Below are 70,657 nucleotides of genomic sequence, written 5' to 3'. Positions count from 1 at the left end.
TCTCTCATATATTTTCTCTGCTTTTTAAATCATTTTAGGTGGGAGGGTAAATCCAGTCCCTGTGGCTCCATCATCCTAAAGGCAGAAGTTTATTCCTACATCGTGCAATGAAGAGTGTTTGTTCTGGGGCACCTGAGTGGCTCAGTGGGCTGAACATCTGACTTCTGCTTTTGGCTCAGGTCAAGATCTCACAGTCCTGAGATCAGCATAGAGTCTGCTTCAGAGTCTCTCTCCCTCCCTCTCTGCTTCTCTCCCTGCTGGAGCTCTCTCTCTCTCTCTCTCTCTCAAATAAATAAATAAAACCCTGAGGGGCAGGGGGGAAGAGTGCTTTGTTCATCTAGGCTCGTGTTCATAGAATAGCACTTTTAGTTTTAAAAGTTATTTGTTTGGGTACCTGGGTAGTCAGTTGGTTAAGCCTCTGCCTTCAGCTCTGGTCATGATCTCAAGGTCCTGGGATCGAGCCCCGCACCAGGCTATCTGCTCAGCAGGGAGCCTGGCCTCTTTCTGTCCCGCTCCTGCTCTGTTCTCTCCTGCTCTCTCTCTCTCTCTCTCTCTCAAATAAAGAAAAAAAATCTTAAAAAAAAAAAAGAGCCAGTCTGTTGGCAAAACTCCCTCTTCCTCTGTCTCACCACCTTGTATGCGCTCTCTCTCCTTAAAAAAAAAAAAAAAATTAATCTGTTTATCATAGAAAACATTTTAAGTACAGAAAAGCACAAAAGAAAAAATAATCTACACATAACTTCCCACCTTTGGTTGCATAATCTTCCACTCTTTATGAATATATTATTCTCTTCATGAATACATTTATAACTTTTATTACTATAGGGATTATTATTATCTCAATAAACACTTTTGGATGAGTGTGTGTGAACTGATGTTAAGATAGTCAGAGGTCACACAGGCACAAGTTCTGAGAGAACCCCCTTCCTCCCAAGTGGAAAGCCAATCCCTGCTAAGCAGGTAGATGAACCTGCTTGACAAGGAAGCGCCTTCTGTGGGAGGTTACTTAAAGAGTTTGGACAACCAGCTTCAGAACAGAGATCCCAGACCCGAACAGCTTCTGAGGTGTGAGTTGCTCTCAGTTGGCAAGCCCCAAAACCTTTCTTTCCAGAACAGAAACTGCTCCCCATCCAGAAAAGGAAAACAGGGCATCTCGCTGCGGGCTATGGGAGTCTAGCCTGATGTAGCTCCTTGGAAGGAGGGGAGAGTAGATCTGAGAGGTCAGTGGTGCTCAGTCCTGCCGATTCAATGCTCCACCACACACCAGGGAGAAAGGGACATCCCGAGTTTCCTGACTTCGTGGGTATGATGCCCTTCACTCACTCCTGTTTTTGTTTTGCTCATCGAAGGCCAGCCACGATTATTGGTTAGAGTAGCGAACAGAATATATAAATAAAGTAACAGGATGTCTCTGAGAAGCCAGATCTTTTTCTGGAAAGCTTTGTCCCTCCCTGATGGTTTCACCTTAGCAAAGCGGTTCGGTAGCTCTGCCAACACAGATCTAAGCTATCTTATACTCACGGCACAGGGACAGTGTCCTATAATTAATAGGTTCACAGAGGCCCAAGTTTTTGTTTTTGTTTTGTTTTTTAATTTCTTTGTCAGAGAGAGAGCGAGCGAGAGCGAGCACAGGCAGACAGAGTGGAAGGCAGAGTCAGAGGGAGAAGCAGGCTCCCCACAGAGCAAGGAGCCTGATGTGGGACTCGATCCCAGGACGCTGGGATCATGACCTGAGCCGAAGGCAGCTGCTTAACCAACTGAGCCACCCAGGAGGCCCAAGTTTTTATAACACTTTCAGTTTTCAATTGTCTGACCCTCAGCCATTGTTTAGGGGACCAGCCCAGCATCCTTTGACTCCTGCCATTGACCTATGACCTCTCAGTTGCTTTTGGCAACTCTGGCAGTAGCAGGGAAAGGTAAGGGGTGGAAGTTAGTTCAAGTGTCTACCAAGCATAGATGAAATTCTCCTTTGATAAGAATCCAATAAAAAGCCTTAAAATATATAGCAGGAGAATACAGTTGGGGGTGAAAAAGAGAGAGAGAAAGAAAGAGAGAGAACAAACCAGACCTTTCTTTCTGCCTTGAACACCGATGACCCTGAGGCTGGAGAGAGCCAAGCAGCCTCAGATCAAAGCAGCTCAACGGGACAGGGGAGAACACAGTATGACCTTTCACGGTAATAATAGCTCAGTTCTCAGGGCGTCTGGACGGCTCAGTTGGTTAAGCGTCTGCCTTTGGCTCAGGACATGATATCAGGGTTCTGGGATTGAGCTCTGCATCAGGCCCCCTGCTTGGCGGGGAGCCTGGCTTTTCCCTCTCTCTCTGCCTCCCACCCCTGCTTGTGCATGCGCACGCTCTCTTTCTCTCTCTCAAATAAATAAACAAAATCTTAAAAAATAAATTCAGTTCTCATTGACAGGGCTTGAGAAAGAGTCCCAATTTTCCCTCTTTCTCATCTCAGTCACAGAAGGTAGGCAGGATATCAGGGTAGCAGAGGGCACAGGCTCATAACGTTACATTAAAGAGTTTGCAGGCTGAGCCCCCCACATAATGCCATTGTGACCTTGGGTAAGACCCTCATGAGCAAGGGGGAGCTGAATTTAGTAGCACCTACCTTAAGAGGTTGCCATGAATCCAGTGGGGTAAGGCGTTTACAATGGCCCTGCCACTCGATAAAGCTCATGAAATCCAAGCTGCTATTCTTTCCTTTTCCAGATCTTTCTCCTTATATGTTCCTTTAATTACCTGGTTTCATTTAAAGAAATTATGAGGGCAGCGTTGTAGATTGTTACAAAAGATTGAAGATGGTGGTGACACAAACATTTCTGGGGGTGGGGGAGGGAAGAGGGAAACTGGGGGGAGGGGTAGAGAAATAAACATGAAATGGGAAAGATACAAAAATGACCTTTAAAAAATTAAAATCACTTTGATGTTTGGGAAAGAAAACATGTCCTACTCATAGCTTGCTCTTAGAATGCTTTCTATAACAACTGTAAAAGGATAGTTTAGCTCAGCAATAACTATAAATCTATCGGTTGACTTAATTATTATATGTCTTGAATTCTTGTTGTGAATGGGGCTACAAGACGTAGAAGGAATCTGAGTTGTCAGTTTGTGCCTTTTTGTTGAGAATCAGACAGAACCTAAGAACTGGGGGAGAAAGTCAGCCTTACAGTAAAACAAAGAAAACCATTATGTTCTCTGCACTCAGTGTCCTCCACGGTTTCAAAAAAGATACAGAAAGCCCTGGTTTCCAGAAAAGGAGCTGAGAATAAAATGAACCCAGATTCACAGAGAACATCCTTTTTTTTCCCCCACAGCTCTAATTAGTCTTGTTTTGTGCGCTGTCACCAACATAAATGTCTGCCTTTCCGTTTCTTTTTTATCACCTTCAAGGATTTGGGAAGAAAGAAGTTTTGTCCCAACTAAAATTAATTGTCCAATCTTTCTCATGATTTCTAGAACTCTTTATCTAGAATTATTTCTAAGACAAATATATGTAATTTGTTCATTTGTTCAAAAAATATTGAGTCCCTCGGGCATAGCAGGTGGGACGGGGTGGGGGTAGAGGGTTCACACACAAGAACACACATAGCCCCTGCCCGTGAGTTGCTCATAGGCTGTGGAGAAGTCACTGTACTGGAGAGTTATGGGAGCAGTGCCTGGTGCTTCAAGAGGGGGACACTCGGAGACAGTGTCCACCCAGCAGGACAAGAGGCTAAATCTGCCCATCAGTGTGAGGGTAAGGAACATTCCCAGGGGATACATTTGAGGACACCTTTTCAGATATGCTTTCCAAATGGACCTCCTTCTTTCCTATTCTGTAGGACTTGGGGGAACTCTGAAGTCATCAGGGACCACAACTTTGCAATGGCTTCATAGAAATATGGGGATATTGGGTGCCTGCGTCAGTCACTTTGGCATCTGTCTTTGTCTCAGGTCATGATCTTGGGGTCCCAGGACTGAGTCCCACATAGGGCTCCTGGCTCAGCAGGGAGTCTGCTTCTCCCTATACTCCTCCCCCCTGCTCATGATCTCTCTCTCCCTTTCACTGAAATAAATAAAATTCTTTTTTTTAAATGTAGGAATATTTTTACAGTCTCAAAATTAGCTGAGACCATCAGCGCTACTGTTTAAGAAATGGCGGACAGAGACGCTCAGCCCAGGCCCTCCTTCCTCACCCAGTCAGTATCTGATTCCCTGCTGAGCACCCCTCCTACTAGTTACCCTCATTTCCTCCAGGCAGCTCCCCAGGGTGAGCCCAGAAGTCACTCTTCTCAAGGACAATGATCTTCCTTATATCTAGAAGTCCTTTGGGTACCTCACACTTAACGTTAAAGCACACCTTGCTTTTCACAAACACACGCAGCACCTTACAGGGGACCCTGACAGAGATTCCCCACAGAGTTCCAGTGTTGGGTTTTCTCACAGACATTGTTTTCTTCGTATTTCTTCTTGAAGATGGCGGCCACCTGAATGGCTTTTATGGGGATGACCAAAGGTCATGGCTGAGGAAGGGGGTGAAGAGAACAGGAGTCCAGGCGGAACGGGGTGAGAAGACAGGCGAGGTTAAAGTCCTGGAGAGAGCAAGCTGTGGCCCCTCCACGGCCTCCAAGCTTCCAGAAGCGAGGAGCCAGCACAGAGTGGGTGGGGAAAGGCAGTCACACTCAGGCACAGCTGTCTACTTCCTCCTCCAGGGGCTGAGCACAGTGCCCTCCTCTAACTTCTAGAAGCATTTACCACGTGTACTAGCTCCCTGGAATTAGGGACAAAAGGATTAGGAACCAGGTTCCCAGGCAAGCACACTTGGAGATGGACAGGAAGGTGACTGGGAACGCCCTCAGGTTCCATCACTGAAGGGGAGTGAGGGAAACAGGACCAGGCTAGGGAGGCGTTGAGCTGTGATATGGTCACAACAAAGGCCTCTGCTCTCCCATGGGGAGCTCTGGAGCTGGGACGGCCCCGAGTGTCCAGAACTGGGGCAAGGGAGCCATACCCTAGCACTGACCAGTCTGCGGATGTTGGGCTGTCCAGGGAGAGGGAGGTGACCTTGAGCAAGGGCGGCAATTTCTGGACGGGGACTCAACTCAGAGCCACCAGCCAACCACGCCCAGCTGCGGGGAGAATGAGCCCACCAGACCCTGCTGTGGAGGCGGATGATTGCACAATAAACAATCCATCGTTACCTGAATTTCTCATTTCATTCCAATGTTGGAGGATGAACATGTTGCTCTGAGTGTCCCCCACAATGCCCTGCCTCTCGAAGTCTCGCTGGACAGAATTACCAACTGGGCCTACGAACATCAAAGTCCCTTATGTTCCTGGGATGCCAGCCACCATAATCGGGCGTGTGGAGAACTGTCCTCCTGGCTCGTCATGCCTCTTCTTCCTAGAGTCCAGAAAATCTGAACCTCAAACCCTGTGGATCTAGAAAGTCCTATGGCAGGTCTCAGGATGAGCTAGGGGTCTGGCGACCTCCACATCACCTATAAATGCAAATTCTCGGGCCTGCCCGGCCCATCTGCATCAGAAGCTCCCGGGGTGGGGTCCAGCACCTGTGTTCTAACAAGCCCTCCCGGTGACTCAGGCTCACTAGTCGGAGAAGTGTGGCCGGCGTGGGAGGCAGGAGATCCTGTGAATCAAGGGGGCCTGTGAATCACGTCTCTGCAAGGGCTCACACCTGGCTGGGGAAGGAGAGAGAGACAGGAGTGGGAATGGCAGAAGAGTGTCAAGGCTCACCATGTCCATCCAAGGACACAGCGTGTCTTCTTGGGCCCAAGGGAAGGGGAAGGAGCCAGGCAGGCCCCCGCCACGCAGCCCACACCTGATGCCCCCCAAGCCGAGGCGTGACAAGGGTGGAGGGGTGTCCTTGTGGGCATCCCGACTCCTGCTGCATTCTAGGGGTCTCAGGGCTGGTTGTGGTTTCCTTACTGTAGTTGAAGGGAGGTGCACTGGGTGTTACCTCCTTGGCAGAGAAAAAACAACCTTCAGCCCAAGCCTCTCCCCTCTGTGGGAAGGAGAAGTGAAAAGGGCTGCGGGCTGGGGAGGGAGGGGGGCTGACTGGGGTTTCTGGAGACGCTGAGACTTTCTGGTTTAATCTGACAGCGCCACCTCAGCCATGCTAGGAAATCAGAAGTGGTTCCTTCCATCATCCGTTCAGTTTCTGCAACTGCTCACGTCGCTGGGATTCTCGGAAACCTGCACAGGCTCGGGTCACGGAAGACAGAGCCCTCCGGATGGGTGCGTGGAGCTGCGCGAGAGACCGCGGGGCCCCTCACCTGCGAGAGGGACCCAGGGACCCAGCCTGCATAACTCGGAGCTAACGGATGCGAGGGGGATCTAAGCGGGACCTGTTGGGAAGGAAAACCTCCAAGGAGGAAGCCTGAAGGAAGGACAGGCCCAGGAGGCCAGGAGAAGAGGAGAGGAGAAGGCACAGGGCCCCCACCCCCGTGAGTGCAGGAGCAGAAGCAGAGAGGCAGGGAAGCCAGTGGGGAAGCAAGTCCCCCTGGACCAGAGGGGGACTGGGCCAGACAAGCCAGCTGATGGGTCAAGGCCCGCCTTAGGGGATGTCCTCAGCAGAGTTGCCAGATAAAACACAGGACACCTTGTTCAACTTGGACTTCAGAGAAATAAAGAGTCATTTTTAATATAAGTACATCCCCAGTATTGCAAGACTTTCTGTTCTAAAATATCATCCGCTGTTTATCCGAAATGCAAACTGAATTGAGCAGCCTGTATTTTCCTGTGCTGCCTTGGGTGGCCCGACTCTTGGAGTACTCAGATTTGACAGTCCCTCCTCTACAGTAGTGCCTTATCAGGCAGTTCTGTTGTCGCGGTCATCCTGCTCCTACAGATGCGACAACGAAGTTGCTCCTGTCCATTTCCCCAGCTTGTGCTCCTAACCTCTAGGCGACCACATAGAGTCTCGAATCCATCAGACCTTGATTCAAAATCCAGCTCTGCCCCTCACTCCTCACGACCCGGGGTCAGTGACCTCTGGCAAGTCATTTAGCCTCTTCGAGCCACCGTTTCCTGATGAACAGTTGGTGCCCCACAGAGTTTCGTGAGAAGCAAGCACTCTTTAAACCCGTACCTGGATACCGATGATCACAGCGGTGGCGACGGTGGTCCTTGTCACACACATGGTGCTGGGGAGCCTGGAAACCTATCAGAGAAGTCACTGATGATGCTAAGAAAATAAGGAGCCACGGGCAGGCTCTAGGATGGTAGCAGAAGGGGACGTGTCTTCTCCCTCCTCATGCTGGCCTCCTCCTCAGTACCCGGTCTGCTAGCTTCTCTAACTTGTCTCCCCGCCCCCCACCCTTAAGCCCCGAACCAGCCCCTCCCATGTATGTCAGAGGCATCCTGCCCCCAAGCTCTCCTTCAAGGCCCGAGTCCCTTGCTGCTGGTGGTAGGGGTTCACAGCCTATACTTCCGGCCCACGTTCCTGACTGTGAGCAATCCAGGCCTTTCCAGGCCTGTCAGCTCTGCAGATCACTGCCCAGATGTGCCTACATCCCAGATCTTGCTGCCATCAGGGGAAAAAAATCCAACAGATGGAGCACTTTGCACCCGTCTCCAACCACATATAACAAATGGGTTCTCCTCCCCCTTACAGAGCTCAGCCCAGTTCAGACCACCAGCATGCGTGCTCTAATGTCTGTAATTGACACATCTACTGAGTAAAATCAAGACAGAAAATTTCTGGTGATTAGGTTCAGTGTTAGTCATTTCCTGCCTTCTCGGGTCAAGTCAGGTAGAAGTTCGTTCCTGGCCCCTCAGCTCCCCAATGAAGCCCCTCGCTGCTCTGGTTCTGTTTACCGTGGGCCATCCTAGACAAGTTACCTCCCCTTCTCCACTTGGGTCAGGGGTCCGAGGTGCTGGGAAGCCAGCTCGCAGCAAAGATGCCTAGTACTATCACTATTTACCTGTTCATTCCTTATGATTTTTTACCACTAGTACTCCATGGAGGCATTAATCCTAGTAAGTAAACTAAAAAAACGTATGGCCAGTTCTCTCCTTAGAATTTTTCTCCTCCAGGGCTGAAAGAATTGCCGTCACCTTGACCTTCAAGTTGCCCTCCCGATGCTGGCTCTCAGTCTGACCTGTGTGACTCTCCTGTTCCAGGTCGTAACCAGATTCCTGCTCTTATGAGCAAATAATATTTTTCAAGACTTTTTATTTTTATTTATCTGACAGGGAGAGAGCATAAGCAGGAGGGGTGGCAGGTAGAGGGCGAGGGAGAAGCAGGCACCCCAATGAGCAGTGACCCCGATGTGGGGCTCCATCCCAGGACACCTGAGCTGAAGGCAGTTGCCCAACCAACTGAGCCACCCAGGCGCCATGAGGCAAATAACATTTTTTACTCCAATTCTAATCATGTGGTCTGTGGTCACTCCTGGTTTCTATCTAGCTCCCTCTCTTGACTTTTAGAACCAAGGGCCACTGGCTCCAAATTTCTCGCAGGGCTTTGGGTCCATGCTTTCTTTTTTCTTTTTTTTTTAAAATTTTTATTTATTTATTTGATAGACAGAGATCACAAGTAGGCAGAGAGGCAGGCAGAGAGAGAGGGGGAAGCAGGCTCCCCGCTGAGCAGAGAGCCCGATGTGGGGCTCGATCCCAGGACCCTGAGATCATGACCTGAGCTGAAGGCAGAGGCTTAAACCGCTGAGCCACCCAGGCGCCCCGGGTTTATGCTTTCTTAACTGCCAACGCAACATACATCTCTGGCCTCATCGGCTCCCCTACCCCCTCACCCATGTACCTGATGTGAGTTTCCAGCCTTCTTCAGACTCTCCTAGCCCTCGTGCCAAGCCCTACGCCCAGGACCCTCAGCCACCCACCCCGCAACACTGAGGATGCCCGGAGTCCAGCCATCTGTCCCTCATTGAATGTCCCTGGCTCCATGCCGAGCGGCACCTAAGATTGGCCCTTGGTTCCCTAGGAAACTGCAGGCTAAACTGGCTGCCAAGTCAATGGCGGGTTTCAGCCACGTGGCTGGCCACCTGGGCAGAACCCTCGCTGATTGCTTTCTCACCTACCACTTCCCCTTTGTGAGCTCTGAAGCCCAACCCTATGAGTCACCCAGGGCTCAGAAACCTGTTCCTCTAGAGTCATTTGCGACTTGGAAACCCAGTCTGTCTGGGTCATGGGCACCTTGGACATCTGATGAATGTCCTGCATTAATTAAGTCTTTTTGTACTCTGAAATATTTCATCTTGTTCCTGGTGTTCCTTGGAGACGTCCTCGGCCCGTGAGAGCTGGACTCCAAGAACTGGCCACCCCGTCCCTAGAACCCAATTCTCTGAGTCACCAGAATCTTGGTGACTTTCCCTAGATCAACAAAAACCCTGCAGCTGTGTCAGAGTCCTACCTTCCCTCACCCTGCCCACCCCCTCCACCGGCCCATTAACCTGCTTATCCACTCACAAGTGTTTATAAGTTTATAAAGCATGTGTTTGGAGCCAGATAATGTGTTAGTTCAGGTTCCCAATAAGGAACGGGCAAGACATGGTTTCTGGACATAATTCTCCTTTACCCCTAGATACTTCTATTGGTTTTTCTTTAAAAGGGCATTTTCTTACAACATAACAATGGTCAAACTCAGAAATACACGGATATACTGCTATTGTCTAATCTATACACTTTATTTTATATGATTTCTGGGGCTCATAGCACAGCTGGAAGCATCAAAGTGGATCTAATTCATTTCAACCATGTAAACAATGTCACAGTAGGGTTGAGGCAAGTTCAAGGGTGACAGGGAGCACCTGGGAAGGGCATAACTCCTGCCCCAGGTACAGGGAATGTCTCCCACAGTGAGTCTAAGCTGAATCCTGAATGGCAGTGAGAGGTGGAGAATGAGTCCAAGTGGGAGGTGGCACTCCAGATCTCATGTGTGAAAACTCAAGGAGAGAGAGCAACTCAAAATGGGAAATGAAAATCGTCAACATGACTGGGGCAGTTGGAGACGTAGGCAGGGCCTGACCATCCAAAAGGAGTTGGCTGGTACCCTGAGGGTGATGAGAAAGCTCTGAGGGATTCTGAGTAGCACCTACCTCACCCACTCTATTCCTCATGCTCAAATCCACACTTTAGGAAGCTCACTCTGCCGTCATGACGGAGAATAAATTAGAGGGAAGGCAAGGTTCTGGGCAGGAAGAGGTGACTGTGGCTGAATTCCAAGCCTGTGATGGTAACAGTCTGAACCAAGGAAGTGGGAAAATGTACTAGAAGCCTGAGATCAACGGGACTTATGACTGTGTACAAAGTGTGATGGAAAGAGAGGAGGCTAGAATGATGTCCACGAGTCCAGAATGAGAGCAGGGACTGTCATCAGGGGACAGAGGAAGAAGGGATCAGGGGAATGGGAAGCAGGAAGAGTAGCACCAAGGGACATCCTGTGAGCCGTCTTGGCCAGAGACAGACATCTGAGATGCAGCGCCAAGAGAGTAGGAACGGAAGCCATGAACACAGTTGAATGGGAAGAGGGAGGCTGATGATGGAGGGGAGGAAAGATCAGCCTTTAGAAACAGACAGAAATTGACATAGTCTGAAGTATCCCCCATGATGATACCTAGTAACCGTGATGGGAAAAAAGTAACTTTACAGTGAAGAAACCAGCAGACACCTCTTTAACCAAATGATCAACGTTACCATTGCCAATAATGGGACCAGTAGCCATTACATGCCTCCAAACAGTGAGAAGGACACAACTTCACCTCTGTAATACTCATGCCCAAATGCAGAACCTGAGTCTAGTCACCTGGGAACATCAGACAAACCCTTACTGAAGGACAGTCTACAGAATAACCGCCCCGTGCTCCTCAAAGATGCCAAGATTATGAAAGACAAAGAGGGGCACCTGGAAGATTGTGTGACTCTTGATCTTGGGGTTGTGAGTTCAAGCCCCATGTTGGGTGTAGAAATTACTTAAAGATTTTTTTTTTTTTAAAGAAAAGAAAGACTGAGAAACTGTCTGGGTTAAAGGATACTAAAGAGCAAACAAAAACTAAAGAATTCATTGTATAGGGGCACCTGGGTAGCTCAGTGGGTTAAAGCCTCTGCCTTCAGCTCAGGTCATGATCCCAGAGTCCTGGGATCAAGCCCCACATTGGGCTCTTTGCTCAGCAGGGAGCCCGCTTCCCTCTCTCTCTCTCTCTCTCTGCCTACCTCTCTGCCTACTTGCAATCTCTCTCACTGTGTCAAATAAATAAACAAAATCTTAAAATAAAAAAAAAAAGAATTCATTGTATAATCCTGGATTAAATCCCAGACCAGAAGAAAAAAGTCTTTTAAAAAGTTTACTACTGGGGCTCCTGGGTGGCTCGGTGGATTGAGCCTCTGCCTTCGGCTTGGGTCATGATCTCAGGGTCCTGGGATGGAGCCCTGAGTTGGGCTCTCTGCTCAGCGGGGAACCAGCTTCCCCTTCCCTCTCTGTCTACTTATGATCTCTCTCTCTCTCTGTGTCAAATAAATAAATAAAATCTTTAAAAAAAAGTTTACTACTAATGTTACTTTGTGATAATTAGCAAAACTGGAAATAAAGTTTATAGATTAGACAATAGTAGTATATCAGAGATTTTCTGAATTTGACCATCATTATGGTGTAAGAAAATACCCTTTTAAAGAAAAACCAATTGAAGTATCTAGGGGTTAAGGAGAATTATGTCTCCAATTCACTCTCTATGGTTCAGGAAAAAAGGTAATATAGATGGACAGATGAATAATGATAAAGCAAATGTGATAAAATGTTAAAATTTGGGGAAGCCAGGTATTAACGGGCTGGAATTTGTTGTGGCATTCTTTTCAACTTTTCTGTAAATCTGAAACTATTTTGAGGTTGTTTTAAGTGCTAAATATTTTTTAAACAGATTCGAAAACTGACTTGTTTCTCTAAGAACTTCAACTTCTAACTCTATCCCTGTTTACCCTTTGCAATATAATTATCCCTTCAAATAGCATTCTTTCTTAACATTGTGATTATATATATATAGATAGATAGATAGATAGATATAACATTAAACTTGCCATCTTAACCATTTTTAAGGGTACAGTTCAGTAGTGTTAATTGTATTTACACTGTTGTGCAACAGATCTCTGTAAATCTGAAATTATATTTTTTTGAGATTTTATTTGTAAGTAATCTCTATACCCAATGTGGGGGCTCGAACTCACAACCTTGAGATCAAGAATCACGTGCTCTACCAACTTGAGCCAGTCAGGCACCCCAGTCTGAAATTATTTTAAAAGAAAAGTTAAGAAAAGAAAAAGGCAGAAAAGATGCCCAAAGAGGAGACAGAAAGAACAGGCAGGAATGGAGACAAAAGAGAAACAGCAAAGCGTGAGGTGGTAACAGCCCAGGGAGGAGAGCGTCAAGGGGTCATTGCGATCCGAGGGGTCAACGCTGCAGAAAGGCCACATAAATATAAGGGGGAGACAAACCTCAACCCCACAACTCTTGCTCTAGAAAAGCTCTCCATTCTCCATCCACAGGTGCTATTGGTAGGGAGGAAAGCCTAGAATATTCTTTGAAACCACTGACTCCATGAAAGAAAAGATGGCTTCAGAGTTTCTGCCTTTCTTCCGTGCAGCTAAAGGTGGAGACCAAGCCATAGCCTGCATTTTGGTCTGGAAGGTGTCTCAGGGACCCACGGCTCACCTCCCAGTAGCCCCCGCTCACCAGCCTCTCCTGAGAAGGAGAGCTGAATCCAAAGGGAACTGAAGTTACCCTGTGTAGAGCTGGGTAGGGGTTATTTCAGGGGCCCCTGGTGCCCTGGTGACCCCAGAGATGTGATGTTGGGATGGACCTCAGCACTATGGGAACTGAATGCATATGGAAAGAAATTCTATGTAGGAAGCAAGAAAGCTCCAGCAACACAGCAGGAGACTGGCCAAGATGAGAGGCTGCGGGGAAAAAAGTTCCAGTGAGGCTTGAGACAGCCACAGGAATAGGATGGAAATACTTCAGAGAGAAAACCATTAGAGTTTAACAATATACGTAAACCATATCCCCTCAGAAATATTGGGGATCACACCCCAATTACACAGGTTACTTACACCCCCATGCTGAACCTTCCTTTGTTGGAGCAAAGAGTGACCTCTGGAAGGAACTAGGGACATTTGGGCCACAGAGCTGAAACCGGTTTTGGGGCTTGTCTGTGACCTTGGCAAGAGCAGATTCAGCATAGAGCTCTGGCACAAACCCACTCACAGAGAGCCGGCAGAGCACAGGGGCGGGAAGGAGAGGCAGCCCTCGGACAACTCACTCCAGGTTAGACAGCTGCGAAAAGGAGGAAGGACATGGGTAGCGAGAGTCATCTGCCTAGAAACGGAATTTTGTTTCAAGATGAGAAAGACTTCAAGCGAGGATGAAAGCCAGTAAGGAGGCAAAGACTGAAGATTTAGGGGAGAAAGTAAACAGCAACGGGATTTGGTTCATTCAAAGGCATTGCTCAGCGGAAAAGAACGCCAGTTCCCTACGGGAGAGGGGCTCAGTCCAGAAACCGTCAGGAGGATGCTCCGGGGGCCTCCGTCATCATCTTTATCCTGAGCCTTGGGAACGGACTGGCAGAATCACTAAGACCAGGCCGTTCTGCTCTGTCTTTTCCTTTCCGTGCTGTGCAACCCTCTGCTCAGCAGGTGACAGACACTAAAGTAGACGAACGCTTTCTCAAGGTCGAGCTTCACAGACCTGATTGCATTTAATTCTCACAGAAGCCCCCAAGTAGGCATTATTGCCCCCATTTTATAGATGAGCATGTTGAGGTTCAGAGAGACTGAAGAACAGGCAGCAAATAGCAGAGGAGGAAGATGAGCTTGGCCCTTACCCCAGCGTTCATTGTTTCGTCACTCCAGCCCTTAGGAAATACATTCTAATACCCCGGAGTTAAGACATTCATCTCCGATTACCTACAAAATCAATAGTATTACCAAGCTTCTTAGCTGACAGCCTCCAGGGGTTTTCCGAATTACCAAAAAGGGTGCTTCTCTCTCTAGAACCACAGAAACCTGAGCCCACACAATCTGTTCAATTTGCTTCTTTAGAAACCCAGAAACTTTTCACCATTGCTCCTGAAGTTTCAGCCCCAGGCTATGGAGCTTCAGAATGTTGAGTGAGGGGATGAAAGGAGCAGGTCCTGGCGAGGGCCTCCGGGGGCTCTGGCAACAGAGCAGGAGCCTAGCGGAGAAGTCATAGCTCTACGTGCTCCTGTTGGTCTCCGAGGCACCACCCACAAGGGACACAGCTTAAAAACCACGGCTCCTGGCCAGGAAGTCTAGCTTTTTTTCCTTTTTTAGTGAAGATACTAAGGCTCAAAGAATTAAAGTGATCTGCGTAGGGCTGGTCACCAGAGAGTTAAGTGAATTACAAATCCTAATAACCTGTTTATTTCACAGTTACGAAATCCAGCTTTCTCTGATAGAGTCTGCTAGATGCCTGCCCAACCCCACAGCAATGTTGTTATTCCCCCTTGGTCACAGAACCCCAAGTTTATTCAGAGTTGCATTACGCCCTGCTAATGGACTAATTTTTCCCACCTCCCTTCAGCTGGGCCTGGCCATTAAGTTCTAGCCAACGAGTTATAAGCAAAAAGGATAGTATGGTTCCTCCAGGAAAGTCTCTTTAAAAATGGTATAGGCCCTTCTCCCTTTCCTTTCTCCTGCTGCTTAGGAGTCAGGTGTGATGGCCGGAGCCCCAGCAATTGTTTTGGAGGATGAGGCAGACAGTCTAGGGAGGGCCGACAGAGTGCTGCAAAGAACCTGGGTCCCTGATGATGGTGAGGCTGACATAATACAGCTGGACTGTGTACATGAGAAGCGATTTAACATATCTGGTTTCAGCTGCTATAGTGGCAGCTGAATCCAAAGTAACTGATATCAATCAGGAACAGGTTCCACTGTTTTCTCTAAGTCATGAGGACAATTCCCAGTGGTATGGCCTGGAATGGAAATCTGGGGCCTGCGAAGTATGACCAGCAGCCTTCCATTCACTCTTGAAGCCTCTGCGTGCTGTGTTTCCAGAGGCACGAGGCCCGCCCAGCAACATTACACAGTCCTAGGAGGATCAGATCGTCCCAGCTGCCAGTTCAGGTTCATCGAGGACTTAGAAATCTATGTCTGGGCTCTATCTCCAGAACTTCCAAAGTCTGAGCTCTTCCTGAGCCTCCAAGCTGCTGTTTTCTCTTAACCCCAGAAACCCCCTGAGGTGGTATGATCGTGAACTCTACACAGGGGTCCCTGAAAAGCACAAGAAGTCCAGCGGGGGGCAAGGGGGGACTACTTAACCTTGTTCACAGAAACTGAGTAAAAACACACTTAGTAGTATGAATGAGGAGAAATAAATCTGTAAATATGAAGCGGTTCGAATCCAATAGTGACAGGAAAAGCTAGAATGGGATCCTCAAGACTTCACCAAAGAGTTTCCCATTAAAGCAACAAACTCAGTCTTGCCTGAAAAGACTAGAATGTAGGACACTTCCATCCACTCCCACCGGGGAGGAGCTCCTGAGGACGCACAGGCCCTGTCCGAGGTCAGCAGCCCCTCGGTGGTCAATCCAGTCACCTCATTCCTGGTCTAGTCCCCATGCTGGGGGTGAAGGTGTTGGCAGGGGGATTATACCTGTCACCAAGAAGACATTCAGCAGCCTCTGATCCTAGCTGCCAGGGAGACAGATAGGTTGGAGGGAGAACTGTTCTGGTCCCCAAATTTATGCACCTAAACCAAAAGGAAGTCTACTTCTGGTGCACACGGCGATCCTCATGTGGGAAATCTCAAGAGAAGTCTGCTCCCTGATACTGTCCGTCCCACTCTCCCATCCCAGGACGCTGAGATCATGACCTGAGCCAAAGCAGACTTTGGCTTAACTGACCTGAGCCAAAGCAGACTGGCTTAACTGACCGAGCCAACCAAGCTACCCTAGAGACATTCTTAATGTCTTCACTCCTCTCCCCACAGACTGGCCCTGGGCTCTGACACTTTCCCCACCCTGCAATTCCTGACACAGCAGGCCCCGCCACTTAGGCCACTTCCAGCACCTTCCTCCGTGAACCCACCCCACGCCCCGGGTGGGACAACACCTACCCCGTGTTCAGTGCTCATGGGCTCATGGGGCTCTGAGACCCTCTGATCCTCCTGGGGGCAGACAGAAGGGCCCACAAAGACCACAGCAGCCTGGTGTCACAGGAGCCATTGGGGACACAGCCCTTGGGACTCGCCAACACCAGTTGGGGGCACCGCTCTCCCCACAGACTCTGTGGCAGGTGGCCAAGCAAAGTCCTCCTTCCCAAAGCAAAGCCTTGGCCTTCACAAAGCGCCCATACTGAGGGCCGATCCTAATGTTCCATTTTCATGTTTGACAGTTTTAATGCTGCAAAGTTTTTGGTTATTTTGAGCCAACATGGGGTTCACTCTAACTTCTGCCCTCTGGTTCTTGTGCTCCCCTGTGGGCGGTCTCCGCTTTGCTCGGAACTTATAGAAATCAAACTCGAAGATTTTTTGGTGCTTTCCTCCTACCTGAATGCTTTCAGCTCCTCCTCTACCTCCTAGATGACTCGGTTTCTAGCTCTTCCGTCATCCTCAGGATTCACTCGTTTATCTGATAAATAATGACCGCACACCCACTCTGCGAGACCTTGTTGGGCAACAGGATGTAACACTGAAAAGGACAGGCTCGGTCTGTGTTTGTGAAGCTTATTTAAGGTAAGGGAGTTCTCGAGTTTACTCTTGCTCCTTTTAAAATGTGATCCCCATCCTGAATGTAATAAATCCTTCATACCGAGGACCAGTAAACTGTAGAATGAGGCTGTTATGCCTCCTGGGACCCTTCTGCAAGTTGAATTTTGTGTTCAGTGGAAATAGAAAAACAAAACATTGGACCTGGGGTCTAATTCTGTCTCTGTTGCTTAAAGACGTGTGCTTCTTTGAGATTTTGGTTCCCCATCCATAAAATAGGGGCAAAAATACCCTGCCCATCTCCCCGACTCCCTCTGAAGAAACCATGTGTGTGTACTCAGTTTGGAGCAGCCTGGGGGACATCAGATCCCTTTTAGAGCGCTACTCCCAATCACAGGGGTTCTGACGTCCCTGCATGAATACACTGACCATTTCATCAAATGTTGGAGTAGAGGGACAGGGTAGCAAGCTCTCCCCTTGGCTACAGCACTCGGAAGTCAGCCTGTCATGTCCAAAACTGAAGAATCAAGAAATAGGCATCTCAACATATTATTTAGGAAAATAGAGGTAAAGTCCAGGAAAAGGCTATCCAGTGGAGAGTCATTTCCTCTGGGGCAAAAGATAAAAGCGGGGGTTCCTTCTCATTACAATAAATATGTATTTATTCCATTTCACTTTTAAACTATGTGTATATATCATTCTGTTAGAGAGAGAGGAGATACTTTTATACAAAACAGGTCTTCTCGGCTTCTAGAAAGCAAGGTGTCCAAAATCGAAGGACTCTGTGGCCCCCAGGGCAGCTGACTGAAGTGCGGCCGTGGGCATTACTTTGCGAGCGCCCGGCCCTTGAGCCCCGCGCACAGAGCCGCTCAGCCAGCAGAAACGTCCGGTGCCATGGCAGCCACTGCGTCGCTTTTTCTGAGGGTGACAATGACGGAGGATCTCTTCTCGCTTCCGCAGGCCTGTCAGCCACCTCTAGCCTTCCCGGGGTGGTAGACACACCACCTGCTCTGTGTCCACATGGTGTTGTGTGTGTGTGCGTGCGTGTGTGTGTGTGTCCAAACCTCCGCTTTTGAGAAGGACACCAGTCATAGGGGATTAGGGACCCACCCAACGCTGGCAGGACCTCATTCTAACTCAGCTAACTACACCTGCCAGGAACTTATTTCCAAATGAGGTCACAGTCTTAGGGGTTAAGACCTCAACCCTTGAACTGGGTAGGTGTTTACAATTCAACCCAGAACGCTGTGATCCGCTGAAACAAACTGGCCGGGCTGCAGGTTCCACCATCGCTCCCTGTGGACACCTTCCTATGACACCCCCACTCCCCCATGCTTACCTTCCTCTGGTCCCGTCCGACTCAGCAAGGGCCCATCTCCCTTTGTCCTTCCCCAAACACACAGCACTAAGAGGCACTCTTGCACCCCCAGCAGCGATCCAGCCCCGGCGCTGTCCCACCACGTCATGTCCTGATTCCTCTCACTGATCACTATTTGGCCCGCGGACCCTGAGCCATTCTTTCCTTCTCTCTGATTCAGCCAACTCCTTTCAAAAGTTTCTCCTCAGGTGGATTCAGACCAGGAAGTCCTGAACATCCCCCAGGACAAGAACTTATAAACTAAATCTCAGCAAAAGAGAGCAGAACACTTCCATCTCCATGAGTCTAAGTGACACCACCATGAGCACCAACCCTGCCTGTTTGGGCCAGTTACCAACTGGGTGATGCTGGCCACTTACCTGCCCTTGGATGCTTCCTTAGCTGGAAACTGGTAATAATAACACTAACCTACCTCATAGGGCGAAATGATAAGGAGCAGGTGAAGCCCCTAGTACAGCGCCTCCTGCACGATAGGTACCCAAGAAGTACCATTTGTTACTATTTTGCTTACTATCATGTGTTCCTCTTTTATGCCTTCCTCCATCTTTTCATGTTAGGAACAAAAGCCTGGTTGGGCTCCCCCTCCCACCGGCCTCTGATTAAAGGCATCCGGGCTTCACAGTGCCTCAGTTATCGGTGTTTCTGTGGCTCCTGCCTCCTCCCTGTCCTGTCCTGTCCTGTCCCAAGTGACGGGGCAGCTAGCCTGTCCTCCTGGGTCTCCCAGGACACATCCATCCCCAGGTCAGACTCCATCGCACTGCCTCACTCAGACCATTCCTAGTCGTTCTCTCAACTTAGGCCTTCAGGAGGACCTCTCCACTCCCAAAACAGCACTTTTAGAACATTTTTTTTTTGTAAAAAAAAAAACAAAAAAAACCCAAACAGACGACAACAACAACAAAAACAAAAACAAAAACAAAAAAAACCTACTATTTAAAAAGTTAACAATTTGGTGAATAATGTTGATTTGCTTTGTGAAAGTTTAGGACAAATCCAAATTACCTTATCCACGTCATTGAAACATACACACACACACACACACACACACACACACACTCCATCCCATTCTAAATTCACAGGCATCAAAGCACCCAGCTGAGGTCTGAAGAGATGCTTGTGCTAACGGTCTCCAACCAGGAAGGAAGGACAGATCAGGTCTGGGAGCAAATCTCGGTGGGAAAACTACAAGTTGTCTTGGAGCAACTTGTTCTGGAGTCCAACTCCCAGTACCATGTAGAGCAAGGAAAAACAAAACCCTGAACATTTCTGAAAGAATGCATCAAGGTCTACTGCTGAACTTTCTATAGTGATAGACTGAGCTTTTATGCTTATTATTTGTCATGATGACAGCGATCCAAAAAAAAAAAAAAAATCAGTTACTTTTCACTGTGTGGTTATGGTGCAGCAGGCAACTATTGTGCTTTGTGGGATCTGATTCATTTGATCCAGGCAATTAACTTTTAGTGGAACTGGTGCTCAAGAATAAAGGCTCTCCAGTCACCTGGGTGGCTCAGTGGGTTGAGCGTCTGAATCCTGGTTTTGGCTCAGGTCCTGATCTGGTGGGTCAGGGGCTCAAGCCCCATGTCGGTCTCCATGCTCAGTGGAGAGTCTGCTTGTCCCTCTCCCTCTGCTCCTTCCTGGGCTCACGCTTCTCTCCATCTCTCAGATAAAGCTATCAATCAATCAATCAATCAATTAAATCTTAAAAAAAAAAATAGAAGAAAGGAAGGCTCTCAGTGGGATAGCTGTGGGACTCTAGGCCTTCAATTCCTCATCTATAGAGTTGGGGGATAATACCAGCCACGGGCAGTGGTTGTGAGGATTAGATGAAATCATGTGGATAGAGCAGGTGAGTCCAAGGTTTTCCACTGTCATTTCAGAGGCAGCGAGAATTGAATGACACATTTGAAAAACAGGTACTCTATTACTTTTTTTTTGTTTAACACAGCAGGAAATGGAAAAATTTAAGATTCTAGAGCATTTCAGTCTGCCCTTCAATATGTCCGCCCTGCTGGAGGTGAACTTGGGAGTGGTGTTTGATCTCTTGGTCCGGGGGGGGGGGGGGGGGGGGGCAGTCTCTGCTACGCCTGGCGTCATTCCACATCAAAGGAGACAAGGAGTAGTCAGAGGAACCGAAATGCTGCCCACACTTCAAAGGGAGTTCCTCTTCCGGAAGTTGTTAGGGCCTCGCAAGGAGGGTAAACAAGAGTACAGCTCCGGGGACGCGCAGCGAGGTACAGCGACATCCGACCGGCTTCCATGCTGGGACCTGGAACTTTCCGGGGTCCAAACAGCACAGCAGAGAACGAAGAGGCCGTTCTGCACAGAGAACGCTGGCTCGGATGCCTTCCTTCTAAGGCAGGACATTAACGCAAGCTCCATCTCAGAGTGGTCCGTCCGTGACGCCTCGTCCCCTGCAGGCGGCGGCCCCTCTCTTGCTTCCTGCGCACCGGCGGGCCCACTGGGACAGCTCTGATGCCTGGGCTTCCGCCGGGTGGCTGACACATGGGATGGCTGGGTTTCAAAATCACAGCCAGAAATAAAACACTCCCTGTTTTTGAGCGGAGAGGGCCGGGATGGGGGAAGTGTGGGGGGAGGAGAGGAGAGGTGAAGAGGTGCCTAAAATGATCAGCTTCCTCCAGCACAGGTGAGCCCAGCCTGTGAAGTCCCCCTCCCGGGCTTCCCGGGCCCCCGTCCTCCTGCCGTGGGCCCTCGGCTAAGAGGGATGTGGACGACAGACCCGTCCCCACCCGTGTGTGGCCCACTTTTTAGTGACAGAGAGGGTCGGAAATAGGCTGGGAAGTCGTGGGGAATTTCCCGGCGCTCCCCTAATTGGTTAGGGAGGAGGCCAAGCGTCGCTGACCCTCTCACCCGCCCGGGAGTACTCCCTCCGCGCGCTCTGACTCACCCGCCCCACTGCGCGCCCGCGCCCCCCGCCCATCCAGCCAAGACCCTTAAGCATCCCCCTTGCCCCCACCCACCCCCACGCGCTCACAGCCTCTCAACACCCTACTGACACCCCGCCCCGGCCCCTCGCACCTCCCAGACCCCTGAGCGCATTCCCGAACCCCGCACTGTCCCACCTCTAACCTCCCCGCCGACGCTCCCCCAGTTGTCCCCGACCCACCCCCCCCCGCACCCCCCCGCGGAGCCGGATCCGGGCGGGGGCCGGATGCGGAGACGTGCCGCACGTGCGCCGCGCGGGGATTGGCAGCGCCAGCCCCGCCCGCGCCCCCGCGCCCCCGCGCGCGCGTCGAGCTCCCGCGCCCGGCTAGCCCGGGGAGGTCCCGAGCTGCGGCTGCTGCGGCTGGTCAGGAGGGCGGGGGCTGCGGGGGCTGCGGGGGCGCGCCGGCCGGGCTGCGGGGTTCGCCTCCCGGAGCGGCGGGGGAACAATGACAGCCGGATGGGAAGTGGGAGGGGGGCTGGAGCAGCCTCCGGAAAGCGCCCCTACCCGCACCGGGGTTCTCGTGCTCGGCGGTGCTAAAACAAGCTTGCTCGGAAGAGCTGTAGATGCTGTTTCTGCCGAGTGAAAATACTTTCTGTAAGTGATGGAAAAATTTACCACTTTATTCTGCTGTTTGGCTGGGGCCCAGCGCATTTAAGTCCCAGCGTTCTTCGGGAAGGAGCCGGGAGGTTTACTGCATCTCCGACCTGTTTGTCGCGGGGAGAAGAGTTCAGAAGGAGCCTGAGCATTTTGCCGCAGCTGGCGGGGCTTGGGAAAGTCACAAAGGCACAGCCCGTGTGCGTGGCTCGGGGACTGATTCCCCCCTCCCTGTGCAGGGAACCAGAAATGTGCCCATGAAGGGAGTGGTGGTGGCTGGGCTTAGCCCGGGAAGATTCCCCCAAGGAGGCGATTTGAGCGGAGGTTGTGGGTTCCCGGCGCAGGACTGGGCAGGACTGGAAGAGCAGCCTGGAATGGACTCGTGGAGGGGAGGGAGGGGGAGGGGGAGGAGGAAGCTTCCACGGGCTACTTGGGGACAAGAAGCAGCAAAGGTGCAAGCAGCGCTCAGCGATTCTAGGCTGTGAACCGCACAGGGCCTGACGCTCCTGGTCCCAGCTGCAGCCAGCCAATCAAAGATAGACGCAGGGGACCCCCCTCCCCCCGCCCCCCCCAAAAGCCGAAGGAAACCTACCGGCCTGCGGAGGAATTGCCGCTGGCAACATTTATGGACGCCTGGCCAAGAGCTTTCTCTTGGGGTTTGCCTTTCCAGAAGCCCAGGACAGGTGTGTATCAAAGGCCAAAATAACCAGGAGCCTGTTACTCATTTTTTAGGATAAGAGCCCCTGCTGCTTGTAAAGACATACAAAAGCCATTATGAAGGGAGAGGGGGCAGAAAAGAAAGGGAGGAGGGCAGAGAGGAAGAAACGTGCTCGCTGACCTGACCATCTTAGAAGCCGGTGAAGGGTCCCCACTGTCCTATACCGTACCTCATTTCCGCTGCTATAAAGGTTAGCGTCTTGCATTGTGTAATGCTTTACATTTTCCAAACTGCTTTCACCTGTGAGATTTATCTGGCAATCACGAACCTATAAGGCAGGTACTCCTACTCATAGGTAACCAGGGGAAGAAGTGACACTCAGATTTGTTCAACCATATCCCCAAAGAGATGCAGCTCTTTGTGATAACGGTGAGTCCAGAGCTCGGGTGACCTGACTGCAAACCCAGGACTCTTTAAATACATCCAAGGAAGGAAACCAGACCTGCTTTATGATTTCTGGTGCCCAGGGCACACCCAGCGATTAAAATGAAATCCAGAAGCATGAGTCTAATTTTTTTTTCTTAGCATTGCTCTTTCAAATTTTCCCCTTGAAACACAGGTTGGCTCTGCTGTTACACACCTGTGTGTGAAGAAGGGATTTGATGGACTGACTCGCTGCCCAGAAAGCAAGTGCTGGAGGTAAGAACAGAATGCCAGGGCCAGAGGGTGAAGATGGGTCACCAACTGTGGCTTTCTTCCTAGCCATACTTAACTGTTAGGCCAACTCGGGGTCTGGGGCCCTCTGTCTTCTCCCATATTGGTTGCCCACTGGAGAGGTTTTTTTTCCTGTCCTGGGCTCTGCCTGCACACAATGGTCTACAACCAAGGGGACCTCTGAAGCCTCCAGTTGGCCACTGGCAGCGGTCCCACCGCTGAGAATCAAAGATACCCCCACTCCCGTGGCCATGACAACATTGTTAAAATGAGTTTTGCTCCTCGAGGACGGACACCTCAGCACTCGCTTCTCTCTGCCACAGTTGAATACCCTGACGTGTTAAGCAAAGAGGGTAATCCTCAGTGCTTCCCAAGCCTGAATGGCCATCGCCGTCAGGTTTTTTAAAAAACCTGCCCTGGTGGCTCAGTTGTTAAGTGTCTGCCTTCGGCTCAGGTCATGATCCTAGGGTCTTGGGATCGAGCCCCACATCAGGCTCCCCACTCAGCAGGAAGCCTGCTTCTCCCTCTCCCACTCCCCCTGCTTATATTTCCTCTCTCACTGTCTCTGTGTTAAATAAATAAAAATCTTTTTAAAAAATAAACATTTAAAAAATAATTTTTTTAAAAGATTTTATTTATTAATTTGACAGAGAGAAATCACAAGTAGAGAGGCAGCCAGAGAAAGAGAGAGAGAGGGAAGCAGGCTCCCTGCTGAGCAGAGAGCCCGATGCGGGACTCGATCCCAGGACCCTGAGATCATGACCTGAGCGAAGGCAGAGGCTTAACCCACTGAGCCACCCAGGCGCCCCTAAAAAATAATTTTAAAATGCCCATAACTGAGCATGTCTCTGGGTTGGGATTCAGGAGGTCTTAGATGTGTGCCATTTTTTGTTTTAAACACTTTGAAGTGATTTAGGTGATCGGGCAGGTTTGGAAAGCTCAAGAGTAGAACGACTTTCATCTGATTGGTGACTACTGGTCAAGCGAGGAACTTGTCCCTGAGATATTCAGTATTGCCTCAGAATGGGGAGAATGACAACTTAATTCATAGGAGAGCCCCAAAGGGAACCAAAACTGCTCATGGTAGGAAGATTCTGTGTTGAGTATACGACCTTAGAGGAAAATAGGGCTAGGGAACTGAGAATGGGTGGGGATTTATTTTTACTAAAAGGAAATTAAAGAGTCAATACTGTAAATAGAGATAAGGTCAGTGGCTTATACTGACCAGATTTCTCTTGTGATCAATGGGCTGTGTTTGCTTAATTTCCTTACTCTCTAGACATGCCCTGTTCCTATAGTAGCCACGAGTCCTATGTAGGTGCTGAGCACTGGAAATGGGGCTAGTCCAAACTGAAACGTGCTGTCCATGTAACCTGCACACTGGATTTCAAAGACTGGAAAAGTAACAGGTCATCAAAACCTTTAATAGTGATAATATGCTAAAAGACTATTTGGGATCCCCTGAGTTAAATCAAATACATAATTAAAATTTACCTGTTCCTTATGTGTTTTTAATGTGGCTCCTAGAAGTTAAATTACATATATGGTCTGTGGGGGCTGAAAACATTCTTGATCTGGGCGATGGAGATACATATGTGTTATGTATGTACATGCTAGAGTTTGCCAAACTGTGACCTTAAGCCTTGGGTACTGTACTCCTGTATATAAATAAAAATCAGTTAAAATTTAAAAAAAAAAAAAACAAAAACAAGAACACCTGGGTGGCTCAGTCAGTTAAGTGTCTGCCTTCGGCTCAGGTCATGATCCCAGGGTCCTGGGATGGAGCCCCACATCTGGCTCCCTGCTAAGTGGGAAGCCTGCTCCTCTTTCTGCCCCCCACTCCTGCTCTGTTCTCTCTTGCTATCACTCTCTCTCAAATAAAGAAATGAAATCTTAAAAAAAAAAAAAAAAAAAGAACTTCCTCTAATTCTGGGGGGGGAAAAACAAACACCACCAACAAAACCAAACCTTTACAGCAGAGTGGCAGGACCCAGTGCCTTGCTCTGGCCTAGCTTTTTCTGCCTTCCCATCTAGAGGACACAGCTGTCCCCGACGGGGCAGGACTGCTGCTGGTCCCTGAGCTGTCTTTATGCAAACCAGGAAAAGGTGATCCCTTCAGCAGATGCAGCCAAGCCCCCCAGGACCATGGGGGGAGGGGGGCAAGCACCAGTGTGTGTACAGCAGCTCTGGGGTGGAGCTCTGAGTCTGAGGTCTAAGATGTCAGCTTCTGCTACTATTCCCACAGCTCGGTTGCAAAATCCCATGCATGTGCTCTGCTTGCTGCTTCGACTCTGTTCTCTCACCAGTTCCCAATACCCTCTTGTTCCAGTTTCCAACAAAATGACTGCCATCAGTGTGTATTGAAGTGAAATTCTCCCTCGGTACTTGGAACTGCATCCAAGTGTGACAGAATGGGGCACAGGGTCAGTGTGTGTTTGGGGAGGGGACTGCTGTCCTGAGTGCTTCCTACACCTCAAGAGAGACTGTGGGAAACTAGAAGAAGGGCCAGCCAAAGCGGTCAAGGAAGTCGGGGAGCTACCATAAAACCCCCGAGCGCTGTATTGAGGGTTCTTCCATCTGGGAACACAAAGGCTACCAGGGAGTGACATCTGTTTGATCATGAAAGTTATGGTTACGGTGGTCATGAATTCACTCACCAACCAAATCCTGAACTAGACCAGGGTGCTCTGCCTAAAGCCTGAGAGAATGACGGGTAGGAAGGATAGAAGAAAATCTGACTTCACTCGGTGGGTGGTAAGCTCAGGGAACTCATTACCCCAAGCAGGAGTCATGGGGGACATAAAAACTGGCCAGGAATGTCGTGGGAGACTGCGGCTGACAGCCTTGAATGACTTACAAGAGGCAGGAGGAATGCCTGGGGATATCAGGATGGGCTCTCCGAGGCAGTGGCCGGGGGTGTGACTTGCTGTTCTGATGGCTTCCCTCATATCCCCGGCAGGGCCAGAGTTCTAAGCAGGACAAGACCAGGAGGCACGGCTGCCCCCGACCCCATGGCCTGGGCAGTCTGGACAATCGATCGCCTTGCGGTGTACAGCGGGCCTTACTGATCAAAGAGTGACTTTCCCAAGTTGTGTTTTTGTATCTATTGCTGGGAATCTGGAGGTCACTGTGACGATGGAATGATGTTTGTGGAAACTTCACATAAATATCTACTCAGGGGAAACTCACCTGTTGTCATTCCAACTTACTCATTTAATCCTCCTAGCAACACTGTAATATGAGTGCTATTATTTCCTCATCCCATTTGACAGATGGGAAAATTGAGGCACAAAGAAATGACCTTTTCAAGGTCCCACAGCTAATAAGTGATCCAGGATTCGAACTCAGGCTAACTGACTCTCGAGTATATCCTTTCCCTATGAAACTGGGGTCAAGGCCATTCCTACAATTGCACTGAGGAAGACACCGCTCAGCTCCAGTCAAGTGTTGCCATGAAGGAAGGCAGGCCCATTGCGACCAGGTACATTTTTTTCAAGAGAAGTCATGAGAGTCAACACTCAGTTCTGGATCAAACAAACTAGGCTAAATCCAGCCTGAAGTCACCTGGCTCCTGACTTCTGCTCTGTCCACACCACCTCTCCAGGGACATGGCAGGATGCTGTTGTCCATGCCTGGGAACAACCAACTTATTAGGCATGGGCTCTGAGCAAAGCAGGGGAGACTCGTAAGACAGACTTGTGGGGCTGGGATGCTTCTGTGACCGGGGGATTTGTCCCCAAAGGAAGAGATTTGGTGCCCCTGTCACTAAGCAATGCCTGGTCATCTCTCTGCTCCTTTGCAGTTCCAGGACCCAGTGAATCCATGAATGCCATCACAGAAAGCAGCATCTAAGGCTTGAAATGCAGAGACAGAGGTTTAATGTGTGGGAAGATCAGCTCTGTGGCATATAACTTGAATGTCCGTAATATACACATAAAACACACAAAATAAGCAAAACCCTGGGCTACACCCTTAGATCTGGCAGGTGCTGAGTAAATGGCAAGGCAGAGGCAGGGCGAGGAGCTCATGGCATCAGGTGGAATTTTCATTCAGGGTCACCCTGTAAAGTTGGGCAGTTGTACACTGCACCTCAAGTACATGGAGGAGGATTGGGGGCCTCTTTCTAGTTTGCACAAAGGCACTATTTGCTCACTGAGCATTCCTGAGGCTGTGTGTGCCCAGAGGAAGGACCTTTTCTATTCATATCAAGTCTCCATAGGTACCAGAGGAACCCTGAAGAAATTTGGGGTGCCATTCCACAGCACAGAGCCCGATCCAACACCTCAGAGCAGTGCTCTGAGGTCAACGCCAGGACCGAGCTCAGGGACCAGGATCTGGAGCCCTCACTCCCCTGTGCCCTGCCCAGTCCCAACCAGCCAGTGCTCCTGGGAGGCAGAAGAGGGAGGGCAAGGAGGCGAGCGGGCAGGAGGATCTGGTTTAGCTTCCTCATCCCACCCCACTGAGGAGAGCAAGGTCCACCCAGCCCCTGCAAGTAGGAAGTGGGCGAAAAGGCGGCACCTGGGCACCCAACCCTTTATTGCACAAGAGCCCCACCCCTCATAAACGTGGCTGAAACTGTGTCCTGGATCCTGACCACACAGATTACAGCAGCCACCTGGAGGGAAGCCAGCAGAGGAGGGCGGAGACTTTCTCTCCCCCACAGAACATGCAGCACGGTCTCTTTCAATCCTCACAATTTCCGTTTTCACAGGTCAGTTCACTGAAACGCATGCTCAAGGGTAAGGAATTAGGTCAAGGTCACATAACTAGGAAGTTGCAAAATGGGCTTTGAACCTGAAGCAGATGCTATGACCCCTGCCCAGGCTCCCCTTCAGGCCTGATGACGGCTCACAGCCAGTCCCTCCCCAGGAACTGCCCTGCCTGCAGGGAGCCACCCCGTCCCACACCTGCCCCCTTCCTGGGGAGCAAGCCCAGCCCAACTCAGCCACCCTGGGGTGGGGGAGGGGTACAAAACTCCAGTCCCTTGCTCCAGTTTGAGACAATTCTGAAGGGCCATCCTGGCGTCAGAGCTTTTGTTGCAACCTTTGCATGTCCACATCTTCTGCCCAGTCCTCCCCTCACTCTTAGAGCTGCTGCTGGGGGACACGCTCCCCCCTAAACTCTCTGCGTGCAAATCTCCCTCTTAGAATTAGCTTTTGGGGCATCCCACCTAAGACCCCTGCACTTCCCACCTTTACGAAATGCTGCCTCCCAAGCTTGCCAGGATAGAAGAATCCAGAATCCAGGTAGAGGGGAAAGGCAAACCAGAGATGAGCAACAGCAGGGAGCCGCTGCCACCCCAGGCTGGACAAACTGAAGGGCGGGGGCAGTGTTACCTGAGCCCAGGGATCCCCTGCAGAAGCAAGATCCACAGGGGGTCCCAGCAGGTCTGACTGGGAGGGAAAAAACCCTCCTGGAGACACTCCACCCTGAAGCCCTGGACCAGTGGGTAGGTGAGACCCTGGGCTCCTCCCTTCCTTCCTTCTTCAATTTTAGGGATATAGACTACTTAGAAGCACACAGAGTGTACCCCCAGAATTAAACTTGCACATAGTTAGATAATATTAAAACCCACAAATTTTAAGTCAGTCCAGGTCCCCTTTGAAAGGGAAGTGCCGCTGTAGAATGATATGCGAGACAAGGGCTCTACAGCACCACCAGCCATCACCACCACCCCCCCCCCGCCCCGTCCCACTGCACACCCCTACCGTCCCCACCATCTGTTGCTCTGGTCCCTTCCGGATTGGGGTGGGGAGTCCCAAACTGCCCAGGGAGCCAGAGGAGTTTTAGAGCCGGAGGGGTCATCCTGGGGAGGTGGCCCCATAAAGTCACTTCCTGCTTTTTAATCTCAGCCTGGAAGGAGGTGTGTGTGTGCACGCAGTCTCCACCTCTATGGTTCACAGGAGAATGACTGTCCGTGCACAGCTTTGAAAATGGAGAGGAGTTGGGGCGCCAGGGTGGCTCAGTTGGTTGAGCCTCTGCCTTCAGCTCAGGTCATGATCCCAGGGTCCTGGGATCAAGTCCTGCATCAAGCTCCCTGCTCATTGGGGAGTCTGCTTCTCCCTCTGCCTGCTGCTCCCCCTGCTTGTGCTCCCTCCCTTGCGCTCTCTCTCTGACAGATAAATGAATAAAATCTTAAAAAAAAAAAAAAAAACTTTCTTTCCTTTTGCCCATCCACCCCATGCTTGCGCATACACACTCTCTCTAAAATAATAAATAATAAATAATAAATAAATAATGAAATAAAATGGAGAGGAGTCATTGACAGTGGTAATAGACAGAATGGAATATATTTGGTTTGGATCCTCTGGCCTGTCTCCAGGGAAGGAGCACAAGGTCCAGTGGAGAAATGAGGACTGAGCAGCCCAACCCGGCTCCTGGCTCCAAGGAGGCCGGGTCCTGCCCTGCAGACCAGCTGCCATCTGTTTGCTTTTCAGTGCGCTGGGGACCTGGGCTGAAGGCACATCTGCTTCTGTTTATTCTTCCTCCTTATCTTAATGGGCCGCCACCTATCACTCCCTGTCACCCCTCGCCACCCCTGGGGCACTTGCCTCTTGCTGTCCCGCACAAAAACTCGGGGCCGGGGGTGGGAGGACTAGCTGGGGAGTTAGTGTCCTGGGAGAAGGCTCCCCACTAAACACCAGCCCAGGTTCCAATGGACACTGAGGTCACAGTGGCAAAGGGCAAGAGGAGTGAAAAGCTGAAGACTCCTCCTGAGCAGGAAAGCAGGAAAGTGGCAGGTAGTTAGGGACAACCTTAGCTCTTCGCTCTAAGAGAAATGTAAATGCATTTAAATTTCAGGTTATACCTAGGCTAATAACCACAACTGGAAATACCTGTGGGGAGAAGGAAGTGTTCTCTCGTGAAGAGATAACAGAGAGTCACTTGCCCTTGAACCCAGAACAGTCAGGTTCGTAGAGGAAGAACCTCGCGCAGATGAGGCCCCTGCTGGCCAATAAGGCACCTTTGGGCAGATTAGAAAAAAGGGTCCCTTCCTCCAGGCAGTTACCCCTCTCCCTTCCCAGCACTCTGGGACAGGAGAAGCAGGACAGAATCCTAGCCCTCTCCCCCCCTGCCCCTCCTCACCCTTCCATTAACCTGGACAGCCTAAGCTCTGGAAAGACCACCCCAGATGCAGAGAAAACCGCTGGTAGGTGTGAGAAAACCTTGAAAGGCTTTTAACACTAACTTGGTCCAAAGTCCCTGCTCCATTTCATTCCATGATAAGGCTTCCAGTGGAGTTACAAGAAAGCTTTCTCATGACATTCCAGGCCTGACCTGGGTTATCCTAAATTGTGATTACTAGCAATTTAGAATACAGGGGAAAGGTACCAGATTTCTCCAGGACTTCTTTCTTTAAATTTTGCCTCATGCCTGTCATCTTCAAGCATGGTTTTTGGGTTTGTTTTTAACTGTAGATATTATGAAGTTGTTCTTTTTATGTAGGGTTTTGTTTTGGTTTTGGTAACAAAATTGACATGGTGCCAATATAGCATGGCGCCTCCAAGCTTTATTTTGGGGTCAGAGTGATCGAAGTTCCAATTTTTTTTTAAGATTTAATTTATTTATTCATGAAAGATGGAGAGAGAGGCAGAGGGAGAAGCAGGCTCCCCACTGAGCAGGGAACCCAATGCAGGTCTCAATCCCGGGACCCCAGGACCCACGGCCTGAGCTGAAGGCAGACGCCCAACCATCTGAGCCACCCAGGTGCCCTGAGTTCCAATTTTAACTTCCCTACTTGCTCGCCGAGTGGCCCTGTGCAGTTTACGTCTCCGCACCCCAGTTTGCTCACTGTAAACTGGGGATAAGTAAAAGTATTTACCATAAAGAATTGGCCTATGCAGTAAATGAGGCCGTGCGTGGAAAACCCTGGTGCCGGGCACACAGCACCTAAGAACCATTAGCTACTGCGAAGCTTATGTAAACGGGTAAGGAAATGGACACCTTACATCGGGGTAATTGACAAAGATGACCATGTTTTCTGTCCCTTGGAGAAATGTCTCATTCTCTGTGTGGGGCCAAGAAAGTGAAACTGGGGCATCAGATTGTACCAAAAGACTAGGAAGTGTTCAAAAACATGGAAAAGGGGCACCTGGATGGCTCAGTTGGTTAAAGCCTCTGCCTTCGGCTCAGGTCATGATCCCAGGGTCCTGGGATAGAGCCCCACACTGGGCTCTCTGCTCAGCAGGGAGCCCTCTTCCCTCCCTCTCTGCCTGCCTTTCTGCCTACTTGTGATCTCTGTCTGTCAAATCAATAAATAAAATCTTAAAAAAAAAAAAAAAACATGGAAGATATAGAAAGGATTCTAACTAGCCAAATTTGGGACAGTTTGAGCATCAGAGTGAATACTACCACTATTGGTAACCCAACATCTTAACTGAGCAGTCAAACTGGGCATCATCAGTGTACAACAATTATGCACCTTCTCATGTAACAGAATGTGAGAAATACGATGCCACCTGTGAATTATTCCTGCCAGTGTAACTAACACGAATCTAACCAAGCCTCATGACTACACTGCAGTGTACAGGAAAGACAGACATAGAGGAACAAGTCGAGTTATACCACGAGGAATCAAGAATACAGACTCACAGTGTGGAACACACTCTAAGACAACTGACCTGTGATAAAGGCTCTCTCCTTCGCCAGACTTTATAGTCTGAACATCTTTTGATTAGGCCTTGACCTTGGTCCCCACTCTGTCTTGGGCCTGCCCAGCCAGTCTCAGCAAAGAATCTTGCTAAATCATGCCCCACCCTTGATATCTGGTCCTCCTTGACTTCTGATCAAGGTCCTCACCCCCCAGCTTTGATGTCTAAGCTCTTGACCTGCCTTTCACAAGTGTCATGTCAGGTTAGTGTAGCAAGAATCCCCCTCCCTATGACATTTGTCCTTAGTACTTGCCCATCCGCTGACTCCCTCATCCTGCCTTTTGCCTATGACCCTGATCTCTCTCCCTTGTTATAATAATCTTGAATAAAGTCTTCCTTACAGTTTGGGAATAATTTTGTCTTTAACACCTTTTGAAGTAAAAGTAAATGTCATTTTTTTTTAAAGGTGGGTTACTTTAGAATAAAAGAAGTTAAAAAAGACATAACAATCAAATAAATATAAGAAACTGTGATTGGATTCTGACCAAAAAAGAAAAAAAATCTATAAAAGATCTTTGGAGGATAATTAAGTCCTTTTGATTATGGATTGGATATTACATAATTATAAAATTGTTAGTTTTTATATATGTGATCATGGCAAGGCTGTGCTTTGTCTGAAGGTTCTTGGGGGAAGATCCCACCTTACTTCTTCTAGCTCTTGGTGGTTGCTGGCAATCCTTTGTGCTCCTTGGCATAGCACAGCATTAACCCCTATCTCTGCCTCCATAGTCACATGACCTCTCCTGTGTGTCTCTCTGTGATGTCACATCTCTTTCTCTTTATAAGGACACAGTTATAGGATGTAGGGCCCACCCTACTCCAGGATGCTCTCATCTTAACTTGATTATACTAACAAAGGCCTAATTTTAAATAGGTCACTTTCACAGGCACCAGGATTTAGGACTTGAGCCTGTCTTTTGAGGGAACATAACAACCCACAATGAGGGTGAAAGGTCAGGATGTCTGAAATGGACTTTCAGCTCTTTCAGGGGAAAAAAAAATATGGCTAGAGAAAGAGTGAGAAAGGGGAAAAAAATTTAATGTAGTGAATGTGATCATTGTGAAATCTGAGTGGAAGATATAGGGGTGAGCACTGTACTCTTTCAACTTTTCTATGTGTTTGAAAATTTTCCCAAAATAAAAAGTTGAAAGAACAACAGATCGCTGACAGGTCTGCCATCCATAAGCCTACTGTTTCATATATCTGGGGCAGAACCCAGCAATATGTATTTTTAATCAGTATTCCCCCCTTTTTTGACAGAGGGAGAGAGAGAAGAGGCAGAGGGAGAGAGAGAATCTCCAGCAGACTCCCTATTGAGCACAGAGCCCAACTTGGGGCTCAAACCCAGAGATCATAATCTGAGCTGAAGTAAAGAATTGGATGCTTTACTGATGGAGCCACCCAGGCTCCCCAAGCACTCCCATTTTTAATAAGCACTTGAAGGTGATCCTAAAGCAACAGTAGGGTTGAAAACACTATAAATGTTAATACTATACTATACTATTAAAAACACTACTAATACGAAATACGAAATATATTATAAATATATATAAGTGCTAAAACACTAAATATATTTCAGGAGATATAAATACTAACTACCATAAATACTAAACACTAATTTTATATTTATAATACCAGGTACTATAAATATCATAAATACTAAAAATATTACAAACTCACATGGATGGATTTAAATCCCCTGCCCCTTGGTGGTACCAACACATTCTAAGACGTATTCCTTTTAGAGCATAAATTTATGTAAAAGCGTATCAACCAAAACAACATGCACATACACATACTTAGAAAATGGGGAGTATTTCAGTGAACCAATGTAACGACTTCTAACTATTTATTATTAGATACATACTTCACAGTAGGGAGATATATCCAGAGTAAGTTTATTTCTCTGGAACATCAGTAGGCTTCAGCTAGGACTTTTTTCCTCCCTCTCTCTGCTCTTATCTCTCTTATGGGTATATATATATATATTTTTTTTTTACAGTCTCTTTATTGACATTTTAGTGGGGTTTGGGGAGAAGGCTGAGTGTTATGCACATGTTTAATGGGAAGTCCTCCAAACCCAAAGTTTTCAGCTCCAATTTTATTGAAATAGGCTTCCTCATTTAAACCAAGTCCCGGGGCGCCTGGGTGGCTCAGTGGGTTAAGCCGCTGCCTTCGGCTCGGGTCATGATCTCGGGGTCCTGGGATCGAGTCCCGCATCGGGCTCTCTGCTCGGAAGGGAGCCTGCTTCCTCCTCTCTCTCTCTGTCTGCCTCTCTGCCTACTTGTGATCTCTGCCAAATAAATAAATAAAATCTTTAAAAAAAAAAAAATAAACCGAGTCCCAATTTCAAAATGGAAGCCAAGGACTTGATTCACATAGTTTGAAGACCACTTTCCAAAAATGTGTGGGCCCGCGTGGTCAAGTCTGAATGATCAGTCTAAGTATAATTGTCTGACCATCATGTGGACTGTGTACACACAGCTCAAACCCAGCGCCCCAGGCTTGTCCCTTCTGATGAAACACCAGTGTCCACAAACAGAAGGTTCCCATTCTCTCACCCTGGAATAAACAGGAAGGTCTCTTGGGGCTGTGGTCTTGGGGCTTTAGCTCTGCCCCTAATTTCTTCAGACCCTTTACTAAGAACTGAGTCATTGCAACATCACACCCAGCCAGCTGTCTCAGCACAAGAAAAGCTTTGCTGTGGTGTGAGGTTTTGTGGGCTGCAAACTACATCTAGGTCAGCAAATTAAACTCCACGGTGTGGTTACAGAGCCCAGCAACATCTAGAAGGGGCCGTCTGACTTCAGCCTCTGAGCACCGGCTCTTTTCAGGGATTGGGAGACCAAGCCCCTCGGTGGGTGTTTAAGGTACAACACTTCAAGCCTAAACCGTTAGATGACATATGCCTAAATCCAGAATCTTGTATCTCCACCAGGGCTCTAGGGATGTGAGAGTAATACTACTTCTCCCTTGCACATACTGAGATTTATGTGTGTGCATTGGGACGAAGGGGGAAGATGGAGATGTCTTTCTTTGTTCCTTAGTTTTGCTTACTACTTGTTTCTTTGCTGTCATGTTGACCCACACATGAGCCTTCCTTCTTGGTTCCTTTCATGGAATTTTTAAGAATAATGTCACAACAGAAGGCCAACTGGTATACCTAGATAGGGTTTTACAAAGAGCAGCATCTCACTGGAATGGAGTCACCCTGGTTCAAAAACTGAGTCTCAGATTTATAGTGGATAAAGTAGATAAGCCCTCAGAAACTAAATTATGTTAAACATTTAAAACAACTCAACAAATACTTTTTTGAGCATCTGCTGCTATCTGGGGCTCAGGAATATAGACATGAAAACCAGAGTTGCCTCTCGGGAGCTCTTTGATGTCAGAGGAAGACCAACATTCTAGTAGACAGCTACACTTTTTACTACCTATCACCTCCTTACGCTTCTGGAAACAGTAATCCAAGTTCACTCTGGGGAAAACACCTCCCTCATCCTCTGTGTGCTTTCAGTGGGACTGAATCTGCCCCTGACTCTAGAGCTGAGGTATAGACTCGGGCCTGGCCACAGCGATTGGTTTAAAGATGGGCATGAAACCTTCAAAACCAAAGATTTCCATGAAATGTTTGCTGATAGTATTCAGGCAGAGATACTAGATACTTTTCACTAGGATTGCATCCTATAAGGATGATATGAGAAGAACATCCTTAAGCCTCAAGATCATCCAGAAGCCACAAGATGGAAACCTAAGAAAGAAGCCAATATGGCAGAAGATAGATCTGAATGAAAGAAACTGATCTCCTTGGTCAAGGAATTCTTAAAGTCCCACGTATTCTTAGACTTTTCTGTTAATCATCTCAATAATCATTTTCAGGGATGCCTGGGTGGCTCAACCAGTTAAGCATGTTCCTTTGGCTCAGGTCATGATTCCAGGGTCCTGGGATCGGCCCCGTCAGCCTCCCTGCTTCTCCCTTTCCTCCCTGCCTGTGCTCTCTCTAGCTATCTCTGCCTCTCTCTCTCAAATAAATAAATAATATCTTTTTTTTTAATAGGAATAATAACCTGAAAAAAATTTATTTGTTTAAGCTACTTCAATGAGGTTTTCTGTAATTTGCAACTGAAATGGTTCTTTGTAATAGTATCCACCAAAAATTCACAGAACCCAGAACTCTGGAATGTGATCTTATTTGAAAATTAGGTCTTTGGGGTGCCCAGGTGGCCCAGTGGGTTAAAGCCTCTGCCTTCAGCTCAGGTCATGATCTCAGGGTCCTGGGATCGAGCCCCACATCGGGCTCTCTGCTCACAGGGAGCCTGCTTCCTCCTCTCTCTCTCTCTCTGCCTGCCTCTTTGCCTACTTGATCTCTGTCAAATAAACAAATAATCTTTAAATCTTAAAAAAAAAAAAAAAAAAAGAAGAGAAAAGAAAATTGGTATTTGAAGATGTAATCAGTTAAAAATGTTGAGAAGACATCGTCCTTGAACATGGTGTGCCCCGAATCTAACGACTGTTATCCCAAAAGATGAGGAGAGGCAGGGGCCGGAAGAGTGCTCTGCCAAAGGCCAAGGGGCGCCCGGGGCCAGCACAAGTGAGGAAGAGGCTGGGAAGGATCCCCCTAAGAGCACATAAAGGAAGTGTGGCCTTGCTGACACCCTGATTTCAAAGGTCTGGCCTCCCGAACCCTGGAATGCCCCCTGTTCGAAGCCACCCAGTTGGGGGTACTTTCCTGCAACAGCCCTAGCAAACCAATATACCCTCTCATATATGAAATCTTTCAGTAAACATTTTTTGGCTCTTAGTATGCATCAGAACAGATCTCAGCATAAAAATCCAGAGACTGCGGAGAGATGTTCGAGCTGGGACGTTCTGAGACCCGAGGAGCTGTTTGTCCCACCGACCTGCCTGGCCCTGGGTGCCCTGGGAAGGCACCAGGGAGTCTGTAGAAGGCATATTCCACGGGGCTCCTCTCTTCTAGACTTCTAGCAGAGCAGGAGGTCAGGGCAGAGGGAGAGGGAGAAGCAGGCTCCCCGAGGAACAGAGAACCCGATGCGGGATCTACACCCCAGGACCCTGGGATCATGACCTGAGCCAAAGACAGACGCTTAACCGACTGAGCCACCCAGCTGCCCCACATCTACCCATTTTTTTAACAGCTTATCATTGTTGGCTGTTTACATATTTCTCTGCTTTTATCTAGCGGGCTATACTACGTAATAAGGTAGCTTTTTCTTCCTTTTCGTTTTTTTTTCCGTGTTGTAGAAAAATATACATAACAAAATTGATCATCAGAACCATTTTGGCGCTCAGCGGCGCTAAGCACATTCGCGTTGCAAAGCAACTGTCCCCGCCGTCCATCTCCAGAACTCTATCCATCTTGCAAAACCGAAACTCTACACCCGTTGAACAAGAACGCCCCATCTCTCCCTCCCCCGCCTCTGGGAGCCATTCTGCATTCATTTTAACTACCCTCAGCATAGGGCCGCTTTCTTTTATATTTGCTTCTACTTGCCTTACACTGCATTTCCGCCTTCTATCGGGTGTTCCTAATGAACAGCAGCAGCGAAACAGCGCCTGTCTGCGGCGTGCCGGCTGCGTTCCCAGGCTCTACAGCCAACAGCTCCGATTCGCAGGTGTCCCTGCCAGTAAGGTGGCATTCAGCACATTTTACAGACGGCGAAAATGTGGCCCCAGTGGGCTATACAAATTGCACTGGTTAAGAGTCTCACACTGTTATTTGGAAGAAGGGGGATCTGTGCTCGTGTCTGTGAAAGCCAGAGCCGGGTCTCCCTCCACAATGCCGTTTCAGAAGCCTTGCATGGATGCCCTCAGAGCGAACGGCTTCTACAGACCGCCGATCCTGTCTCCCAAACGTTGACCATTCCTGGCTTTACTCCCACAGGAGAAACTTACTTTCAAATATTGCATACACCTCTTTCACCTTGATGCCGGGTTACTAGATACAACTCCATTTTGGACACCTGGCCGGCTCCGTTGGTAGAGCATGTGACTCTGGATCTCAGGGCTGTGAGTTCGAGCCCCACACTGGGTGTAGAGATGACTTAAAAATAAAATATTTTAAAAACAAAACCACCACCACCACCTAGGGGCGCCTGGGTGGCTCAGTGGGTTAAAGCCTCTGCCTTCGGCTCAGGTCATGATCTCAGAGTCCTGGGATTGAGCCCTGCATCAGGCTCTCTGCTCTGCGGGGAGCCTGCTTTCCCCTCTCTCTCTGCCTGCCTCTCTGCCTACTTCTGATCTCTCTCTGTCAAATGAATAAATAAAATCTTAAAAAAAAAACCCACCCAAAATATAGCTCTATTAATAGCATGGGAAAAGAAGAGGTAATAATTATTAAGAATCAAATTCTAGGGGCGCCTGAGTGGCTGGCTCAGTGGGTTAAAGACTCTGCCTTCGGCTCAGGTTATGATCCCAGGGTCCTGGGATCGAGCCCAGCATCGGGCTCTCTGCTCAGTGGGGAACCTGCTTCTTCTCTGCCTCTCTGCCTGCCTCTCTGACTACTTGTGATTTCTGTCAAATAAATAAATACAAATTTTTTTTTTAAGGATCAAATTCTATGCCCACAGTCAGGATTCCAAAGTATAAGACAGTAGCCCCAAGTGGCTTCCATGGGTATGTCTCCATCCCACGTTCTGTTCTCCCTCAGGTGGCTGGCCTCTAGCTGCCAACCTGTCCTAACCACAGGAAAACACAGAAAAGTGTGGACTTTGCCTCATTTGAACTCTTTTTCCTGTGTGAGAGTTGTGTCTCATTTAAAGGAAGTGTAAACAATGGTGTGTGATACTCCTATTGGTTTGCTGGGGCTGCCCTAATGAGGTGGATTAAATGACAGAAATGTCTCACAGTTACGGAGACGACATGTTTCTTCTGCGGTCTCCCTCCTTGGCCTGTACAAAGCTTTCTTCTTCTTGTGTCTTCATTTCATGCCGAGTCTGCTTGGGCCGCCAGAACCAAATACCACAGGCTGGGGGCTTAGACAGCAGAGATTTGTTTTCTCACAGCTCTGGAGGTCGAAGTCCAAGCTCAGGGTGGCAGCCAGGTCAGTTTCTGGTGTCAGCTCTCTTCCTGGCTCAGAAGTGGCGTCTCACTATGTCCTCAAATAGGAGAGAGAGTTCTTTCGTTTCCTCCTCTTCTTAGAAGAGCACTAATCCCATCATGAAGGTCTGTCTTAGCTCAGGCTGCAGACCTAAACCACCACACACACGCACACACACACACAGACACACACACGCATGCCCATGCACCAGCAACAGCTTTGGGAGTCCAAATGCCAAGCCCTGGTCACATTCTGACCAGGGCCTGCTTCCAGGTTGCAGAGTGCCGACTAACTTGTGGCATCCTCCGCACGTAGCGTGCAGAGCCAAGAAAGCAAGCTATCTCAAGACTTACAAGGACACTACTCCCCAAGGCTCCTGGGTGGCTCAACCCTTAAGTGCCTGCCTTGGGCTCAGGTCCCCATTATCCCAGGGTCCTGGGATCAAGCCCCACATCTCTCCCTCTCACACTCCCCTTGCTTCCCTGTCTCACTCTCTCTCTGTCAAATAAATTTTAAAAATTAAAAAAAACACACACACACTTCCCATTAATGAAGGCTCTCCCCTCACCGCCTCATGTAACGCTAATTGCCTCACAAGAGCCCCGCCTCCTAATACTGAGGGGCATGTAGTTTCAGCATATGATTGTGGGGGACACAAACAGCCTGTCCATAACAGGACCCCACCCACATGACCTCATGTAAGCCTAATTATTGTAACTTAATTATCTCCCAAAGGCTCCATCTCCAAATAGCATCACATTGCGGTGGTGCGGGCGGCGGGGGAACGTTTAGGCTTCAACATATGAATCTGCGGGGGCACACAAACATTTAGTTCACAGCACATTGTCTTATTTCTTTTCCAGCCTGTGTGCAAATTTATTCTTCTTATAAGGACACTGCCCCTATGATCTCACATGACCTTAATTACCTCTATAAAGGTCCTATCTCTAATGATAGTCACAAGTTGAGGTACTAGGACTTAGGGTTCGACATATGAATTTGGGGTGGGGGTAGCGGAGAGGCAATTCAGCCCAAAATACTACTCTGAGCCTCACAGAAGGAAGAGATTTTTCCCAGCCCAGCGTTACCGACCCCTCCCATGCCAGTGATATAATCAGATTCACCAGGTTCCAGGGCTCTCCGGCCCACTCCCAGTAGCTTAACAAAAATGGTCAAACGTACAGAAAAGTTGAAAGAACACCATAATGCTCACCGGTAGGCCCAGATTTGTTGTAGGCTTAAGCATTGCTGACATTTTGCCCCTTTTGCTTTATCTATATACATGTGGGTTTGTTTTTTTTTTCCTTTGCTAAAATGCTTGAAAACAAGTTTAAGAACTATTTCACCCCTAAATGCTTCAATATGTACCTCCTAAAAATAACCACAATGCCATTTTCACACTTAAGAAAGTTTATAGTAATTTCTTCCTTTTTTTTTTTTTTCTTAAGTAGACTCCATGCCCAGCATGGAGCCCAGCGCAGGACTTGAACTCACAACCCTGAGATCAAGACCTGAGCTGAGATCAAGAGTCAGACACTTAGGGGTGCCTGGGTGGCTCAGTGAGTGCAGCAGCCTACTCTTTTTTTTTTTTTTAAGATTTTATTTATTAATTTGACAGAGAGAAACCACAAGTAGATGGAGAGGCAGGCAGAGAGAGAGAGATAGGGAAGCAGGCTCCCTGCTGAGCAGAGAGCCCGAGGCGGGACTCAATCCCAGGACCCTGAGATCATGACCTGAGCCGAAGGCAGCGGCTCAACCCACTGAGCCACCCAGGTGCCCCAGCATCCTACTCTTGATTCTGGCTCAGGTCGTCTCAGGGTTGTAGGACTGAGTCCTGCGTTGGCCTCCATGCAAAGTCTATTTGGGATTCTCTCTCCCCTTCTTCCTCTGCTCCTTCCCCTACCCCCACTCATGTTCTCTCTCTCTCTCTCTGAAATAAGTAAATAAGATCTTCAAACAAACAAACAAACAAACAAAAAAGCAGGGTATTTAACCAACTGAACCACCCAGATGCCCCTACAGTAATTTCTTAATATCATCTAATATCCAGTCCACATTGAGATTTCCTTCAAAATACATTATATACCTCTTTTTTTTTTTCTCTTTTTAAAGATTTCATTTATTTATTTGACAGACAGAAATCACAAGTAGGCAGAGAGGCAGGCAGAGAGAGAGGAAGGGAAGCAGAGATGAGCAGAGAGCCCAACACAGGGCTCGATCCAAGGACCCTGGGATCATGACCTGGGCCGAAGGCAGAGGCTTAACCCACTGAGCCACCCAGGCACCCCTATATACCTCTTTTTTATAGAAAAAGAATCCAAACAATATTCACCAATTGTATGTTATGTCTCTTTTATTCCAGAAAATTCTCTCCCACCATTTATTTTTTTGACATTGACTTTTGAAAGAAACCAGTTAGTTGTTTTATAGGATAGCCCACATTCTGGATTTTTCTGATTGTTTCCTCGTATGCCATTTAACTTGTTCCTCTGTCCCTTTATTTCCTCTAAACTGGGCTTTTTCAACTAAGATTTATCTGTACTAAAACAATTCTAGATTCATAGGGAGAAATTAATTCATTATATACAAAGGAAACTTTGATGGTTAATTGTTTATGTCAACTTGGTTGGACCACAAGGTGCCCAGAATTTTGGTCAAACATTTTAGGTGCAGCCATGAGAGTGATTCTGGGTAAGATTAACATTTGAATTGGTAACTCAGACTGCGTAAAGCAGATTGCCTTCCCTAATGTGGGTGAGCCTTGTCTAATCAGTTGACGACCTGAAAATAATTAAAAAAATCTGACCCTCCTGTTAGTCAGAAGGAACTATACCTGACTGCCTGGGAGCTCAGACATTATTGTTTTCCTACCTTCAGACTTGAGAGGAAACATTGGCTCTTCTTGGGTCTTGAACCTACTGACTTTCAGGCTAGAACTTATACCATTGGCTCTCCTGGGTCTTCGGAGTGCCAACTGTAATTCTTAACTGTAGGAGTCAGTTCTTTGTAACAAATCTGATACACACACACATGTTCCCCTCTTGGTTCTGGTTTTCTGGAGAACTCTAATACAGATGCCTTAGGTCACTAGGCTCATTTTTTCCCAGAACCCTCGTTGAAGAATTAAGATGAATAGAGGATTAACCATTTGGGGCAAGACCATTTCACTCATGTGACATCAGGAACCCCATAATGATGCTAAATTTGGTCAGTTAATGACACTAAATTTGGTCGGTTGATCACAGATTTTTATTTTATAAAGTTTCTTCCCCCTCACGATTAGCAAGTGATTCTGTGGGGTTAGGCACTGCGCAATTATCCTGTTTCTCAACTAGTTCTTACTGAATGATTCCGGTACTCCTTGAGGATTCCTGCCTAAGCCAATTATTTCATTGGTTGCCTTCTCAACAACTGAAACTTAAGAAAGTTCGCTGCTCCAAAGGCTACAGCTTAATCTCCTGTGATAAAATATGGAACCAAATCTCTTAACCCTTGGAGGAGCTTCTCTGTCCTAGGAATCCTCTGGTCACAGCTTAGTCCGTACAGACCAGGCCTGGCAGGTTGATCTCCTGGTGCCTGGAAGTAAACACTACAGCATTTTGCATCTTTGGTTGTGGGGCCTGGAAGCAAGAATCAGACCTATTTGCGGGAGTGGGGAGAGGGGAGCGGAAGTGCTGCGGGGAGGGAAAACAAAGCCGGCTTATCTGAATTCAGAGCAGGCTAAACTGTGGAGAGCACCTGACTTTGAGACATTGAGACCGTTGAGACATTGAGGGGAAGATTCCAGCCGAAATGAGGGACTCGGGGAAGGGGAGATGAGAAGCGCCGGGCAGAGAACGGGCGGGAGGCTGAGTCCGCAGTGATTCGAGGGAAATGTATTAAGTGCTGGTCGGAATAGAGCGAGATGGGGGAGAAGGGGCTGTACAGGGTCGGCCAGGTGGATTCAAAAGAATGGGAAGACTGATGGCAGGGGACGCAGCCCCCAGGCTGGGGACAGGCTGAGCTCACACCACCCCTCATCCGAGCAGAGGAGGCGTAAGGTCAGAAGCTAGGGAAGCTCAACAAGTCCCACCCCAGCTAGGAGGGATGGGGCAGGAACAGCGGAGAGCAGCAGAGGTGACCACGGAGCTTTGCCCTGCAGAAGGAGGGAAAAGAAGGCAGTGCCTGCAGGAATTCTAGGAAGGCGGGTGGCCGGGAAAGCACGGCCTCTGTGCACAGGCTGGGAGGGAATTGGCGGTTCCAGGGGCCTCCATGTGGGCCTGGGATGTGGGCACCCTGTCACACCTCTCCCCCACTGCCTGCACCCACGCCGGTTGCTGCACGTACCCCACGAACTGCATCCGGGGGGCTTGAGAGAGCCCAGAGCGACAGAGCCTGGCTCTGCTCTGCCCGCCCCTGTGGCCATTCTCCCGCCCCTCCCATGAATGCCCCGGGAGCTGCCTGCGGCAGCGCCCCCCCACCTTAGCGGTTCAGCACCTGGAAGAGATTAGTGTCACCGACAAACCTGAGGAGCTCATTGTGCACTTCCTCTTCAATGCATTTAAAAAAATAAGAAAAAAGCCCACCAAAAAAACTGTTGAATGAGATCAGTTCCAGCATTTTCCCTAGGGATCTATGTAAAGTCCATAGAGAAGTGTCCATTTATCACTACCCTGGGGTTTCCTGTTTTGAACCTGACCTGTTCTTGGCAGACCCTCCACCCTGGTTTCACCACACTGAAAAACCTGGACTGACTTTAACCCTTTCTTTCCCCGTCGTCCTTCCCTGGTCCCTGCCCTGCTCCTTCTGAGCTGCAGGCCCCCCTCGGCAGGACTCAGGCCTCTGGGGACCCACAGAGCAGGAGACGCAGCTAAGTAAGCCTTATGCTGGCCACACGCCACTGTGGTCCCTGCACTACGCTCCCCCCTTTCTTTCCTAGATAGTATTTCATGACAGTTGGGGTGCGGAGGAAATGCAGGCTCATCTAGACAAAACTTCCCCAGTGATCCCAGGGGCAGAGCAGTCCTCGGTGTGGGGTCTGGCTTACAAAGAGCAGACAGATCCTGCCCGAAAGCAAACACCTGCTTGGCCTGGACTGCGGAGAGAGGAAGTGATCGTGAAACGAGAACAGAGCTCTACCTGTGACTGCCCCGAGAAACCTGGCGAGGGGGTCAGGAGTTCACCCATCTCTTCCCTAAGTCAGGACTGTACCCTGACCCCCTACTGACACTGGTTGGTCCCAAAGCCCACCCATGACCAGCTGCTTCGGGCAATGGGAAGTAATGCCATGGCCTTCTGGGGCCAACGCAGGTACGCCTCCCTTCACGGAAGCTTCCTAGCTAAGGAAGAACAGAACACTGTGTGTCCACCCAGCTCCTCCTAGCCCCAGTCCCCCTGGCTTTAGAGTGTGCACGTGACCCGGGCTGTCCCTCATGCGCCCCACTGCCCCAGCCCTGGTGCTAGAAGCCAAGAGAGACCGAATGCAACTCCGTGGTAGCAATTAAAAAGCAGGTATGGAAAGCCCAATGATTGCCTCTCCCTAGTATTCATCTTCTTTTTACTCTTTAGTACTGGAAGTCCACTTTTTAACAATTGTTATAAAATTCACAGAACAAAATCTACACCTTTAACCTGTATGTACCATTCGGTATTTAGCACGCTCACAAGGCTGCCCAACCAGCACCACTATGACCAGCTCCAGAACATTTTCATCACCCACAGGATTTATTTCGTTCACGGCGGCAAAGCTGCGAGCTGCAAGACCTTCGTTCTCAACTCCCGCAGCAGTGACGGGCACTTTGCGACAAGCATCACGAAACGTGAGCGCAAGTGTAAGGGCCCCCTGGGGAAGGGCCTTATGAGGAGGTGGCACCTTGGTCCTCTCTTCTTTCTTTCTTCTGCTGCCTTAAACATCAGCTGTGCTGCCAAGGGCTTAATGAAGGAGCTGGCCTCGCTGGGGTTTTCACCCTTGGTGTGGGCAGGACAGGGCCTGAGGGCTCCGGAGTGGCAGCTGCCACTTGGACCAGTTCAATCCAATCCACACGAGGGTGTGAAGAAAAGCACGTGTGGCTCTTTGGAGAGCCACCGATATACCAGGCTGCTGGCCCTGCTCACTATCCTGGGTCACCTTCCCGAGAGGATACTCTCGGATGAAATCCTGTTGGACTTGACTTTTCCCACATTATCTCGTGTCTGTCTCCAGGAAGCTGGAAATTTGACCACCAGACCTCCCTGTCCCGTGGCAGAGAAGCCCATCCCCCAGAGCCTATGTGGCAACCGGAGTAAGAAGCTTCCACGGCGCTCAGTCTGGGCCGGGCTTTGATAGAAGCATTTGACACGGATCAGCTCCCGTAATCCTCATAGTAACCCGCGGGGGTTAGAATCATTTCCTTTTTAGAGACTAGGAAACTGAGGCACAGAGTTCATTTACTTCGCAGTGTGTCATTTTGTCCTAAAACAGAACAGAGGACAAAAGGCCAAACGCTGACATCCGTGCCAATCCTCCTTCCGCTCGGGTCCTCCCCCACCACCGCTGTTACCATAGCTCCACGCACAGACTGGGGGGCTTCACGACAGAAACTTATTCAACTGGTCCCCCACTGGCTGTTTCCAAACTCCTGCTCTTATAAACAACACTGCGCCAAGCATCACTGCATATCTATGAGATGAATTACTAGAAGGGGGATTTCTGAGTCAAAGGACATGTCCATTTGTAACTTTTTAAAAATCTAGTTTAAAATCTATTGATTTATTTTAGAGAGAATGCACATGAGTGGGAGATGCACAAAGGTTCTCAAGCAGGCTCCACGGTGAGTGAGGAGCACAAGGCAGGGCTTGAACTCACGACCCTGAGTTCACGAGCTGAGCCAAAACCAAGAGTCAGAGGCTTACCTGACTGTGCCACCCAGGCGCCTCTGCATTTGTAATTCTGATGGCGGCTGCTCTCCACAGAGGTCGGACGGATCTGCCCTCCCACCAACACTGTTTGAGGCCGCCTGTTGTGCTATAGCTTCACCAACACACCAACAAAATCGTATCAAACCCTGCCAAACTGATGGGCCAAAAAAATTAAATAAATGATAGAACTCCACTGTACTCTAACTTGTCATCTGTGTGTTTCCAGTTGGACTGAGCATCTTTTTACCTGTTCAGGAGCCAGAAGCCATGACCCCAGATGGGGGACAGCCATGCCCTCGGGCCGGGCCCTGGACACAAGTCGTCCATCCTGACCTCTAGAGTCAACAGAGCTGCATCTCAAGGCACCAAGTCAAATGCCACTTTCCAAATGGAGGGGCTGCTGGCATGATGGACCAAAACCAGAATAGCATACTTTCTTACTTTCTAGTTTTAGTATTTTTTTCTGGTGCTAAAATAACATACAATCCAGACAAAAAAGAATATGAGAGAAAATGTAGAGGCACCTGGGTGGCTTTCGGCTGGTCATGATCTCAGGGTCCTGGGATCGGCGGGCTCCCTGCTCAGTGGGGAGTCTGCTTGTCCCTCTCCCACGGCCCTTCTTCCCCACTCGTGCACTCTCTCTCTCTTTCTCTCAAATAAAGTCTTTAAAAAAAAAAAAAAAGAAAATGTCAGTTACCATAATTACTTGACCCAGAAATACAGGAGCAACAGTGTATTTCCCACCAGTTCATTTTTCTACTTGTATATTTGTTTTTCCTTTTGAAAACTGTGTTTCTTTTTCATTTCACTTAAATACGGGTATATGTTCTCACAAAAAAAAGTGAGCACAAAGCAGCCTTACAAAGGGAAGAAATCTGACACAAGCTACCACGTGGATGAACCTAGAGGACATTGTGCAAAATGAAATAAGCCCGTCACAGAAAAGACATCTACGGGACAATTTACGTGTAGGAGGTACACAGTGGCCAAATTCACAAGGCAAAGAATGGTGGTTGCCAGGGGCTGCAGGGAGGGGGGAACAGGGAGTTGCTGTTTAAAGGATGTGAGAGTTTCAGATTTGCAAGATGGAAAACGTTCTAGAGATGGTTGTACATCTCTAGAGTGATGTGAATGTGCTTAATACTACTCAACTGTACACCGAAAACCAGTTAAGACAGTGAATTTATGCTATGTGTATTTTGCCATGATTCACCAAAAAAAAATTTTTTTTAAGATTTTATTTATTTAATAGAGAGAGTGTGAGAGAGAGCATGAGAGGGGAGAAGGTCAGAGGGAAAAGCAGACTCCCCATGGAGCTGGGAGCCCGATGTGGGACCGGATCCTGGGACTCCGGGATCATGACCTGAGCTGAAGGCAGTCACCTAACCAACTGAGCCACCCAGGCGCCCACACAAAAATTTTTTTATTTAAAAACTGACTTCCATTTTGCCCCTCCCCTGCAAAAGACAGAGAAGTCCTCACCTGATTCCGTTATTAGTTGGGTATGTGTGGCTGCGGATCGTTTCCTGTGCGTAGACATGCTTAAGTGAACATATAAAAAATACACTGCTTCGTGGCTGACACAGGATGGGGACCACTTGTCGTGATGAGCACCTGGTGATGTATGGAGTGTGAATCACCTGTGTACACCTGACCCTCATAGAGCTCTGTATGTTAATTAACTCGAATTAAAACATAAAGTCATGGGTGCCTGGGTGGCTCAGTGGGTTAAGCCTCTGCCTTTGGCTATAGGTCATGATCTCAGGGTCCTGGGATCGAGGCCCGCAATGGGCTCTCTCCTCAGCGGGGAGCCTGCTTTCTCCTCTCTTTCTCTGTGCCTGCCTCTCTGCATACTTGTGATCTCTCTCTCTCTGTTTCAAATAAATAAAAATAAAATTAAAAAAAAAAAACACATAAAGTCATACAGCCCTGCAAAGTATATATATGTATACACACACATATCCATATATATCTATATCTGTGTATATATATATATATATATATATATTGCTTCATTCTGTATGGGTGTGGCCACAATGTTAACATTAACATTGCTCTGGAACTGGTCCATGGGACACCTAGCACACCCCAACAGCACAGTGTGAAGCCAGACTTGGGTTCTGTTCTGTTGTATGACCATGTCCCTTGTATCGGACATTCATCGCAGCCTCATCTTTCTACCTTATAAACAATGCTTCGGAAAAAAAATAATAATAAAATAAACAATGCTTCAGGAACATCCTTGGCCATGCTTCCTGGAACTTGCGTGCAAGCGTTCCTCTAAGGATAAAGGCTAGGATGTGTGACTGCTGGGTGGACGGGTTTGGACACGTAAAAGTTCACTAGATTCTGCTGGCTGAGCTTTCCAAAAAGGCTGTGCCAATTTCTACTTCACGAGGAGTGTTTAAGATTACCCACACCTCACCAGCACTTAATAATAAATGCCTTTTTTTAGGTATAATCATTTTTTTCCAATTTATTTTTAATAAATATATGTAGAGTTTTATATATACATACACATGTATGTGTATATGCATGTATAGAGGTTTTTAATGAAAAACAGCAGTTCCCTGCCCTAAGCTTTCCTACCACCAGAGTCTACTTCCCAGAGGCAGCCACTGGCAAGCTTCTAACTATTTTCTCTGGCATTTAACCTCCAAATGAGGAATACCATGCTTCTACTGCTATTTCTTAATTTATCATTTTTAAACATTATTCACAGATGTTGGTGTATGAGTCCCGAAGTTTCCCACAGGTACACCTATCACCTCCCCTCCCCCACCGCCCCAACACAGCTCTATGACAATTTTTGGGTGGAGAGTTGTATTTACATTATAACGACTATGATGAGTTGGGGAAGCATTATTTAGCCCCCGTCCTGTGCAACCCTCCAGTATCCCCAAAGTCAATGAGGGCTGCTTTTTTATTCACTTTGCCTTCTATTACCTATCTTTAGTGCTCTCTAAAAGCTTTCACATCTCTGCCAAGGGCCTTTCCGTGATATTTTCCATATGTTCAAGTACATCAGTTCCATTTCTTCTTCCTGGAGGCCCTCAGGAGTCCCCCTTCCTCCTGCATTTGAAGCTGGCTGGGCTCTGACCTAATGCTCCCCTATGGCCGGGACCTCTCTTCACACCTTCCTGTGTTGGGTACCTAGCCCCTGTTTTAGGGATCCCATTTCCTGCTCTCTTTCTGCCCCCCTTGTTAATTTAATTTATTTTCTTTAAGATTTTATTCATTTATTTGACAGACAGAGATCACAAGTAGGCGGAGAGGCAGACAGAGAGAGAGGAGGAAGCAGGCTCCCCGCTGAGCAGAGAGCCCGATGCGGGACTTGATCCCAGGACCCTGAGATCATGACCTGAGCCGAAGACAGAAGCTTTAACCCACTGAGCCACCCAGGCGTCCCTAATTTAATTTTTTTTAAGTCATCTTTATACCCAATGTGGTGCTCGAACTCATGACCCTGAGATCAAGGGTCACACACTCTAGCAACCACACCAGCCAGACACCCCTCCACCTCCCTTTTTAATTCCACTCCCTCCTTTTGCTGGCGTGTGTTCTCTAGTAGTATATCCCAATAAAAATCACCTGGGAGTGTACTTGGGAAATCTGCCTCAGTGACGGACTCTGTGTTGTTTAGAGCACATCCTCTGGAGTTACATGGTTTTCACAGTATGGGGGCTCTGTGCCTTTCACTGCCTTTGAGCTATTTTACAACTCTGGAAATTGTAGATAACTGATGGCGCCCCCCAAATAATTCTTATCTATACATATGCAAAGAAATAATCCATGTCCCTCTCCCCAACCCATACAAAAGGGTTTCGTACCTGTTTGTAAATTCATCTGAAAATGCCTTTATTCCGAAAGAGAGAAAGAAGAAAAGAAAAGAAAGGAGGGAGGAAGGGAGGAAGAGACCGGGAGAAAGAGGGAAAGAAATTCCTTTATTCCCTATAAATTTGTGCTTCTTTGGCAGCTTTCAACTGGTTCTAACATCTCACTGGTTCCCTCATTAATAAGGAGTTAGGTACAATATTTAATACATGTTCACTTTATATTTGTGAGAGTCATGATTTTACCTTTTTAAAAAAATCATCCTGGGGCCCCTGGGTGGCTCAGTGGGTTAAGCCTGTGCCTTTGGCTCAGGTCATGATCTCAGGGTCCTGGGATCGAGCCTCACATCGGGCTCCCTGCTCAGGAGGAAGCCTGCTTCTTCCTCTCCCACTCCCCCTGCTTGTGTTCCCTCTCTCACTGCGTCTCTCTCTCTGTCAAATAAATTAGTAAAATCTGAAAAAGAAGTAATAAATATCTAGTGCCATTTTGACTCCTGTTTCTTTCATTGAACTAGTTTCCAACATTTCTCCAACCTTGTTTGTTTGTTTGTTTGTTTGTTTGTTTTTTCTTTATCTCTGAGATTCAGAAATGTCATGATAATATAATTTGGTGAGGCTCTTCTGCATTCATTTTGCACTTCAGCAGACCTTTATATCTAGAGACAGCTGCCCTTCAGGCCTGGACATATTTTACATTATTTCTTTGGTGATTTGCTCCTCTTCTCTGCCTCTCCTCTCTCTTGCTGGAATTCATTTTATTGGGATGCTGAATGCCTACATTTGATCTACTTCTCTCCTCTTCCCCACCCCCATTCTCATTGTTGTATTAATTTTTCACTCTTTATTAATGAGGTTAAGTAGCTTTCCATATTTAATTGGCCACTTAGCTTCTCAATTATTCCTTTTCTGTTAAATAGAATTTTGTTGTGGAACAACTGAATATAAATCAATGACTTAACCACTATATCATTGCATTTAAAAGGATGCCAACTTAGAGCTACATTTATGTCACCTGGGTAAAAATGCTGCCTCACTTGTCTTGCTAGCCACAGAATTCCCAACATTTTACACATGCTCGGGCACATAATAGTTGCTAAATATACCTCTGTTGAATAAATCTTTAATTTCTAAATTACGCCTAAATCTTAATCTAGTTCTTCCTCCAGTGTTACATAGTAAATGATCTTCTTTAACTTTTTATCCTGGAAAAAAAAATTTTTTTACTGACTATTTCCACTTACTCTTTGTTCTGGTCTAAGCTCTTCAGGTGTGGCACTTAATTTCATCCTTACAACAACCCAGTGAGATAGGTACTATTCTTATCTGCATTTTGCAGGTCAGGAAACTTAATCTGAAAGTTTAAGTGACTGAACTGAGATTTGGCTCCAAAGACAACAGTTTTAACCACTGGACTAGGTGCCTCTGTAGTTGGCTCAGCTCACAGGCCAATTCTGATCTATTTGTAGTAGCTGTCAGGCACACACTGTTGAGAATTCTGGGGCAGCATCTCTGTTCCATGGGGGTGGGGCGTGGGGGTGGGATTCTGCCGTGATTGATTAATGATGCCTTCTATGGGCCCAGGAATGGACAGGAGGGGTTACTTTTTTTTTTTTAATACTCTGTTTAGTAATTCCCTGGAGAAAAAGATTATCTTTGGGGTTATACATAGCTCTAGTGCCTTTGAAATTAGGGCATGTTGACATCCAAAATGTTTAAAGGCTGCTTTGTGTCTTTGCTGTAGCAAGAGAATTCTTTAACTGCCTGTTTATAATTTATCTGAGAAAAGCGCTGGTAATTAAGCCTCTGAGCACTCCTCCGATTCCCTCCCTTCTTCCTTTTCCTGTGGCAAAAACAGAAAGTCAGAAAAAATAATCACATTGCATCATGACACCAGTGGGCCTTATAAAGAGCCCCATGATGTTATTTTTCCAATCACTGGTTTCCTCACAGCCAGCATTTAAGCCATTCCAAATACCCTTCCCATCAGATCGTTAGAAATGACCGTACAATTGGTCTCTTTCCTAACCTTTCTACGTCCCAAACAGTTTTACAACTTGGCTGCAGCCGCAGGGCAGCCCAGCTCTTCCCAGAATATCCATTAAACAGAACTTAGCAGAGCTTTAAGAGGGGTATAAAGTGATTTTCTCCCCTCTCTTCCCACTTTCCGAAGTGCACTTCTGTCGTACACTCAGAGCCAGCGTCCATCTGTTCAGGATGGTTCCAAAAGGTACTCGATATTCGCTTTTGAATCCTTTAAAAACATTCTTTTCAGCTAAAATGATACACATTTACTGAGAATTCCTGGGATGGCTATTATCTCCTCTAACTACAAGGTGGGGGACGAAGCAGAGAGAAAATCACACAGTCCCGATACCACTGGTGGAAGGAAATGGAGGAGGAAAGTTGCCCGGAAGCTTCACAAAGTCAACGGGGTTTTGAAGGAAGCACGCGGAGAGGAAGTCCCATGACCCCAAGGGCCGGGGGCGCGGGGGTGGGGGGGCTATGGGGGGGGGCCAGGGGTCTGTGCTCGCCTACCACTGGCCGCTGTGTCAGGCTCAGGGGGAACTCCTTGCGGCCTTGCTGAGGCCCTCCTCCTAGAAGGCTCACAGGGGCAGCAACAGAGAGCCAGGTGTGCCCGGTGTTGTAAAGAACATCTTGGAGATGGTGAGGCTACTCAGACCTTTGCTACTCCAAGGGACACAGGGCTCTCGCTTCCCTATTCCCCGAACATCGCCCATCAGAGCATAGCGAGAAGCCCTCCGGCTGCACACCACATAGGTGCTGCAGGTCAGGCACATCCCTACGGAGCTCTCCGAGGGACGTGTGCACATGCAGCTCCACAGGTGGCCCCTCCACTTCAGCTTCTGGGTCTAGGGCCCTCCCCGTGAGGGGGCATGGCTTGCTGCGCCCGAGAAGGAGGGCATCGCCTCCTCCTGTTGCCATGGCCCCTGCTGGGATGGGGTCTGGTCCATGATCACAAGAAGCTCTTGCCTGTAATACACAAACCTCCACAGCCCCTTGGCCATTATCTACGACATTCAAGTTCAACTACAGAATGTCCCCTCCCACACGTGCCCCACAGACCTGCCTCTATCTTGGCATACACAGCAAACCCACAGCCGAATGTGCCCAACCTGAATGCATCTTCAAAGCCCAGAAACTCCTTAGATGTTCCTTTTGCTGTTTTTTTATTTTTTATTTTGTTACTGAAATCATATATGTATATATAACTTATATGTACAGTTTCAAAACAATAATAAAGAAACTCCCGTGTACCTTTAACCCAGGTCAAGAAATATAACGTTAGTAAAGCTTTGGGGTTTGGATTGGTTTCCTGATGCTGCTATAATAAATTATCACAAACTGAGTGATTTAAAGCAACAGAAAGTTATTCTCTCTCCCAGTTCCAAGGGCTAGAAGTCTGAAGTCATGGTGTCTGCAGGAGTGAACCAGGGGAAGGAGCTTCAGGACAGAGGCCCGGGGAGGATAAAGCCTTAAAGGGAGGTTAGGAGCATTAGCTCTTAGAGGGTGAGTAGAGCCCTGGCTGGGGGAGCCCACCCGGGAACAGTGTACAGGCAGATATGGGCCAGAGGCTGGGTGGGGAGGTAGGCAGTACGTGTGAGCTGAGCCCAGGCAGGAGCAGCCCCCCCAGAGGAAGACAGAGAAGAAGCAGCCACAGAAGTGACGGTGGTGTCTGCATTGGGGACCGTCTTAAAGGTTTCCAGAGGTCTGGGCTTTCAAAAGCCGGAAACCAGCCCCGTGTGACTTCATTTAGAAAAGGGATTTAGACTGGTCAAACTCATAGAAACAGACAGAATGATGTCTACCAGGGGCTGGAAGGGGGAAAGCAGGAGCTGTTTATGACTCTAGGGTTCAGTATTGCAAGATGAAGACAGAGATGGAGATTGGTCATGCCATGATGTGGATATACTTAACACTGCCGGACATTTAGAGTTAAGATGGCAAATTTTATGTTATGCATTTTTCCCACAGTTAAAAGAATTTTATTAACACAGAAACCAGAGCCTATTTCTAGGCTTCAAATGTTCCTTGTTACCCTTTTGTGATTAGCTGGACTCAGGGGACCAGCATTCCCAAATAGGGACAAAGCTACAACGTCTGCACATCACGACTGCAACATCAGACACTTTGCCTCCCACCTCGCCCCCTCCTTATCCCTAAGCACCCCCAAACACCGCATGCTGGAGATAAGAAAAACTCAAGCCAGCTCTCTTGGCGACCTCCAACCACACTGCCCACTTCGTGCCTAGCACGTCTTAAAGAGAAAGCAAGTCACCCTCCCCAGCTAGTCAGCCAGGGCTACCACTGTGTGGCCGCTGCTGATGCCTGCTGACGGCCAAGCCTTCTGTTTTATCTCCAAAGGTACCCATCCCTATTTTAAGTCCCCTGGTCCAGGCTCTGGAAATTCAAATGGGCTCTCGCTAAATTCTATCACAAAATGAATTTTGTACTCTTCTCGGCTCTCTGAGTAACTGATCCAGGCAGGGGGCGTGATGGGTGATCAGGACAGCAGGACAGCTGGGAGGGGAAAATAACCTGAGAGGCCCAGTAGGTGCAGGACCTCGAGACTGGGCCCAGCTACAGGGCGTGGCTCTGGAGAGCAGCACGGAAAGGTCCAGAGCGTTACGCAAGGAGTCCCAGAGTCTGAGAGAGTAAAGTAACTAGAGTCAAGTAAGCTTAGCGGCTGCCGTGTGCCAGGCATCTTTCTAAACCCTTTACCTGCGGGATCTCAAGAAATACTCATGGCAAGCCTGTGGCATCAGTAGTGTAGACACCCCACTTTATAGATGCAGAGACAAAAGCATGGCAAGGGGGTCTCTACCGCATCTACTGTGGGCATAAAGACCTTCTCAGCACCCTGACTGGTGACATTCTAGAAAATGTAGACTTCACTATGAAGGGAGGCACACGCGTTATGAAGGGCCCCAGAGGGACTTCACTCACATCTATGCAGAACTGTCTCCTTGGAAAGAAAAAGAAGAGGTCCTGGGTGGACAAATGGTGTAGAAATAGTAAGGAACTGCCTACAGGATGCACTGGCTGGTGGTATGTATAGAACATGATGGAAGGTGTTATTCTGGCTTCTGCGACCAGATGAGGTCTGTGTGCTCACTTCTCGTCACCACTGTCCTTCTGAAGGATGGGGCTCTTGTTGAAATCTGAGATTTCTCAGGTGAGAAATACATCAACAGTGTTTGAATTTCAAGCCCAGGAAGAGGAGTTAACACTTAAAGGGAAAGACCCTGGACTTGCATAAAATCAGGTTGCTACATCGATTCTGCAAGCCACAGAAGTTAAAAACAAATATACCAGGATATTTTGGGATGGTGTCCAAGTCTCTGAAAAAGGAACAGTTTAGCAGGCTGATGAAGAAGATCTAAGAGCTGTCCAGCTATGGAAATAACAAAATGACAGCTCATTCTTAAAACCTATTTATAATCTCTTAAAGAGGCAGTGAAAGCCCTCTATTGAAGAAAAAAAGCACATGGAGATTAAACCACTTGTCCAAGGTAACACCATGAGTGTGTGGCAGAGCCAGAGCCAAACCCAGGCGGGCAGGCTTCCGAATCAGTACCCTCACCACTCAACTAGTCGCCCTGCAGCCCGTCTTTAGGTGCAAAAACCAACCAACCAACCAACCAGATGGCCCCACAGTAGGGAGGTTAGGAGAGTTTAGATTCAGGCTAGGGTTGTCATGGTTCCAGATAGTCAATGCTGTGAGGCAGGGCTCAGCCAGCTAGTGGGTTGGGTGGTGGGCTAAGAGTTCAGACCCCCAGAAGGGGCCTGGTTGGAAGTGGGCAAGGGATAGGACAGGGCAGGCTGAAGTCCCAGCCAAGGGGCACCTAAGCCCCCTTGGCTCTGAGCCATCATCTTATGTCTGGGCTGGGGTCCTGATCTGCTAACCTAAAAGGAGAAGTGCTGTGCCACCAGCGCTATGACACAAGTACCCAAGGCTTGCTCTGGGACGCCCAACCCTAAGTCACACTGCAGCAAACACAGCAACATGGGTGGCCTGACCGGCAGGCACCAGGCTTCCAGATAGAGAACAGTGACTTCCTGACAAGGCCTCGTGGGCTGGTGGAGACCAAGAAGCAAAGGGCACCAGGGGCCTCAGGGGGAGGGTATGGCAGGAGAAGGCGGGCAGCCCGGGGCAGGCGTGGACAGAGTCACCAACAAGGGCTCCCTGCCCACTGAAGATCCTTTAGGCGTCTGGTGCACTGTTCCATCCTGGGGGTAAGACACTGCATGTATCTCCCCCACGGAGTCTTCCAAGGGCGGATTCCACGGCTGCCTTCCCACTCCGTCTCAGCCGTTCCTCACTACGCCACACATGTTCCTGCCCCGGGGCCTCTGTACCTGCCATGTTTGGCCTGGAACACTCTTCCCCAGATACCCACATGGCTCATTTTCTCACTCCCCCCAGGCCCGCGCTCAAAGGCCACCTTAGCAGAGAGGACTCCGCCACAAAGGACACCTCTCTCTCCTGCTTGCCTGCCACGTAACAAGACCCAGATGGCACCGACTGTGTTTTCCAAAAGTGTGCAGCAGTCGGGCCCATCCCACGGGTTCTCTCACTAGTGTCTTGAAAACAGGGGGCCCTGCGGCGGCTGACTTAACCAACAGAATACGGTAGAAGTGACTGTGGTTTTCACGGCCCAGAAGCCTCTGCTTCCTGCTGCTTGGAACACATGCTCTTGGAGAGCTTCTTCCAGAACTGAGCCGCTAAACTGAGATGGCCAGGCCACTTGGAGAGGCTACAAGTGGGCACTCTGGTCATCAGCGCAGGTAAGCCCCCAGCCAGCAGTCAACGTCAGTGAGCGCCAAGTGAGTGAGCCCTCAGCGTCCCACCCAACCGGTCCTTCGGATGACCCATGACCTGCCGCGAGGTGACTGCACTCAACGTGAGGTCCCAGCAAGAGCCACCCTGATGGGCTCAGCCTGCCAAAGGACAGTGAGCAATAACGTGCAATTGTCGTTGGCCACTCGGTTTCCAGGTGGTCTGGAATTTATGGCAATTGTTACCCGGAACGCTCATCCTGCTTAATTAACGCTCTGGAACATTCACCCTGCTTAGGTAATGTTCATAGCACCTATCACTACCTGACATTATGTCATCACTGGTTTGTTTATTGTATCTTTCTCCCTCCTGGGTTCTGTTTACTTCATACTCTCACCACGGAGAGCAGCACCTGGTGTGTAGTGGCTCTCCGTAAATACTCTCCGAATGGATGAATGCCTCCAGGAACATTTTCCCAAAAAAATCATAGAGCAGTTATCAGTGTGATTTCATTAGTTCTCAGCAGACCTGACGCTAGGTCATCCCTGAGCGCGTGCGAGGCGTCAGGTTTAGATGCATTCATTCAACAACTGTTGAATTGAGCTTCTACTATGTGCGAGGCCCTAGGGATAAATCAGCAAACCAAAGCAAGGATCCCTGCCTTCGTTCCATGTGGGGAGAGACAGGCAATACCCAAAGTGAATTTAACAATGATAGGATACATCAGGAGGGGCTAGGTCGCAAAGAAGAAAATAAAGCAAGGACAAGGGACAGAATGCTAGAGGCTGGTTGGGATGTTAAATAAGGTGGCCGGGAGTATTGGTTTGCTCAGGCGGCCATCAAAGAGTACCGCTAAGTGGGTGGCTTGGGCAACAGAAATGTTTTGTTTCACATTTCTGGAGGCTAGAACCCAAATAAGAGAGACAGACTCTATACATGTGTTTTACATTTTAGAACAATGTAATATGGATTTAATTTAATAAAACAAAAACTTTGGGTGCCTTGAAGGCTTAGCTAAGCATCCAACTCTTGATCTCAGCTCAGGGCTTGGCCTCAGGGTCATGGGTTCAAGCCCTGTGTTGGACTTCACACTGAGAGTGGAACCTACTTAAATAATAATAATAATAGTAATAATAAAACAAAAACTCAAAAGTGAGATAATAAAAGAATGAATGAAAAAGGAGGCTGCAGAGCTAAGGAAATAAACTGAAAACCAAAATTCCATGATTACAGATATAATAAATAAATCAGAAAATAATAAAATAATCATGGCTAAAAAAAAATAATAATCATGGCTAAAAATCAAATCAACACCATTATGAAGGAGAGACAAGATGAGGGTGGAGGTAGAGGGAAAAGAGAGAGATGAAGCAGTTAGAATGTTACAGGTTAAAAAAAAAAAAGAATGTGACCGGTATAGAAGTCAGAGCTGTTCTATCAAGTAAGGCCAATCAGTGTCCCTTCTGTACAGAGCTCAACAAAAGGAACTCAAAATTACGCAGAGATATGATATAGGAAATTTCCCTGACCTGAATGAAAAGTATAATCCAGAGACTGAAGAGATAGTGCCTAGGCCAGGAAAATGGTTTTAGTAAAACCAACATAGACATACCGGTTTAAGATTCTGAGCTTCAGAGGTTTAAAGTAAAAAAAAAAAAAAAGAATCATTCAGATACAGTGGTGGAAGGGAAATAAGAACAGATCACTTTTTTTTTTTTTTAAGATTTATTTACTTATTTGAGAGAGAGAGAGCATGAGCAGGGGGAGAGGCCCAGGGAGAGGGAGAATCCCAAGGTGACTCCACGCCCAGTGCAGAGCCCAACGCGGGCGCGATCCCAAGACCCTGAGATCAGGACCTGAGCCAAAACCACGAGTCTGATGCTCAACTGACTGAGCCGCCCAGACACCCCAAAAACAGATCACTTTTAAATGAGGGTGGGGAATCAAGCTGGTCTCAGACTCCCCTTACACCAACGTTCAATGCCAGAGGACACAGAATTCATCAAAAAAGGTCTGAGAAAAATAAATAAATAAATAAAAATTAAAAAAAAAAAAGGCCTGGGGGGGGAATTGTGACCTAAGAATGTCACACCAGGTCAAGCCAACATTGAAGCAACAGACAGAGAGACACTCTCACACGTGAAATAATTCAGAAACTATAGTCACCCTGAGCCCTTCCTTTAAAAAGGAAAAAAATAGGTGATGAAATCTAGCTGTGCAACAAGTCAGAATCAAGAACTCTAGGATGGACGGGCTGCAAAGGGGAAGAGATGGAAGGCTTTGCATCCAGGTAAACAGAGAGTTAGGACAACAGGAAACAGCACCGGCAAAACTGGGAGTGGGGAGAGGCGAGAAGGAAGGCGACAGAGCAGCAGCAGCCGCGCTCTGTGTCTTACAGTCTGGAGCGAATCAGCTCCGTCTACAACCGAAGTGTGATTTCAGAAACTGTAATGATGCTTTTCATAATTCATAATCCTTTTATTTTAGTCTTAGAGTATTTTAGGAACTAACATCTCTTGTGGTGAAGAAACATTTTTCTTAAGTTCAGTAATTTCTTCAGTTTTACTTTCTTCTGTTAGGTTCAGATAAAATTAAATAGGCTTTAGATTTAAATTAGTGCCTGTGGTAGAGGGCATTTGTTTTCCTAATTCTTCAACCTTCTGTAATGACAAGATACAGGGTACCCATACAAGACAAGGTATGGGTACCCTGTATCTTGTCACTACAGAATTCTTCTCATAAGAAGCAGAATATTTTCTTTTCCCCTATCCCCACCCACTTGATGTTGGGTTGGCCATTGCTATGTTCTGTCTTTCACATCTCATATAAATTCTACTTTGGGCAAGCTCTACAGAGAAGAGGATTCTGGGAAGTGTAGTTCTGACTCAGCCTATTTGACACAATACAACCCACCACGGTCCACCCCTTATCATCCATACATACTTCTCTGAATCACATTTAACTCCCACAAAAAAAAAAAAAAAAAAAAAAAAAAAAAACACAAACAAACAAAAACACAGAAAAATTATGCATTCACCTAACACGATACAATTACTCTTTATTCTTTTTTTTTTTTTTTTTGACAGATAGCCAGAGATACCACAAGTAGGCAGAGAGGCAGGCAGAGAGAGAGAAAGGGGAAGCAGGCTCCCTGCTGAGCAGAGAGCCCCATGCGGGGCTCGATCCCAGGACCCTGAGATCATGACCCGAGCCAAAGGCAGAGGCTCAACCCATTGAGCCACCCAAGCGCCCCACAATTACTCTTTATACAGCCAAAGCACACTAACCCTCTTTCCAAAGGAGAATATGAAGCCACACAGTCTCTTTCCCCATCTTTGAATAATGTTCATTCCTCTTCTAGCTCATTCCCTTTCATGTCCTGTAACTTGAATAATGAAATATCAAGCTAACTTATTAGCACATCTAATTTAGATGAAATTTAGATTGACAGAGGTTGAATCATTGACGCTGATCCATTAGAGTGTGTGTGTGTTCGTTTTTGTAGAGATTTGACCTCAGTGGTCATGAGAGCTGGTTAACAATCATGTGTGCGTTTTGTCTTCACAAAACACAAGACCTTCACCTGAGGCCACATGCCGCAGCCTGAAGTCTGAAAGGCAGGCAGTTCGGAGGAAAATAAACGTAAAACAGAAAGGAGCGAGGACAGGCTCTAACCCACAAGCGCAAGCTGGAACCCACAGGAACGGACTGAAACCTGCATCAGTTCTCACTGCCCCAACCTTCTGGGTGTCCTATAGAAGAAGCCACTGCCCTTTGCCAGGGAGCTAACGGTGCATCTGGCCCAGGAGCCGGAGGAGCTAAAGGCGGACGAGGAAGGTGAGAAGTGGCCGGCCCGGCTGCTGCCCTGGGCTCATGGGGGTGACCCAGCGGGTAAATGAAAACAGGTAAGCTACGAAATGGCCCTAGCTGAAAACATTCAGGGAAGGGATTCTGGGAAATAGAGCTCAGCCCACCAGACTGACACAGCGCCCTCTTCTCCAGCTGGTGCCTCTTCAAACCCTGCTTCACCACCAGATAAAGACAATAATAAAATAATGACACCCCCCCCCCCGACCTGAGTCAGCTGTCCCACACGGCATCAAAAACACACGAGCCCTTTCCCAGAAGAAAAACTGAGCCCCTTTTTGTCTTTAGGTGGTATTCCCTCTGGCTCACACTCCTGCTTTGTGATCCTGCAACTAAAATACTGAACCATAACATTAATTACTATTAATATGTCTTATGTTAGATGCTAAGAGCACAGGAGAGGGGAAGAAAACAGAACGATCTGGTTAATTTATATGTAACTATAATGGTTCCAGCCTTCTTTCCACCACCGGTGATGTGGTCATAGCTGGCATATTTTTTTAAGATTTATTTACTTATTTGAGAGAGAGTGAGTGAGCACACGGGCAAGGGGAGGGGCAGAGGGAGAGGAAGAGAATCTCAACAGACTCCCCGCTGAGCGTGAAGCCTGATGCAGGCTCGATCCCAGGACCCTGACATCACGACGTGAGTCAAAACCAAGAGTCAAAACCAAGGCTTGACCAACATAGCCGTGTAGGAGCCCTGTGCATAGCTAGGATTTTTCATTACCTTCCACTATTTTTATTATTTATTTTTATTCCATATACCCCTTAGCAGGTAGTGGTTTCCTGCCCAGCAGGGTGACCCAAACCTTTATTCTGAAAGGGTCTGGACCAATGGCAGTCTTGCCCGAATTGGGTTGTCGTAGTTTTCCATCCACTTCCTTCACAGGACACAGGGCACTGAGACTTCCACAAGGGACCGTCTGTATTCCAGGCACACAAACTTCTTACCCACACGGTGTAGTAGCAGCCCAGTTTCCTCTGATGGTCAGGATTGGTTACCTTAGGCGGGACTCGAACTCCCTCCCTGGGCCTGCTGATACACTGGCCTGAGGTAGTCCCTGAAACCAGGTTATTTGCCGATTCTCAGTTCAGTGGACTCACTGGTGTGTCCCTGGGGGAAGCATTTCTTTCTTAGGAACTGAGACCTCTAAACTAGCATAGCCTTGTCGATCACTAAAGGAGAGAGTGGACAGGACTAGTTCCTCCCCACCCCCTCAGTCCTGGAGCAGTGAATCCTGGCTATGGGGGAAAGAGCAGCCTATATTAGATGCTGATTTAGAGCGCAGAGCACATCCTGGAGGACACCACTTCAAACCAAAAACGTGCTGCCACCTAGCTTTTGGAAGTCATGGAAAGGCCATTCCACACCTCCATCCAATGAGCTCCTCTGGATAACAGGGAATATGCTAAGCCCAACGAATTCCATGAGCACAGACCAACTGTCTCCCTTTGTTTGCAATGAAGCGAGTTTCTCATCAGAAGTGATGCTTTGTGTAGTATCTTGATGGTGGATAAGGGGCTCAGGGAGTTCACAGATGGCAGTTTGGGCAGAAGCATTGGGGGCAGGGAAGGCAAATCCACACCTAGAGTAAGTACATGTTCTAGTAAGAACAAAACACTAGCCCTTAGTGGAAGTGCTCAGGGTAACCAGCCCGTCACCAGGTAGCTGGCTGAGCAGCCTGGGAAATAATGCTCTATCAGGGCCTCGGGGTGGACCTCTAGTGCCGGCAGAGTGGGCACTCAACAACGGCCATAGCCAGACTGGCCTCGGTGAGTGGAAGTCCATGGCTCTGAGACCATGCATAACCTTTACCCCTGACATTGGCAATGGCTAGAGTGGCCGAGGAAGGAGGCTGACTGACATCTGTGCAAAGGTTCTATCTCCCTGACTAGTAAAACCCTCCGCCAAGACCACCTCTTCATTTCCATTCATAGAAATCCACCCATCCACCTGTTCCCCGGACCATCAATTCTGCAGTCATGGTCCTTCCGAGTCCCTGACCATGCAGCCAAACCATTAACCACAATCCACAAGTGAACCCATACCTCGAGCTGTCTCTCCTAGGCAAAACAAGCAACGAGGTGATCTGCCGAAGTTCTGCCCACTGGGGAAATTTTCCTCCAAATACTGTCCCTGATCTTCTTCCTGAAGAGGGAGACTAGTACTGCAGCCGTCCGCTATATGTGGATGGGATTATCAGTCAGGGTGTTTTTGCCTGCAAGGAACAAAACACCCAGTTACAAGTGGCTTATACAATAAGGGGCACATTCCAAGAATGACATCTGGAGGGTGCCTGGGTGGCTCAGTTGGTTGAGTGACTGCCTTTGACTCAGGTCATGATCCTGGAGTCCTGGGATTGAGTCCTGCATCAGGCTCCACGGGGAGTCTGCTTCTCCTTCTGACCTTCTTCTCTCCTGCTTTCTCTCACTCTCAAATAAATAAATAAAATCTTTTAAAAAAAAATGATATCCAGAGGCAAAAAATGCACTATTGCAAAATTGTTTTTTAGAGCAGAAAGAATTTTTACTCTGTTTTCCCAAAGCAGAGCCCCTTCCCCTGAGCACATACCGGTGTCAGTGAAGCACTCACACAGGGCACAGCTAAAAGATCAATAAATGTCGGTTATCCTAATAGTTGTTCTATTACCTCTAAGTCCTCTCAGATTCTGTGAATACTGCTATTTGGTGACAGAATACTTACAGCTTCAGTGTTGGGGAAATAAAGTTCCAACACAGTGGCTCTTGCTGGTATCCTACTAAATGTGACACAGAGTGACTGTGTGTCCCCCACTCCATTTTTTTCAAGACCACAAGAAAGATTACCAAACGAATGCCCAGCGTATCTGAGAATGGGAAAAGCTCTTGGGGAAAAAAGCTTTAGAAGATTCTACCTATCCTTTTCATCATCTCCAGGCATTACTCTGCCACATAGCACCCCTTTTCCTTTTTTTCCTACAAATCCTTAGAGCTCAATACTAAGGCAATGTCTTCATTTCCCATAGAAATGTCATCTACACCTGGCAGTTCCCAATCTTTTGAATGTCACAGACTGGTTAACTTGGGCGGGGGGTGGGGAGGGGAAGGTAGGGGTGGGGGTTTGTTACTTAACCTGTAAAGGAGCTTTTTGCTTTTAAATCCCAGATATAATGTTACTGTCACCAACACTTCATGAAAAGGCCATCAAAGGAAAGGGCAGTTTAACACCAAAAAAGTAAGGGGAGCAGAATCTCAAAATAACATGTCCTTTCGAAAAATCAAGAGTTGCCAGCTTACTCTGACATATTTTTTTAAAATATTAAATCATAGAATATACTTGTAAAAATCAAGCACAAAGGGGGCATCCAGGTGGCTCAGTCAGTTAAGCTTCCAACTCTTGGTTTCTGCTCAGGTTGTGATCTTAGGGTCATGAGATCGCACCCCACAGGGAGCTCCGCATCGGGCCCCAGGCCTAGTGAGGAGTCTGCTCCTCTCCCTCTCCCTCACCACTTCCCCTGCTTGTGTGTGCTCTCTTTATATAATAAATAAATAAATCTTAAAAAAAAAATAAAGCATGAAGAAATCCCAACATAAAATGTTGCCTTTAGATATTATATTGTCTTTTTGTTTTTAGATTATGAGCCCTGCATAGAAGTATAGGAGTTCATACAATGTGTTTATATATAGTTTAAGGAATAATGACAAAATACACAGCTGTGTACCTACCACCTAGCATAAAATACAGAGCATTCCTGATACTTCCCTGTGCCCCTTCCCGCCCCCTCTCCTGCTCCCAGAGACCACCTCCTACAGTACGTGGTTTCTGTTTCCTGTCTTGTCTCTGTCCCTGAACAAGGCACTGACTAATTTTGTCTGGTTTTACTACTTCCATGAAAGGAACCATATTGTATGTGACTTCCCTTTTTTCACTCAAAAAATAATGGTGTTTCTTGATACGGGTTTGGTGTGTGGAAATCCGCATCCTACTGAGGTTTATTACAAAGAGGAACTGGGAGGTCTACTTCCTTTAGGCAGCGGTCATGGCTGAAAATCCAGGTTCGACCCGTGCACGTGGAGAAAGGGAGCAAGGCTCAGGATGCCCGTTTCAGGCTTTTTGGAGTAATGCCCTCTTGACCTCCTGTGGCTTCTAAGGGGCAGACAGGCCTGATGCCCTAATATGGGCCACAAGGGCTGGTCATCGGCTGGTCACTTCACTGGGGCAGCACAGCTCTTGGCCCCGATTGCCACCCACCTGTGTGCGAAGGTGGCGTGAGCAGGTGGACTTCCCAGACCCATCCCAAGGAACCCCACTGTTGGTGCACACCTTGCTAGGTTCACATTCTGACATGTGTCTCCTTCACCATGTATAGGAATGAGCCCAGATAATTCTCATCGGACCCTGGATCTCTCCTGAAAAAGATCCTGTTTGGGGCACCTGGGTGGCTCAGTGGGTTAAGTGTCTGCCTTGGGCTCGAGTATGTATCCTTCTGTATCTGGCTTCTTTTAGAAGCATGTTCGCAAGACTACACCCCTCACTAGGAACCCCATCTTTCCACCGTTTACTTGCACACTGCGTCCTGGTCTCCCTCTGGTTTCCTGCATCTCCCTTCCCCAGAAAACTACAATGATGTTAAATAAAGCCCCTTTCTTCAAATGAGTAAGTATTCATGGAACACGGGGACTGTGCCAGGGACGGCCAGACCCCAGAGTGGGCTGCCAAATTGCGACTTCCCTTTCAGCGGGGCATCTTGCCTAAGTAAGGTTTCAGGGATGTGGAAGATTCACGTGGGTAGGTGAATTCAAACCCTGGAAGGAATTTATTACCTGCCCTCTAACACCCCCAGACCGCAGCTTAGCGCACGGCTACCAAGAAGCAGCAGGGTGCCCCACTTATGTCTCTTGAACACATCCTAACATCCAGGGCCAGTAAGTTTCTGGCTTGATTATTTCTACTTCTCTTCAAACGTTCTTTGGTTAGATACTGAGTTGCTCCCAGCTACAGGTTCTAATTCTCTCCAATAGCTCTTTGCTTTTGGTGAGAATTAGAATTGGTGCTTCTCGGGGCCAGCAGGAATCCTACAGGCAGGGAGCCGCACCCCTGGCTTCCCCGTGCACCCCGTGGTACTCACATCCTCTGGTCTAACTTAGTCATCATGAGCATTGCTGAGCGACCAACGGTCAGTCAGCTTCTCTCTGGGCCTCAATTTTCTCATCTATAAAAAGAAATAAGTGTACTACATCAGAGGCGCTTAATCTGGAATCTGTGGGTTCGTTAGGAAACCCATTAATCCCTGGAAATTACATGCAACACAGTGAATGGGTGTGTTTTGGTGGAAGAGAATTTGGAGTACAACAAGCCCCCCAAAATGAAACAGGGTTTGTTAGGTGATGCCCAGGAGCCCTTTCAGCACTTAGTATTCTACAATCAGATGCTCCTTGTGTCACCGGGAAGGCTTGGTTTTTGCTTAGGGTCTCCCTGCTGTTGAATCTTTAAAAGAAAAGACAGCCTTGCCTTGTTCCTTCTGTAGATGTCTCTGCCGGAACAGAAAGGATGCTGGAACACCTCAGCATGGCGCAAGAACGTTCCTCTCATCTCTGCAGGTAAAATAACATCAGGGGTCACTTCATTCCAAATAGCACGGCCCTGGAGAAAGTCCCCGAGTTTTAACGTGACCTCCATCTAGGTCCTATTCTATTTCGCTGGCTTGTTTTGTAATCCTGTATCTATTGTAACCTTCAGAACAAACTGGCAGTTCTGGTTCTCATAACCAAACAGACGTGAACATACCGATATACTCTGAACAAGTCAACAATCCAGGTTTCTGTCCCCAGACAAAGGGGCTCGGAAGCAGCCCCAGGTGGGAGAGAAACGCCAGACCACAGCAGGGCGCTCGCTTGCTCCCTGAGCGAGGGAGAGAAACCAAAGCCCCAGGTCGGAGCTCACTATTGCACACACAATAATATTAGGTTACACACTCCCTGTGTGGGGCTGGTTCCCCTGGCAGCGCCCTGGCAACAAATGGAGCCAAAAGTTTTCATTACAAACCGCCTTAGTCAGTATAAGGAACTATCTCGTATTCCTTCCATAGAACAAAACATGCCGGACTTGTAAACAGTGTTCTTAATAATTACATTGGTTGCACTGCAGATGAAAGAGGTAGTTTCAGAACTCCTCCTCTTCCTATAAATATCCTTCTCTGTTCCTAGTTATCTGAAGCAGAGCCCCACCTTCAACCTGTGCTACTCCGAGGGCGTGGGCCACGGACTGGCTTGTTAGAAAGGTAAAAATCCCAGACCCACCCCAGACCTACAGGTCCAGGATCTGCATTTTAACCAGATCTCGAGGTGATTCCAATGAAAATTTGAGAAGCACTCCTGAGAAATCAACCTAAGCCTCACTAGCAGCCAATGTCTCACTTAAGTCTGTCACCTTCCAGCAAATAATTAATGGTCAATAAATGTGAACTTCCTTCCTTTTTCCTCTTAAAACCCAGAGGACCACCAGAGATGCCTTGAGGAAGGGAGGGGAGGAGGAAGAAGCCCAGTCGAGGGCCATCTTGGAGACCGGAGCGACCAGTGCTGAAGAAGGAAAACAAGGATTGCAGAGCAGGGGCGAGGCAGGGAGGGCTGGCAGAGTGAGGGCCCAGGGTCTCCACACCTTCTCCAGCAGGGGCTCCCACCTGAGGCAGGTAGGTCCCACCCTCACAGGTCTCGCCACGGCTACCTGCTGTCTCCTCTATTTACCTATTGCGTAGTTTTCAAAAGTTGACTCTTGGGTGGATGATTTTATCTTTGTTCTAATACATGTGAAAATAGAATCATGTTATGGTTAACACTTGGTTAAATGTTGTTTGCAAGCCATGCCTGGTGGTGCAGGCCACACCCGGGACACTTGCCCAGGAGGAACGATGGTCCAAGTGGTGCCTCAGGTCCCTTACAGCTGGCCCAGAATGTGTGAGGCTGTTTCTATTTTCTTGCGTCTTTAAACCGCATCTCAGGGCACAAGGCAGGCTCTGATGGTTGTTATTCAGGCTAACGCAGTGGTTAATGGCAGGTCAAACTCTTGGCAGGGCCTCTCATCCAGAATCTGCTTAATTTTTAAGGTTACTGGCAAGGACTTGGGATAAAAACCATAAAGGAACAAGCCGAGGTTCACTCAGAATGCCAGGTTACTTGGGGATGTTATGTTTCCTGAACTTGCACGCCGTGGGCTCAGAACTTGGACCTGAAATCAGCAAGAAGCCCCCATCTGAAGAAGACTGGGGATTTCCGATCACCTGCAGGTTAACACTATGACTTCCCTTGCCTCTGGCTCCATAGTCTTCAGCAATCTGTGGAACCATCACTCACTTCCCTGTGTCTTTTAAGAAAAAGGAGATACGAAACAAGCTCAAGACCTTAGAATGTGAACTCACGGAGATGCAACTTTTTTAAAAGAAACTCGGAGAAACCAAATACTGTAATAGAAAACAGAAAATAAATGGGAGGTCAGAAACACACACTGGGAGAGAAGGTGGCAATTATTTAAATGTGCCAGTTAGTGGCAGCTCTTGGGAATTAAACAGGTACAGATACACTGGAAGGTGACTGTGTCTTTTCTATCTCTGCTGAGAACATGACATAAAAGGAACAGGCTCGAATCATAGCAAGAGCGCAAAGAACTTTGACTCGTCAGGGTTTTAGACTCTGATCCAAACTCACAAAGGAAATAATGGGCTCGCCTCAGAAGATCTTTTTTAATGGATAGCTTTAAAAAAAAAAAATCACCCTGGCTGTATTGTGAGTGAGGTACGGTTCTGACTGGATGTCAGGGGTGAGTCTATGGATCCTTTCAGTGCAGTGATAAAAAGCTCCTAGGACCTCAGTCCCAGTCCTTTCTAGTAGTACAATTAATTCTACTGCATTAAATATTGCTTGAGATAAGTGAGCTATCAACGCACTCCAAGTCTTTCTGTTATTTGTGTTTCTGTGCTTTCAAGAAAAGGAATCTTCTAACAGAGCCCTTTGTAAACAGACTTCCTACAAATTGTATACAGTACGTTAATTGCGCCATAGGAAGAGGGAGAAATGAGCTTTACTGTAAAACTGAGAGCCTTTTGTAAATCTGGATTTTGAAAAGCGACATGGAAGAGCCCACCCAAGGTAAAGAATGAATTACTCTCATACACAGGACAGAAATTGAGGGCAGTTGGCAGGTACCCAATGCATGCGAAGCTGTTAGCACAGTGCCTAGCCCGTAGGATGCAGGCAGTACACGGAAGCTGTTAAAATATCACCAGCAGCCTTGTTTGGATATGGCGATGCACTGAACCTCCACCTGCACACAGGGATGGGGGAACCGAGGGCCAATACCGCATCTTGTGCTCGTCGGTCTTTATCTCTGCCCAGGAACCACAGTGGTCCATATCCAAGCTCCCCAGACAAGCACCCAAGTTCACTCTGGCCCTCAACTCCCTGCACTTGGATCAGACCAGCCTCTCCTCCTCCTCCACAAAGCATCAGCTTCTTCCTGCTCAGGCCCTCCCCACTCTCCTGGAAGAGGGGAGAGGAAAACACGTGGGTTGATAATCCCTCCCCCTGACTGGAACTAAAATACAGGTTAAGGATAGCTGCGGAGGAGTGCCGGGGTGGCTCATTCAGTTAAGCATCCGACTCTTGATTTCAGCTCAGGTCATGATCTCGGGTTTGTGGGATCAAGCCCCACACAGGACTCTGCACTGTCCCCCTCCTGCCTGTTCTTCTTCTGCCCCTCGTCCTGCTTGTGCTCCCTCTCTTTCTCTCTCTCAAATAAATAAATAGTAAAATCTTTTTTAAAAAAATAATGAAAGTTAAAAAAAAAAAATAAAGGTGGTTATAGAGGAAGGGCGTGAGTCCCTTCTCCTGCATCTTCCAGAAAGTAACCAACAGTCTGCAGCCCACACAGGTCACCAAGTGTGGAGGAGTTCGCACTTCCTCCATGAAACTCTTGAGATGACTCTTTGAGAGACATGGCAATTATCAGATAGTGCATTTACTATAATAAAATTATATATATTTTAAGTACCAGTTAACATAGAGGTCCGATTCTATTGCTTTTGGTCAAAGGCCAGAGTTAAGATTACAGAGCAAGAAACAGCACAATGCAATCCTTGGTTAAAGAGTCAGAGTGAGTAACATTTCAGAGGAAGTTTCAAAAGAGGACTGATTTCTGGGTCAATTTAACTGTAGAGTCTAAAATAACTTCAGCAGCCAGCTCAAAAGATCAACTCTGAAAGTGACGTACATGTCTCTGTCAAAGAGTAAGGAACTGACCTTTCCTAAAACAGATCTTAAGTGGATCCTGGTTAGAATCATCCCCACGAACATTCTGGTGAAAGGAGGTGACAGAGTGCAAGAGTCTAGGGGATCACTCATCAGTCAAGGCTGCCAAATGGGAAGTGGGTCCCAGAAAAGGCTTGTCTCGGTTTGGGAAAGATAAAGTTGGCCAGGGACTGAAGCGCTTTGGGCAACTGCAGCCCTCGCGGGCACTGTGTCCGCCATCGCCCGCCTGCGGGGGAGCGGAGCCAAGGTAGAAACGAGCCCTGCTGAGCACCTGGCTGCCCTGCTGTCCGCTCTGTCCTGTCCTTGCACGAGTTCAGGGATGTGCCTCCCCCCACAAACGGTATGTTGAAGTCCTAACCTCCCCCAATACCCCGACCTGTCACCGTGACCCTATTTGGAAACAGGGTCTTTGCAGACGCCATCAAGTTACGATGAGGTCATCACACTCAATCAGGGTGGGCCCTCACACAGGATGGGTGCTGTCCTGTTTGGCAGAGAAAACAGAGTCAGAGATAAGGCTCTCAGAGGGGAGACGCTGCGAAGAGACACAAGGGAAACCCCCTGTGACAACGGGGGGCGGACTGGAGAGCTGCCTCTGTAAGCCAGGCACTCCCAGGACTGCCGCCACCTCCAAAAGCTACAAGAGGCACGGAAGGATCCTCCCCGAAAGCCTAAGAGAGAGCCGGGACCCACCGACCCCTAAACCGCCCGAACTGCGAGAAAAAAGATTTCTGTGGCTTTAAACCCCCTCTGCCCACCCAGTTTGTAGTACTTCGAACAACAGCCATAGAAAATGGGTTCATCCCCCAGAGGGCTCTGGCCTGTCCTTCAGGAGTCCTTGGTCGTGGCAAATGCTTTTTTTTTTTTTTACCTTTATTATGAATAAATTTTTAACAATCACAAAAATGGAGCAGTCAAAGAAACTCCTATGAGCCTGCTCCGCAGCACCAACAATTATCAGCATTTTGCCCATTTTATCTGTCTTCCCCACCTAAGTTTATTCTGCGTGGAGGGGTGCCTGGGGCAAGCCTTGAGTTTTTTGTTTTTTGGTTTTTTTTTTTAAAGATTTTATTTATTTATTTGACAGAAAGAGATCACAAGCAGGCAGAGAGGCAGGCAGAGAGAGAGGAGGAAGCAGGCTCCCCGGTGAGCAGAGAGCCCGATGCGGGCCTCAATCCCAGGACCCTGAGATCATGACCTGAGCCGAAGGCAGCGGCTTAACCCACTGAGCCACCCAGGCACCCCTGGTGGTTTTTAATATATTCAGAATTGTGTAACTATCTCTCAGTCTAATTTTAGAACATTTTCTTTATCCCCCAAAGAAACCCT

The 70,657-nt window shown here is 48.0% G+C and overlaps 1 protein-coding gene and 2 long non-coding RNA genes across 12 annotated transcripts in view; 1 reads left to right on the top strand and 2 right to left on the bottom strand.

Moving 5' to 3' along the window:
• The window catches only part of LOC309845688, a 19,164-nt gene extending 11,865 nt beyond the window's left edge, over positions 1-7,299 (bottom strand). The window contains exon 1 of the long non-coding RNA XR_014301422.1: positions 7,094-7,299. This is a non-coding gene — a long non-coding RNA (uncharacterized lncRNA). The remainder of the gene's footprint in view (positions 1-7,093) is intronic.
• A 13,874-nt stretch (positions 7,300-21,173) lies between these two features.
• Positions 21,174-46,077, top strand: LOC309845679 (uncharacterized protein). Of its 8 annotated transcripts, XM_082693972.1 has the most exons (6): positions 21,174-21,591; positions 22,869-22,948; positions 43,591-43,961; positions 44,373-44,488; positions 44,855-44,932; positions 45,804-46,077. In XM_082693972.1, the coding sequence occupies exons 3-6, from the start codon at positions 43,924-43,926 to the stop codon at positions 45,878-45,880; spliced, it is 309 nt and encodes a 102-aa protein (XP_082550098.1). In that variant the 5' UTR covers positions 21,174-21,591; positions 22,869-22,948; positions 43,591-43,923; the 3' UTR covers positions 45,881-46,077. The 8 variants fall into 8 exon arrangements, 1 of the variants encoding a protein (XP_082550098.1); XR_014301412.1 differs by lacking the exons at positions 43,591-43,961; positions 44,373-44,488; positions 44,855-44,932; positions 45,804-46,077 and adding exons at positions 25,209-25,316; positions 25,923-26,151 and having other exon boundaries at positions 21,181-21,591; XR_014301406.1 differs by lacking the exons at positions 43,591-43,961; positions 44,373-44,488; positions 44,855-44,932 and having other exon boundaries at positions 21,191-21,591.
• Positions 46,078-59,078: 13,001 nt separating this feature from the next.
• The window catches only part of LOC309845681, a 22,435-nt gene continuing 10,856 nt past the window's right edge, over positions 59,079-70,657 (bottom strand). For 2 of the 3 annotated variants that reach the window (XR_014301414.1, XR_014301415.1), the window contains exons 2-4: positions 65,541-65,623; positions 62,099-62,268; positions 59,079-61,110 (exon numbers count right to left, since the gene is read on the bottom strand). This is a non-coding gene — a long non-coding RNA (uncharacterized lncRNA). Of the gene's footprint in view, positions 61,164-62,098; positions 62,269-65,540; positions 65,624-70,657 lie in introns of all 3 variants that reach the window. The other variant, XR_014301413.1, reaches the window with a different exon arrangement.

Source organism: Mustela nivalis (assembly GCF_964662115.1).
Source record: "Mustela nivalis genome assembly, chromosome: 12".
Classification (NCBI taxonomy): Eukaryota; Metazoa; Chordata; class Mammalia; order Carnivora; family Mustelidae; genus Mustela; species Mustela nivalis.
This window is presented reverse-complemented; position numbering and strand designations above follow the sequence as displayed.

Coding starts and splice junctions, on each gene's coding strand:
- LOC309845679 (XM_082693972.1), top strand. CDS start 43,924: ATGGGAAGTAATGCCATGGCCTTCTGGGGCCAACGCAG. Junction 43,962..44,372: donor GCCTTCTGGGGCCAACGCAG/GTACGCCTCCCT, acceptor CATCACCCACAG/GATTTATTTCGTTCACGGCG. Junction 44,489..44,854: donor ACGTGAGCGCAAGTGTAAGG/GCCCCCTGGGGA, acceptor TCTGTCTCCAGG/AAGCTGGAAATTTGACCACC.